Here is a 72089-nt window from a genome sequence, read left to right as displayed (position 1 = left end):
AAGACAAACTACAAATCAAGAGCAACCAAAAACTGAGATGTTTTAATTGCATCAGATATACATTCAAAGTTCTCAAATCTTCAACCATAAGAAAAGCAAAAGATTTTATAGGGTTAGTTGAAAGAAATTAGATGCTTAGATAAACTTTGGAGATTAGGTAGACGGAAGAGATGGGAAAAATCTTCCACAGTACAACTTGAAATATAAAACTTTCCACCCCTAGACACCTATGGACTACACAAATTTAAAGCATTATTTCCTGATCACTCTTTGCAAGTAGGTATCAAGTTGATTTATAAACTCAAAGCTTCAAATATTCGATAATCAAACACCAACACAAGCTAACTCCTTTGACATAGTTATGGTTGGAGATTAAAAAAAAAACATCAATTTTGATTACTTAACCAGAGAAAGCATAGAATAACACAGATCTTGACCCCAAAACATGCATTCTTTTACAAATTTGATCCCCAAATCTCAATCCCCAGAATAAGAAAACCTTCACAAAGTTGCAGTCTTAAGAACCAAAAATTTCAACTTCAATGCATCAAATGGTAATAACCTTGTCATCATCAACTCAGCTCATATATATTTTAAAGAAAATAAACAATCAAGAAATCATTGACTTTGATTGAGTGGATCCAAATGATTAGAAAGACAAAATCTATTTCCACTCTTGTGACCACTCCAGAGAGAGTGAGTTTTTATTGAATCTACTTGATTGAGATTTTAGGAGTGAAAAACAGAAAAAAGAGAATCAATATTCATTGAATCTACTTGCATGAGAATTTAGGTTTCTAAAGAAAGCAAAACTAGTAAGTACATTGAATTTTCTTGAAATATGCAATCAGGATTGATAGATAATTGTCACATAAAACTAGTAGGAGCACAATGAAAAAAGTAATAAACTAGTGCATTAGCTCTACTTGAATGGATTTTTAGACCAAAAATACGAAAATGTCTTTAGCTTAAGTAGGTTTTAAAGATCAAAAAGTCATCAAACAAAAAAAAATTCATCTTCTCAATGCCCTTACCTCTTGTGGAAACTATAGATCATAGAAATTGAAACATAAAAATGTTAATGTGCCTATACCCATTAAATATATAGCAAAACATCACAAAGCTAGATTGCTAGACATAAAAATGATGGATCTCTTCTATTACACATCTCTTTCTAAAACTTTGATGTTAAGAATAGACACAGTCTAATCTAGAAATTACAAATAAAAATGATAACTTGCATATATCCATTGAATATTTATCACCACATCACAAGACCATGAATTTTAGCTACATAACACACAAATCCAGACATGAAAAGTGCTACTTTGCATATTTATTCATTGAATATATATCAACACATCACAAAACCAAAATTCAAAGTATAAAGGACATAAATTGAGGCATAAAACTAATTTGCAAACACTCATTGAATCAAAATGTTAACTGTAGCCTATAATACAACATTTCAGGCATACAAATGTCACTTTGCATAAATATATCAACGCATCACAAAACTAACAAGTAAGCTAGTGTGCCTATACTCATTGAATATACACCAACACATTGCAAAACTAGAATGTATGGATCACACAAATTTAGACATACCCATTAAATATACATCAACACATACCATAGCAAACACTCCAATAGCAGCATGAAGGTTTAAAAAATGAAAAAGTCATCAAACAAACAAAAAATTGTTTGCTCAATGCCCTTACCTCTTGTGGGAATTCTGTAAGGAAATTTGTTTTAAAAATGCACTTGTTTCCAGAAGTTCTAGAGGCAAACCCCATTGCAAGATAACTATCATATAAATTATTCCTCCTAGTATCAGAGAGAGTCTCAAATACTTTCTAGCCAACTGCCGATATGCCTACTTGATATCATCTAACCCCACATCACCAGATATACCAAGCAATTTGTAAAAGCTCTGAGATGGGCATTGCTCCACAGAGCCCATCATTGCTCTAGCAGAAGGACTCTAGGGAGACCTTATTGAATAAGTAGTAGGACCACCTATGGGAATCATTTGTTTATTACCCGCGAAGGCCCAATACCTGCAAATTTCCATGACACCCTTATACATAAGAATGAAATCATGATACAACAATAAGCCTGTGTGAATAAAGATTAAATTTTAACATACTTTTTGACCAATATTATTATATTATACTTTAAACATACTAAGGTTATGACCCAAGTTGGTCAAAATTTCAACCAACTTGAGAATACTTAGAAAATTTTTGACCAATATGGGGATGGAAACCAAAAAATAAAGGAAATCATGCCTTTGGTCAAAAAATAAGTGCAAATGTACTAGTGTATGCCCCTAGGTAGAGATAATAATCCACTAGAAAATGTAATAAATCGTAACGATGTACAAATTACCAGTCTTGAAATGAATTTGTCAAAAGTGAAAAATATTGAAAAATCAATATATCAAAAGATAACAACAAAATGGTCTAATCTACACTTCTGAAAGTGGAGAGAGAAAAAAAAAGGCTTACAAAGAAAATAGAAAAGTTTAAGGTAGAGCTTGATAATGTGAAGGCCAAGGAGAAAGTAGCAAACAATAGGTTGAAAGAATTGCAAAATAGGATAAACAATTCTTCTCCTACAGAGGCAATTGTCCAGCAAGAAAAGATGAATGAACAAGTGAAATATTTGACTAAAGAATTGGATGAGTGCCAAAAAAGAATTCAGCATGAAAAATCCTCTACTGCGTAGTTGTTCAAGTTTGTAGAGAGTAGTGCACAGGTCAATAATAAATTAAAAACTGGCCTGGACTCTGCTATCAAGGAAAATAATAATTTGAAGATTGAATTGGAGAATAAAAGAAAAAAGAGGAGTCTAAGGCAAGGATAATTTATAATTTTCAAAAGGAACTGGGGAATGAGAAGAAAAAAGAGGAGTCTAGTGCAAACACAATCCATAATTTAAACAAGCAATTGGAGAATTCAAAAAGAGGAGTCAACTGCAAAAACAATCATTTTGAAGAAGGAATTGGAAAATGCAAAGAAAATGGAGTCTAGTGCTACTACTACTATAAGTAGTAACACAATCCACCATATGAGGAGGGAATTGGAGAATGCAAAGAAAAAAGAGGAGTTAGCTACAAAAAAAATCCTAGATTTCAAGAAAGAATTGGAGAATGCAAAGAAAGAGGAATCTACTCAAACACTCCATGATTTGAAGAAGGAATTGGACAATCCGAAGAAAAAGGAGGAGTCTGCTACAAAGACAATCCATGATTTGAAAAGGGAACTCGAGGATGAGAAGAAAAAAGAGGTAACTACTACAAATACAATCCAAGATTTGAAGAAGAAATTGGAGGATGAGAGGAAGAGAGCAACTAATTAACAAGGACAACTAGAGGAAATACAAAAAAAGAGTGAAAAAGAGGTATATGAAATGAAGAAAAAGATGGAGAATGTAATTGCACAATATAGAATGACATCTTCCGAAGACCATCATGTGAAGGATACTATAATAAACATGGTTAAGGTTATCAAACAAGAAAATTGGGATAAAATAATGAAGAGCAATGATGGTTTGTTTGAATGCCTTGATTTAAATAACAATCTGAGACTTCTCTTTGAAAATGTAAAAAAAGATGTTCTAGCTAAAAGAAGAATCTATGACAATTCCTTAAAAAATCATGCTAAACAAATTTTGAGTAATGTAAAAAGATCTAGTGACAAGGATTTGGCAAACCATGGAATAAACAACTACTTGGATGCGTCTATAATGTCCTTTGTTGTTTGTCAAAGTTGTGAACAAGTAATGGAAATAGATGAAGCTCTCAAATTTGCTTCCAAAGACTTGATGAAGATGGATCACATCATATTGAACTTGCTAAATGTTGGATTACCAAATCCTGGTAACTCAGAGGGAAGATTCATTAGAAAAGAAGATTACATGAAAAAGTTGTAGAACACCATGAATTTTGATTTAGGAAACTTGCCTAAAGAAACCACTTCAGAAGTAATTGCAAGTTGCATCAAATCACTATAAACATTAAATGTAGTTATAGATAAATTCCTCGATTCATGTAAAAATATCTCTCCAAAGTATTCATTTTTGACGAGGTTACAACTATTTAGCTACAACCTCAAAAAAATGGAGCTTCCAAATGATGCAAAATGGAGGGCCTTAAAGAACTTCATTGGAGCTTGGTCATCTTCTGAAATTGTTGTTGTTGCTGTTAGTGGCAGTCATAGTTGATAGCACTAAGAAAAAGAAACTTAGTAAGTGATAGTACGATAATCATTTTGTTACTTGTTGCTCTTTAATTTGAAATTTTGGATTTAATTTCAACTTTGTTTAATGTTAATTGTTACAAGAATCAAGACCTAGCATATCAGGATAGTTGGACAGCTAGGCACTGGCATACTATTACTAAACAGAGCAGATAGAAAAAATTTCCCCACTACTAGAAAAAAATGTACAATTGGCAATGTGATTGTACACACATAATGTATTATGTAGTAATAATATGATTATATATACAATTACAAATCGACTTACAACTATTGTTGTTCCCTTGTATCTGCAAAAGAGAATTCAGGGTAATTTCAATTTGGTATTGAGTCATTTGCAAAGGGTTGTAATTGTTTTTAATTGTTAAATGTATTATGTTATAGGCTGATTTATAATTATAAATTATAATACAATTTTTCTTTTAAGTAGAGCTTATTTTGTTAAATGCATTATGTTACAATTTCTTAAAGAAACTAGAATCAATAAAAATCTAAAAGTAAAAATGTCTAAAAGCTAGAGTGAATGAAAATCTCAAGTTCAACATGTACTATTGTACTAAAACTAGAATCAATAAAAATCTCAACATGTTTAAAAAATATAATCAATGAAAATCTCAACATGTGTAGACTCTAAAAGTAATAACTAGTTTCAATGAACATCTCAACATGTAAGTTTGTAACATCACCATGTTCAAAAAAAAAATTAAGCATCCATAAAAGGATAGTGAATGAAGGCTATAAATTAACTTTTACAAACATAATTAATTAGTAGATAGAGTCTTAGATTAGAGCTACTAGCCTACTACTTGACTTATGCAAAAGTTAGAGCTTGAAGTTGAGAAGCTTCTATAGTTGCCACTCTGCCTGGACCGACTCAACATCACTATCATCAGAATCCTCCTCATTTATTGTATATAACATTTTATTATTCATTGTGTTTTCTTCATATTCATTGTCAGCATCAGTATGCATGCCAATGTCAACATCATCTTCATTACTTCCAATATTAGGACATGAACCACTTCCACTGCCATTGCCACTGCCACTGCCACTTGGGTTTGAAATGTTGGCAATCCCTCTTCTTTGACATTGGTTTCTCCAAATGTTGAGAGCCCTGTCATAAGTGAAACTATCTACCTCATACCTAGAATTATAGAGCCTCAAATAATCATTTGATTTTTTGTCTAATTTGTTTCTAACCTTTGACTTCAAGAAGTCCAAAGTATTGAAAACTTTCTCATCCTCCACTGAACCCAGTATCATTTTCAAACATAAATCGATAAGCTTGAAATATTCTGGTATTGACTCTCTCAACTAATTGCTCTCACCAAAGTTTTTCCAATGCTTTGTTACCACTCCCTCTTCATTTGGGTTCTCCATAAGATCATATTGTTCCCTCATTATGTTTGCAAAAGAATATGATTGATCTCTCATTCGAGATTCATCTAAAATTCCATTTATACTTACTTCATTGATTACATTAGGTTTGCAAAAATGTTGAATCAAAGTTGTGATCCTTATTCAAAAATTAGTTGGATAGTTTGGAGACCAATATTGTGGAAAAATAATTGACATTGCTTCGAGCAGTTCCTCTGGAGGGAATCTAAATCTAATTTCTGACGAAAGATTGTAGCAAACTTGCTTGACAGAGTCAAGCACAGAGTCTTTGATCTTCTTGAAGTCTTCACTTGTAACATGTGAAAGTACCTTCTCTGGTTTTGATTCAACTTTTCTTCCTACTTCAATGGGGTTGGAGTCAGGATTGACATGATAATAGTACTACATTGGTATGTCAACTCCACGTACCTTGGCATAAAGCTCATTGTTTGCACCAATATGTAAAAATTTCCCAGGATTGTTCAAATCTATGATTTCTATCCACTTTGCAAACATTGATTCATCTAATGGTAGTAGTTGATACAGAGCATCCAAGCTATTACATGTCATTTTATGCAACGTATTATATTCTGCAATTTACATAGCTCTTTGTTGAACCTTTTTTATAATATTTCTAATGTCTTGTGGCATGGGGAGAATAGCTGCAAAAGTTTAGAGTATCTTAAAATTAGTTAGATTTGAATATAGCTGAGGGAATCTATCTTGCAAAGAGTGGATTAGTCCAAGCAATGATGGATATTCAAAGATTACTCAATGTGCTAGTCCAAATAAAGAGATCCATCTGATATCATTGTCTTTATGAAGCTTCCTCCCATCAGTAAGTCCTTGAGCAAAGTGTTGAAATTCCTAGACTTGTTTTGGACTTCGACAAAAGTATTGGTAAATCTCTTTGATTAGAGATTGCACTTTACTTACAAAACTAAAATTACTGAAAATTCCAAAAGCTAGATTCATTCAATGGGCCATGTAATGAATGGAAATAGAATAGGGTGCCAAATCATTTTTTGATCTTTTTGCAAAGACCACCTTTATGACCTTGCATAACCAAAGCTCCATCCACTCCAAAATACACCAACTTTTTGGCAATCTCCATGTTATCCCAACCTCCACATTCAATTAGAGTAGTCTTTAATAATTCATATAAATTTTTAGTTGTCACGCTACAATTCAATTTAGCAACAGCTAGTAGAAAAGGTTGATGACAAAGATCGTTTACAGTATAAGCATGCATGCACACCCAAGAAGTATTATCAACTGTTGTAACTTCATCTAGAACCTGAGTTGCGGAAACAAAGAGCACATCACCAGAAAAGAGATGTTGATAATTCTTTGGATGCAGAAAAGAAAGAAGATCCAGTGGAGTATCAGACATGTGATACAAAAGAAGAGCAAGAGGATGAAGAGGAAATTATTTGCAAACCTAAAGTTGAAGAAGATGAAAGAGAAGAAGAAGAGCATAAAGATGACAAGATTTATGAACCCGGAATAAATGATTGGAAGATTGCAGCAATGGAGGAAAAGCATAGTGCCTTCATTGGAGATCAAGCAAGTGAAGTAGTTACATGCATTGTTGACAACATGAAAGGGGCAAGCAAGGACGACAATGTCAAAGAGGTAAATTTCTATGAATTATATGATGCTGAATTTGAGTGAGTTTGAAAGATATTGATGATGGTTTGCATGAGGATCTTGTTAGTCATGTGTGGTATGCAAAGGAAGATTGGTATGGTATTGTTGGGTTTACTACAGGTGTGATTAATTCAAAAAGATTGAATGAGGATAAGATTTATACTTGGATAGAGTTCATTGCAAAGGAGCATTTTCAACAACAAACACTCGTTCCAGCTAGGTGTTGGAAAAGAAGAAAGAAGGAAATATATTAGCATCGGATACTTGTTCTAGCTATGTGTTGGAGGAAGAGGAAAAAAATCTGTCAACAGTGGCTACTTCATTTTGTGAATCCATATTCACAAAAATTTTCCTATCATGGGAGTCGGATGCAGGAGCATCATGCATCAGCAAAAAAATGTGGAAGATTTGCATGTTGGTTTTCTTGTCCTTGTTGAGGTGGAAGCTTGTGGTGAAGATGAAGATGGCTGTATATCTTTCTTTTGGCATCAAAGTGTGGGACACACTTTTCTATCTACCAAGGGAGTCTGATACAGGAGCATCTTGCATGGAAAAATTATTTATTGAAAAAAAAAAAAAAAAAAAAGAGAAAAAAAAAAATTTGTGGAGGAGAGAGAAAGTGACAAAAATAGAAGAAAAAAATAAAATAAAATAAAATAAGGGAAAAAAGAGAAAAGATGAATTTCTATTTTCAAGGTGCATAGGTGGCGTAAATAGAAAAATAAGAAAAATAGTTGTCATTCCATTAATCAAGGTGTGTAGGTGGAAACTCTAGAAGGTTTTGGATAAATCATGTATTTAATATTTTTTGGGTGCTTAGTTGTATTTGGGTGGGAATTTAATATTTATTTAAATGTAGTTGTATTTACCTTTTATTCCACATTGGTTGCGTTTGTAATGTCTTGGGTTAGAAATGCCTATTTAAGCAAGGCTTATTATCATTTGTAATCAAGTTCGAGAAATAGAAGTTCTTGAATTGTAAGCTCTTCGTATGTAATCTCTTTTAAGGAAGCTCTTCAAGTAGAAGCTCTTCAAGTGTAAGCTCTTGTAGTGAAGCTCTTCGAATGTAATTTCTTGTAGAAGCTCTTCTAATGTAATCTCTTGAAGGATAGGCTCTTCTTGTAGAAGCTCTTAGTGAGCAATCTCTCTTATATTGTAAGAATTTGGAGTCCTTTCATTTGGAGAATATTGTAATAAATTTCAAGTATTAATGGATGCTTTATGAAGCATTTTATCATCTCTTGTCTCCATCTTGTTGCATTTTTGTTTGTGAGTTGGTACGGGTGGTGTGCCCTTCATCATTCAAACTTTGAAAAAGTGCAATAAGGCAATAATTGAAGGGTAGTCCATCATAGGACATCCTCTACTCAAAATATAAAAGACCACACTTAATTGAAATACTTTTCCCATATTTTGCACTTCCATTACTTTTCCAATGAAATCTTCAATAGAACCTTTCACTGTAGAAAGCTTCTCATGTAATTGCTGATGTAACTCATATATTTTGGCATTCCTAATATGCAGATAGTTGTTTTTTATTTTCCAAGTTAGCATAGATTTTTCTACTCCATCTATAGTTTCTTTTTTGTAAAATTTACTAACATGTTTTTTCTATGGTATCAAGTTTAAGCTGCAACCTCTTCTACTTCTTTGTTATCTCTGTGAAAATCTTACATCTACATTCTATAGGAGGCTCACCATCAATTGGATTGACCACTGGTTCAATGAACCAGTACTTTTCCACCCATTCTTATTGAAAATTCCTTTTGGACATATCCCAACAAGATTGATCTTTCTTTTATTCCATTTTTTCCCTTTTTTTGCATGAACATGATTTATGGAATCAATTTTGGTTTTCTCACCCGACTGGTTCGGGACCATGTCCAACTCTATAATATTAGCTTGTGACTCCCTACTCAGGGGAAGTGCCTCTAAATCATGTTCAAGTTTGTCATCGATTGAGATATTAGGTTCACTGACTTGAATTTCTTCAATACAGTCTGAGTCTCCAACTTGTGATGAATCTCCTTTTTCAATAAGCACTGGAGATCTTACTTGTGAATCTTGTAGGTTGCCAACATTTCCACCACCAAAATATGTTGCTATGGTTCTATGTTTTGGTAATGGTGGCCTCTCTTCATGTTCAGGGGTCCTACCGAAACTCCTGTTACCCCTCTTGTTTAACATTGCAAGCCGATAAAGGCTGCAAAAAATAAATCAACTTAGTTGTTGAACAAAAGACTCAAATAGTGATGACTAAAAGATTGTAAACAATGACAGTACACTACTTAGACTATATATAATAACAATAATATGATTCATTCTCCAAAAAAGGGTACTACTACTATAGTACTACAGTCTATGGTACTACCAAATATAATTCACAAACCTATAGGCTATCTTAGCATGTGAGATTTCTAGTCACCAGTGGACACTAGATAGTAAAATTTAAAAAATAACTAGTACCACTCCACTAGTATAGTAGTACAACTATCAACATAAAATAAAAATAAAAAATCACTTGCCTTATATGAAAACCAAGGTCCACGAGTCAATGGGAAATGCACTCAGCACTCTGAAATTTTAGTAGCAATAAGAAATTCCAGTCTCCAGACCAGAAAAGAGTGAATTGTGTAGAACAATAATATCTTATAGTCCAATCTAGGTTGGCGAATTATGTGGGATTAACAAGCAAGAATGTCAAATGTAACAAGAGAGAATGTCAAATGTAGGTAAAACACACCTTCCTATGCAAGCCCACAATAGAAAATAGTTGGCTAAATGGGGTTGGTGGTCAACACATGTCAGGAAAATAGTAGGTAACAACCAACCTAAGGGAAATTTTTTTGGTTGTAGTAATGGTGAAAGAATGTGGGCTAATAAGAAACATCATGCAAAAGATGGCAAAATGTTTAAAATAAATGTATCCAAAATGTATATTACATTAGAGATTGGACTGATATTTTTGATCAATCATGTGATAACTAATGGGCGACTACCACGGGCATTGGACCCAAATCTGATAATTATTCAATGACGTGGTTGACCTATGTTGCATGCGCTATTTGTCAAATGACAATTGGCCCATGAGACAGGATCACCAAAATGCAAAGATTTGCCACTAAAGTAATCTTTGCCTAACACTCAAATCCTTCAAAATTTCCTAATAGGCCTACTTGCCCCCAACTAGGTTTCTAGCGAGTAAGATTTCAAGTTTTCTCCAAAAATTTCCAAATGAATCTTTAAAAAAAAGGTTTTTAGATATCCATTTTGGCCTTCTTCAACATATGTCAAACTTAGTATATGTTTTTTTAGACCAACAATAAGATCCCCAAACTTGGCACCCTTTTTAGGCATAAAATAGGGTGATTTTATAAAGAAAGTATATGCTTTCCGTACTTCCAAAACTTTAGGCTTTCAACAGTCCTCCAAAATGATCCCAATCAAAGGAAAATAAAACCAATTTGTCTCCCCAACCTCTACAAATAAGAAACCCCTAATTTTACCTCTTATAAACCCTCAAATCTAGGGCTTTCACATGATGGAATGGACATGAGCTCTACTAGGGTTTATATAACCTCCCTTTGAATCCTTGCTGGTTTTCATTATTTTTCATACCACATTAACCATGGCAATATTTTCATTTATAATGAGTTTGGCCTTCTTGGGCCCAATAGTTGATGTTGGTGTTGGAGTTGCTACTGCTACTAGAGTTAATGGCTCCGCCGACGAAATGCCCATGCAAGTTTGTTTCCAAAGTGTTCCACAAAGTAATTCCTCTCTCGATATTATTTTGAATGCTAAGGAGTTTGATAGTGCATCCACCTAATTAGAACAACAAACCCTTATTGGGTATTTTATGGGTTGTACTCCTTTTGAAAGAAGGCTATGGGAATGGGTTTCCAAGTTTTGGACACCTCAGGGTGTTCACCTTGAAGGTGTTCAAAGCCTTACCAATGGATTTTTTCTTTTTCGCTTTGGGAATGCAAGCCAAGCCGAACATGTTTTTGTGCAAGGCCCCTAGACTATAAGGTCCTCCCTCCCAATTTTTAAGCATTGGTCATGAGATTTTGCTATTTCTAATGATCAAAAACTTAAGGTACCTATTTGGGTGGAGTTCCCTAGGCTTCCCATTCCTTTCTAGTCTTTTTTACCTACTATTGTGCAAACTGTTGGCAAGGTTATTTTCCTTGAACTAGACAAGTTTTTCAACACTCATCCCCAACGTAGGGTTTGTGTTGAGGTCAACCTATCTAGGGACCTCAAAGATATAGTGGGCATATAGATAGGTGGTACCACCTTTACTTAGAAGGTGCTTTACCTTAACCTTCTGAATACCTACTACTAGTGCCAATTAGTTGAGCATAAGATTAGGGGTTGTCCCTTTCTAGATTGTAACCATCACTCTAATTCAGAAACTAAGCCTACTTTGACTGCCAAGAAAGATGAATGGACTATGATGGTGAAAAATGGGAAAGGTTTGGCTGTAGATAAGGCAAGCTATGTGCTTGTGGATCATGGTAAATCTAGCTCAAGCCAAATTACACATGAATCCTCGATTCCATTGCTCTCTCCACCTCTTGTTTCAAATCCTAGAGGTTAGGGGATAGTGGTTGTTCATACCTCGGATCCGTGTTGTCTTTGGACTCAAGTGCCACAAGTAGAATCGATGATTTCATAGCAAAAGCTATGCTGGTCTCGTAACCTAGATGGTTGCGATGATTTTTTTGATAATGGGGAGAAGCTTTGAAGGGTCATGATTATTGATGACCCCTCTTTTGAGCCTGCTTCTTGTTTGCACAACAGTTTCTCCTCTCTTGGGGATGAGGATGACATGCAAGCTAGGTTACCATGAATTACATGTCATGGAATGTGTGGGGGCTAATAGACCTCCCTATAAAATATTTTGTGCGTGATACCAAACGTCAATTTTATCTTGATGTGCTTTGCCTACAGAAAGTTAAAGTTTTTGGGTTTCTTCTTACCTCAAGGTATCTTGTTATTTGGCTAGATAGTGCCATTTTTGCTTCTTAGTATGAAGTTGGTCAAGGTGGTGTTTTTACTCTTCTCTCTCCTCATTTAATGTCCTTTGTTGTTTCACGTGGTTCTAACCCTTTGCATAGGGTGGTTTGGATTTTTTTGTCTTTTCAGAATCATTTTTTTGGTATTGTTAACATTTATGCTCCCAATGATGCTATTGAGCATTCACACTTGTGGCGTTGGTTGGAAGATCATTTGCCACCTGTGACATGGGTTTTCAATGGGTACTTTAATATGGTTGAGCTGGCCTTTGACAAGGATGACTTTCTACCATTTAGATGGGCAGTTAGTGAATTAGGAGGCCTAGTTTTACATGTGGAATAAATTAGGTCTTTGTGATCCTAATTCTTTTCATTGCTACCCTAATGGGATTTGGTACACTTGGTCCAATTTTCAAGCTAGATCTGACAAAGTTCTTAAAAGACTTGATAGGGCTATGATTTCTACATAGTCTTTTTTCTCTTTTTCTTAAAAAGCATTCCTTGCATGTCATTCCTCTACCTAATGTGATGTTGTCAGACCACTCCCCCATCCTCTTTTCCATCACCTGGTAGACAACTCAACCTCACCCAAATAAAACACAATTTTACCTCAACACTTCTTTACTATCCCATCTGCCAATTATTACTCACATCCTACTTGTCTGGAATCTTAAGCCTCAACCCTACAATCACCTTGGATGGATTCAATGGTGGAATGCTGCTATCCTTCATACTATGAGATTTATTCACATTTATGGTAGATAGCTAGCTATGTACCATAGGCAATCTTATGAAGCCACTGCTCTCAATTTGTATATGACCTTTAAGGCTCTTGCCATGAATCTTTTTGATACACATCTTTAGGTTTGGCTCATCAACCTTTGGCACCAAAATTAGGTTGCAGATAGTTATGCTGCTAGGGGAGCTCAGATCAAAGCCTGTCTCCATTGGTTGGAGGTCAATGATCAAGCTTCCAAGGAATTTTTTAGTGCTTTAAGGGCTTGTCATTCTGCTATGGGTATTAAGCGCATTCGAGAAGATCAGTAGGTTCTCACTAACATGCCTTATATTCTCTAGGCTTTTGTGCATCATTATGAGTAGGTTTTTATAGCTCAGGGGCCATCTATTGTGTGTGATCAAGAGCTGCAAGCCTACCTTGATGTTGCTCCCAATAGGCTTTCTCCAAAGCAATATGCCTTTTGTGAACAAAAGCTTACTCTTGTAGACTTAAAGGAAGCTATCTTATCCATGTTTGATGACAAAGCCCCTAGATGTGATGGCTTCCCTTATGAGTTCTACAAGATTCTTTGGGATGAAATTGGCCCTAACTTTCTTTAGATTTATCTTGAAGCTTAAAATTCTAAATCAATAGGTAACATTATCAACAAAAGGAATATTAAATTCATACCTAAAGCTAGAGATCCTAAAGATATTTTCAATTGGAGGCCCATCACTTTGTTGAATGTCTCATACAAGATCATTGCCAAAGACCTATCTCTTAAAATTCAAAATTTTCTCCCTTAGATTGTTCGACCTAAACAAACTAGCTTCATCAAGTCCTACTATATCTTTGACAACATCATTGATGTCTGGGAAGTAATGGAATGGGTCAAGCAATCCAAACAACAAGCCCTTTTCCTAAATATTTACTTCACCAAAGCATATGACTATATTGAATGGCCCTTTATTCTTGCTATGCATCAAGCTCTGGGTTTTTGCTTGGTATTTTGTCAATTGGTGCAAATGCTATTTGGATATGCTTCTACTTGCATCACCATTAATGGTTTCTAGTTTGAAGCTTTTGGGCTATTCAGAGGGAAGAAATGATGAAGAGGAAGAGGAAAATGAAAAAGAGGAGGAAGGAGAGAAAGAGAAAGAAGAGGTAACAGTGGAGAAAGAGACACATAAAGGTGATGAGGCAACAACTGAGGAGTAGTAGCAAGAACAGAGTGTCCAAGACACCCAATTGCCACAACCAAGTCCTCCACATACAACACCTATAGAAACTATAATTGTCAAAGATGTTCATGACACCTCAAGTTAGAACATCAATCAACTAACTACAGAGGATCTCAAAAAGATCCTTCACCAAACAACATTGCAATCATAATTGTGCACAAATCATGTTTTGGTGAGTGTAGAAGAGTTACAAAAAGTTGTAGCAAAAATTACCAAGGAGAAAGTGAACACACAAGAACCACCTTTAAAACCTCCCACAGCTACAGATGATCAACCCAAAGAGCAAGTGGCACAAGACACAATTGCTAATGATGATCCCATAGTGATAGTAACAATAACTATCGAGGAGTTAGCAAAGGAGCAGAAAGGACAAAAGGTTCCTACAGCAAAAAGCCAAGGTGCACATCCTCAAATCATTGGCATTGATCAAGGCATAAGACAAGAAGATAAGGAAGAGGAGAAAACCCCCAAGGAAAGAGAACAAGAGGTAATAAAGACACTAGTAAATTTTCCTACCTCAGGGACTCCTACCAAGCAGTTGAGCACTAATGTAGTACTGCTACAAATCTCAGTACTAGGCTTGAGCTCCACCAAGGTAGCAAGGGTAGTTCACTATGGAGACCCTACACTTGATGAGGAAATAGTCATACCAAGTTATGACTACAAGACAATAAACTTGGCACAGATAAATGAAGTGCAAGAGGCACCTGAGAGAAAGAAGCAGGAGATACTCAGAAATGAGTATAGAAAAAAGAAAGCATTAGTAGAAATCAAAGACATATTCCTTGATGCATTCAACTTGCCTGTACCTGATGAAACAAAGCCCATCATGGAGAAATTGTCCAACATAGTGGACCAGGTACAAAATGAAGACCTTGATACTAATGTCAAATTATTAGAATGGTCTGAAAATAAATTTCAAATGAAAGTTAATGAGAAGATATCTAGTGAGATAGCACTATCATAGGTTGAACTGGCTAAAAAGGTTGAGAAAGTTAAAACAATACTTGAGAACATATTCTCATTATACTCCAAATTGTGTGATTCATCATATTTCACACAAGAAACTAGCCAGAGAATACTGAGATTAGAAAGGAATATTAAGATATCTAGCACACATCTATCTAAAGACCCAGCTCAAAGCAAGAAGCATTTTGCCACAATGGTTCACACTCAAAAGGAGTTAGCTATATTAATAGCAGAAGAGGCTAATGTTAAGGACAAATTAATATAGATACAATTTTCTATTACCCCACATCTAGAAGTATTGCATAAAGAAGTGACCTATGCAGAAAATGTTTTAAAGAAAGACCCTAATCTTTCTATCTTAGAAGGCCTTGTACATCTTGTAGCAGAGACAACCATCCAGCTCAAAGCACTAGAAATTTCCTTAGACAACTGAGATGCTTCTCTGAAGATGATAATAGAGGTAAATAAAACATTTTTGGCTAAATATTCTATTCATTCTTAGGACCCTTTGACGTAAGTGTCAAAAAAGGGGGAGATATTCATGTAAAGGGGGAGACATAACAATAATGGATGTCTAAATAAAGGGAGAAATGCCCAAAGGGGGAGATAATCAAAATTTTGAGGAAGTAATAAGGCGATACAACCAAAAGGATGCAAAAACTACAAGAAGATGTGTGAAAGGGGGAGCATAAACAAAGAGAAAAAAAAAAGGGGGAGTACAAATAGAACAAATATAGACCAGATATAGAGCAGATAAGGCAAAGAGTATCAGACACATCAGCATGAGACAAATTTAGCTAAAGGTTATAGAAATGGCACATCAACTCAGGGGGAGTTACAAGTTTTTGAGGTATATAATCATCTACAATATTTTGAACAAGCTTTTGAAGTTTTGTACATATGCCAAATAAAATGTGTATTATTATACTCATAGAGACTAGACTCATTATGCTTAGTTAAGTGTTTTTGCCACTCATGTCAAAGGGGGAGATTTTTGGTCTCAGATTAGTTTTGATAATTGAGTGTCAACACACTTAACCAATTCTCAAGTTGATGTCGAGTAAACTTCAACTGTCGAGCAAGTATCAAGTCCTGAGTGATAAGTGATGCCGAGTCACTATAGCTTTCGAGCAAAGTATAGATGCCAAGTGAAACAAAATTACTATAGATGTCGAGTGAGATAAAATTCCTATATGTGCCAAGCATCAACAACTAGTAAGTGTTGAGTAACACAAAATCAACATATGAGTTTGTATCTTCACAAAATAAAATGTAAACTATTTTTGAGTCAACTTAGGATGAATCTCAAAGGATCTTGAATATAAGATCAAATCTTTTGCATTACCTATGTAATCAACATGCAGATAATAATAAAAATGGAGAAAGCATGCAACCAATAGGAAAAGTGAAAGAATTGAGTGGGAAAAGAAGAATGAATATTGATCATAGATTCATACCTAACCCTAAGTCTTTGAAGCCTTTAAAAGGAGGGTGAAACCCATTGTGTGTGTGCATGAGTGAGAGTTTATGGGAGAATGCTAGCGAAGTGCAAATAGGTGAAAAGACTTAGAAAGAGCAGAACAACATTACAGAATTCAGTTGATCAAGAACAGAGTATTAGAATTTCAAGGAGAGACATATCAGATCAAGAAATGATTAGAACAGACAAAGCAAAACAAGGATTTGGAATCAACAATTGAATATTGGAAGTCATCAGGTCAAGACTTTCTAATACTCTCCAACCATTGTATTAGGAATGAAAATCCTATGATGATAGGTTAGTTTAATAGCCATGTTGTAAACCTTTAAATAAGGTGCTAAATCCTTTTTATAGGATAACATTCCAAGTGAGTGTTTGTAAATCCTTTAACCAAGTCACTTTTAACAGGGTGTAAAGTGTTTAACAGGACAGGCCTTTCACAAGGTAGACCATTGGAAGTGGTCAAACTTTGTAACCTTAAACAGTTACATATTACTACAGTGATACTTTGTGGGTTTCATCCCCACCCTAGTTTTACCTTCTCATTTTGGAGGGTTTCTAGGTTACCAAAATCTTGTGTTATTTATTTTCATGCATGTCTTTACTTTCATGTTTATTAGATGAGTTAGATGCATGTGAATGATTTCACCTAAAAGGTTTTTAGAAGTTAAAATTGTTACTTTTGATTCACACCCCCCTCTCAGAAGTAAATCTTCCCACTTGTAAATTTCAACAAGTTCAAGCAATTTTTGGTTTACTAAATGTTGTGAGAAGAATTGTTCAAAGGTATATTTGAAGGAGAAACATGTTAGATTAAAATATTGAAAATAATTAGGGAAATATTTGTAGACTTCCTGAAAAAGAAAAAATTTATGAAGGTGTAAGAAGGGGGGTTATTGAATATTGGACTAGTCACTCTCATGTTTCATTTAATAGAAGGGATGTTATAAAAATAAGATATGAAGAGACGAGAAAAAATATTTCACATCTAAAACATATTGTTAATACAACTAAAGTGATTTGTTTAATGCATTCAAACAAGGATTTCTAGATGTGAAAATAGGTCAAAGTAAGTTTGAGATGTTACACCCTTCCTTCGTACACATAAATAAGGTTTGTGAAACTTGGTGTTGCCAAAATCATGTTGATTTTCCTCTATATTTGCAATTGTATAAATATTTCATGGTAGAAGGTAATAAAGATGTAGTTGTCCTTGGAAGTACGACACAATTTGTGAAGTTCATTCTATGCGATAAATTAGATGATGCAACCGATTTCAACATCTAGTTTATAAAATGTGAATGCATTCATTATGGACATTTACAAAAAATTCCATTTCAAATTGACAATATTGATGTTACAAATTTAGTTGTCTGGAAGATATATGAACATGAGACATACAAAACAAAGATTGGATAGGAATTGATTTTATTTGAATGGAGAGTGGATTTCCCTACCTTGAGTTTGTGGCTAGATTTTGTACTATGATTCATCCACATATTCAACATTGTCATGGTGCACGATGGCAAGCCAAACAGGTTTGTGAATCTAAAAATTCTTCCCCATGTAGTTCTATTCTTTCAATTGTAGATTTTTCTTAGATATACACATTTTCCCCTCAATTATAGCTTGAAGCACAAAACTTTCATTCTAACTAAGTTGTAATATTTGTTCAAGTGGCTTATATACATTAACTATTTGATTTGGATGGGGCAGAAAGTACTCCACATGAGTGCATTATCATCAAGGATGTGCATTTCTATATTAGTGATGATAAGATACATGATAGGAACTATGTGGCTCATTGTTTTGGAATTTTTTTTGATGATCTTGCAAAATGTGAGATGAATTATTCACAACATTGGATTTGGTTTGATGGTTGTGCAGGTAAGTTACATATGTATTAGATCTCTAGCTTTTCAAAGTTAATTTTAAAAATTGTATTTCATTTAAATATGAATTTATCTATATTAGAGTATACATGTAGGTGTCTACATATTATATTAACAAATTTGTAAATTGCACAACAATTTAAATCCGTAAAGGCATTTAACTAGTCAGGAATGCAACATAGTACTGTTGTGGCCTCATAATGCATGCCCCATTTTGAGTCACAAAATGGTGAACCCCTAGTTTCAAAATTTCCTATGAGACATCTAGTTTGAATCCTTAGTCATTTTGGACCTTGCCCTGGGTCTAGGTCAAACCCTAGTCTTTGATCAGGAAGGGTCAGGTAGTCAAACATAGATAAAAAGATCAAGTTTAAGATTTCATGTGGTTTAAGTGCGCACATGCACACATGTGCACCTATGCATGTGTTCCAAGTGTGCACATACATACTTCATCATTGCTCCAAGGATGTGCAAATGCACATGTGTGCACCCTCGTAGGTGTGCACTTATAGAGGTGTTCACTTCAGTCCCCCCAAGCACCTATATAAGACCCCCCTTGCTTGCACAATGCATAATGTGCATGCACCCAATTGCACACCATGTGCACCTTGTCAAGGTGTGAATGTGCACTAATGTGCAGCTATGCACTTTGCTATTTCCAAGGCAAATTAGCGCACTAGCACACCTTCCACGGTGTGCTAGTGCATAAAACTGGCTTTTGGGGAAAAAATCCACTGTCTTGTTTGTTTCAACTAGTGTTGACCCATTTTTTTGTCAGTCTTAGTCTTTTGGAGTCCTCTTTTGGGTTGTTAAACATAAGATAACTAATGTTTTCTTCTTTGTGTAGATAAAAAGGCATCCTGTAAGGTCCCTCCTCATATGTACTTATCAAATATGAATTCTCTGTTAAAACCATTGTAGAAGATTTTTATAGATGTGAAGTAATGTTTTATGTTGTGAATGTCCTAATGAAAATTGAGATTAGTTAATACATCCATATTTAATACTCAGTGATTCAAGAACTACTACATTATCTTGACTGTTTAAATATTAAAATTTCACTAACGATGATACGAGGCATTTTCACTATGAGGCCTTGCCCCAACCCATCATAGCATAGTTGATAATTTACTATTTTGATACTCATGACTCGATATGTCGGAACATTATTTGATGCACTAAAAATTATTATGCTATTTTATGATGTGTGATGCTTCACTTTCAAATATTTGATTTCGTCATGTAATGCTTTATGAACATGTATAATGATGAAGTAAATGAATGCAAAACTAAAACTTTGATTATGCAATTTTAATGGTCAAAAATATGAGTAGAATGAGATAAGCAATTGACTATTAGAAAGATGGATGCTTTAAATTTACATAATTTTTCTAATACGTAATTTACATATATGAATGTGATTTCTTGAACTACTGATGTGTGCAATTAGTGTGCAGGATATTTAATCGAGAAACCTAATGGAAAGACGAAACTCAACCCCTTGCTATTTGTGCTAATTTGCATTGTCTCTCTTTGAAGGTTGTTATATAGTCTTAAAATTCTTCTAGCTTTTGTTGGTTTCTATTAAGTCTTTAAGGCCTCAAAACATTAAATTTAAGTATCCTAGGGGTAAGGGTATGGGTTGGGAGTACTTTCCACCCCCTTAGCCTCTTAGGTTGACTTTTAGGGTCACTCAAAACCCCTACTTTTGGTTGATTGCGAAAATTGATTTGTCTCTCTCATGAGTTGGTGACTCAAAATCCACCTTGGGGTTACCTAAATCCTAGTTGAGTTAGGATCATATTTAGATTCATTTTAGAAATTTTTTTGGGTTGTTACCCAATCTCTAGTTTTTAGAGAGAAGTTTTGAAGATTGAAGGAGAGGAAGGATAAGCTCTTCTCAACTTGTCATTTTACCATACCTTTCTTTTGAGAAGGTAGGGTTCTTCACTCTTTTGATCATGTTCTTCATATTGTTCATAATTTGATTCATGCATAAGGCATTGTGTTGTTATTGTATTGCTTGCATGTGTGTTGAGGTTGTTTGGGGAGGGATATTAACTTGTTCTTGGGTGTCATTTTAATGCTTTTCTTTGAAATTTTGAGAGGATTTCATGGGGATTGTTTTGGCAATACTCACCCTTGGATAGGGAAGAAGTGGCCAAGTATGGGGGAATGGCCTTAGTTGGACCTCAGTAGTGTAGAGTCTCCTCTCATGGTGAGAAGAGGGAAAGAGGGTAGGGTGTATGGGCCCCTACTTGTCATCACATACCTTGTATAAAAATTTGAATTCTTGAAGAAGGGAAGGAATGAAAATCCCTGTGGTATTGGCCTCGAAAGGGCATTTGTAGAAGAACGAAAGTTCTTGAATTTTAGCCCCGAAAGGGCTATGTTATGGTATGGTGATTGACATCTCTTATTGAGAAAATCCACCTCCCCTCTATTTTATTTCAATGTTGAACCATTTGTGCAAATCGGGTTGGGAATTCTTGCTTGAATTGTTCATCATATATGTTGTTTTACCTCTAGGTCAGTTCTTGTCTTTCCCATGGTTCCCTTGGTGCATTGAAGATATTGGAAAAGACCTCTTCTAAAAGACCTAGAAGAGAATTAAATTGAATTGTAACATTATCTAAAAATGCATTTAAATTTTGATGTATTTGGCAAAGATGTTGAGTTTTCTTATTGGTTCTTTCTTGATGGAGCCTTGAACCAGGTTGATTAATAAAAGAGAAAAGATTGCATGATATTCTTGCATTGAGCCTTTTAGTATTTTAGTTCTTTACATATGTTTATTTGAAAATGGATACAATGATGATGATTCACTCTTCCTTCGACATTCGTATGTTTTGTAATCATATTCATCTGAATGAAGTTAATTAGAGAACATAGTGATATATATCAATTTATGCAACCTAAGATTAAAATATGTTAAGAAAATTTGCATTTGATTTGTACTTACATTTCATAATTATACATGAGTGTGAGGAAGTTAAGTAATTCTATTCGAATACTTATGTATTATATTTAATCCGATTATCACTTTTAAAAAAATTTCAAAAAAAAATTGTGTGTTTTTGCCCCGTATTTTGGGCATGACATATCCTTAACTTGTTGAGGTAATAAAAATTGACCTAGAGCTTGGAATTTAAAATTGTTTAAACCATTGGAAAGAAAAACTAAAAAATATATAATTTTAGTCCCTAAAATAGCGAGCCTTTGATTTCCCAATTTTAGGGAACAATGAAAGTTTCAACTTGAAATTTGAGTAGAAGACTTCCGAAAAACCAGTTAAAAATGCCTAGAAAAGCTTGCTTAAAAAGTTATTCAAAAAGTTTCAAAAATTTGATCATTTTGGATGATTTGGATCAACTGGTCTTTGATTGGGAAGAATCAAGCTATCAGAGAGAAGAAAAAATCAAGGAAGACTTCATAGTGGATGAAGATGTGCATAACATAAAGGTGCGCAAGTGCACATATTATCATAGCATCTTCATTATCAGTAGCAATAGAGATCTCACCTAAGCTGGTAACCTTCACCTTCAAATGAGTCACATGTAAGTTTTGGTTCATGAATTCATACTAAGGATCAAAGATGCAGAGGTTGGACACGTAAACCAAAACAAGTTCCTCACCTTATGAAACTATTAATGATAAGATTCAATACATGTACTTTGGGAGTTTAGATAGAAGAAGTAGAAGGAGTTTAGGTCTATGATAATTTTGGTATATAAAGAGGGTATAAATAATTAAAAAGGGAAAAATAAGTACACAAGACTGCTCCTAGACCTCATCTGAGAAAAATCTAGAAACTATTTTCAAAACAAAGAAATTTGATTTTTTGGTGAATTGAGCACCTTGTAAAAATTCCCTGAAGGTGCATAGGTGCGTAAGGTGCACAAGATGTGCAAGTGTGAAGGTACACAAGTGCACAAGGTGTGTAAGGTGTGCAAGTGTGCTATTCATGGAGGTGTACCAACAATTTTGATGAAGAAACAATGCACCAATAATTAACTGTTAGTTTCTAATTTAGAGCATTACATGCACCAGAAATACATTTTGACAATAGTTCAAATCCAAGAAACACCCAGAGAAGCTCAAGCTTCCATTTTTAGAGCTTCTAGTGACTCTTAGATCCTCTTGCAGATTCCTTCTTCTTATCTCTTTCTTCTTTCTTTTCTTTAAGTCATGTAAAGGCTCATACACCCATTAATTGATATAAACAAGGGTGGAGACCTACTTAGCAACATTTAGAGAGTCAGTTTGTATATAATTAGATTTATTTTATTATTTTTTAGCATGTGTTTGTATTTTAAGAGCTCTCACTCTCAACACAAAAAGAGGAGATGTTTTCTTATAAATACATGGATGTAATATGTACCCCAGGCTGTTATTTGGATGCAATAATATATGCTATTGGTGCTTTCATTTTGAGTGTAGTTATTCTTATCAGAGTGTGTTATTTTTGTGAATTCATGTTCATGAATAATAATGGAGGCAATGGTTTTGTTGTTTCGATTTGATTGTGCAATCTTTTAGTTTTGGCATTTGCCTTCTGTTAACGAATTCCACTAATGTACCAAGTTGGAGAAAAGATCAACTATTGTTTTTGCATAGCTTCTTGTCTCACATGAGCACACTTTCTATGGCTTTGCATGTCATGCCCTATATTTTATGAGGCAAGCACAACATTTTATTTTATTTTTTTAATTTTTTTTTTCTAAGTTAATATTAAGACAAATCTAGTGTTGACCATTCATTGATTTAATTCTCTACGTATTAACCATTTATTCTAAAATGCCTATATCTCCAGAGAGAGTATAAGTCAATGTATTTAATTAAGTTTGCGTTGATATACCATGACACCAAGTCTAACATTGTTTTCATTAAGTATTAAATTAAGACTACTATAATTGAAAGCTTTGTGGATGCAACAATCAAATCAAATTATCATCTAACTTTACACTAACTCATATCTTCATCAATTATGGCTAATATTAATAATAACCAAGCAATTATCTATTGTAACAAATCAAAGGTTAAATTTCCACCCTTAACAATGATCTCTAAGTGATATAGTATATATATGCCTATTACTCCCTCCAATATCTATATTCAATTTATACTATAATCAAATTATCTTTTAGAATAATACACATATTTGAATTATCCCCAAAATTATTTTTTAACTATACTCAGATTTCCTCATAATCCCAACTTGCAAATTCTAAATTCAATCTAACCATCATAAAGTAAAACCCAAGAATACAAACCCTTTTGTATATAAAAATAAACAAGAGCTCTAAGGAGCTAGAGTCCCTGCCTTTTGTTTGAAAAAAAAGATTGAGTTGTGCTTAGAACATAACGTGCAAATGTTCTGTGCCATGTTTGGTCACAATACAATTATAGGTAACTACATGGTAAAAAATCAATATTAGTTTCTTAAACAACAACTATTCAAATACTTTGAGGATTGTTAGATGCCCTTATTTGGATAGCAATGGTTATTATCCTCACTTTAATGATATAATATTCATTACTATGAATGTCAAAATATTTTTAAAAAAACTTAAATAGATTCAACTTTTAAATATTATAATTTAATTGCTAGATTTATGTAACTTAGTTATTATTTATTCATATTTTATATTTAGTATTATAGATTTTATTTTATAGTTTTAAAATTGACGTATTAATTAATATCATAACAATATTTGAAGTTGCATAAATGTATAATGAAAAAAATTATATTTATGCTCTTCATATTAACATTTTATTTTAATATAGTTAAATATAAAATTAATTTGAAAATTATAGATAAAGTTTTCTAATATATGAATTAATGAAAAAAAATTTAAATGTGAACTAAAATATATAATATATTTTAAAAATAGATAGATTTTGATAAGGGAATTTTAATGTCCTAGAAGGCACTAGAATTTGCAATGAGTAGCGCTTCGCTTGATTCACACATGAGAACTAGAAAACCAAGCCAGAGAAAGAGGCATAAACAGAGCCATCGACTAGGGTAGTAGTTCGAACACCAATATTAGAGTAATAGGTAGCACTATTGGAAGACAGAAAAATACCATTAGCCGCACAAGCCCAATTGCTTAGCTTCTCTCATTTTGTGTTGTAAAAGCAAGCAGGAGGAGAAACCTCTCTCACCCTTAGCTAGAGCCATTCCTTGGGTTTCAAATCGTTAGAGTTAGGGTTTAAAGTGGCATTGCTATGTATTTAAAGTTTTGTATGTTGTCTTGAGCTCTTATAACAATGACAATGTGAATTGGCAAAGAGTTTGACAAAATTAAAATATCGATTGGTGGCAGCCCCAACGGAGCAGTAAGTCTCTTGGAAACTTCCAGTGTTGTCATCTTCAGGGTAGATAGGGTTTTCATCTCTGCATTTCCATATTTGACTTTGGTGATCTTGTCCAATTTGGCCATTCTAATGTCCATTACATCTTTTAAAAGTTCAAATACTGTGGTTAGTTGCTCATCCTCAGTGGCTCTCATGGCGGCGAATGGGGCCTCTGCTTCCGCCTCCATTTTCTTCATCACTTCTTTAATGGTCATGGGGTTGAAACCCTCCTCGAATGCCCTCCTCACTACCAAAAAGAATTTGGTGATGAGGCCATCCAATGAATCCAGATTGCTAGGGATTGCATTTGTGCTGCATCTTAGTATTGTCAAGAAGTCTTTAGTAGAGGAGGGGGTGTGGCAATAGAGTTGGGCTAGATGTCTAGCTGAGGACAAAGAATCTGGGAGGGAGCAGACTGGCCATTGTTCAGGGCAGAGAATCTCCACACTCTTTTTTGGTTGGTGCCACAAATTGTGCCGCTCAAATGCAACGAGGATTATAGTATTTTTAAGGAACAATTGATGGTGTTTTTACCTAGTTTTTCTATGGTTTAAAGGGGTATGCATACTATTTCTACACAAATTTTCTTTCAAACTTGGGCATGGGCTGATTACGTAATAGAAGGGAAGATTCATGAAGATAAAAAACAACAAACTAGGATGAGAATCCTCTTCTGAGAAAGTGCACTATTGATTTTAATATTAACATATTTTGATTGTTGATGGCTATGAGCAGTACTGATGTAAATTGCCATGGCAAGTAGGCAAGTTGGCAGGGCACTTCTGTGTAGATTTTGTTTCAAATTTGGATGAGCACGGGATGGCTAATCTCAGATTGTGTTATCTTTGCAAGAATGGAAATTCTAGAGTTCTCTGGAGAAGAAACATTTTTTTCCCAATTTCTAATGTCAAAAAATCATTTTAACCTCTAAGCATAATTGCCCTCAGCCAATCAAAAAATAGAAATTTTTGGCACAAAATTAATAAAAAAATAAACTGTCTTTTTAACTTTAGAATTCATTGAATTGAATCTAGTTGTGAAAATTAATTATAGCCACCACTGAAAACATTAACACCCTACCTTTTGCAAGGCAGGGACTAATAAACAAAAGAACACCCAAAGAAAGAAAGTAGTTGATTGGGTGTTGGAAGGGGATTTTAATATGGTTGAGCATCATGCTTATCATAGTTGGTATAATTATTACAAACTTGGCAAAGAAGAATTTGATAAATGGATATATTGTTGTAATTTATTGGGAGTGGTGGATCCTATCCACAATCAATTTTCCACCAATGTTGAGAACTGGTTTACTTGGTCAAATTGTAGATTCTGTATTGATAGAAAAATGAGTAGATTGGACAGATTTTATGTTTCACACAATATCCAATTAGAGAACCTCTCTGCAGGGTCTGTGGTGCTTGTGGATTACTCTACTACCCTATCTAATCATTTTCCTATCATTTTCTCTCTTTCTACTAATCAAAAGCCAAGATCTTCATCTCAACTGCCTTACAAACTAAATACTTCTCATCTTAAGAACTCTGATTGTGTTGCTGCATTAATAGGAATATGGAATTCTCTACCAAAACCCAAAGAGGGGGACTCCTGGATTAATTGGTGGTGTTTTGCTTTGAATCAATGTGTGAGATTTCTTCAATCCTTTGGCCGAAGAATGGCTTGGAGATGAAAACATAGAGAGAAATCTCTCCATGGGAAGCTCGAAAATGCAAAATTCCAACCCTTATAATGAAAATATCCAAAACTCTATTGCTATCATTAGGCTCAGCTACAAAATTTGGATATCTATAAGGGCCAAGGGGCTAAGATTAGGACACGTCTTCACTAGATTAAGGAAGGAAAATAAAGGCTCTAAATTCTTCTTTCAATATCTTAATTATAAGCCTAAAAATGAGAAAATTGGTGTAATATCTAATGAGTTTGGAACACATACTGGCCTTGTTGATATTGCTGCAACATTCCAAGGGTTTTATGAGAATCTATTCAAGGAAGATACAAATTGGATGGATGTATAGCAAGCCTTAGAAGAGATGGTTAAGGATTACATCCTTCAAAAAATCAATCCCAACTATAGCCTTTATTTGGACCGCATCCTTTCCTTAGACCATATTGAATGTGTTGTTTTTTGTATGAAACCTTACAAGAGCCCAGGCGTGGATGGTCTTCTTGCTGAATTTTATCAAATTATTTGGAATTATATTAAGGATGATTTTTACATGCTTTATTTGGAAGCCTTTCACAAGGGATCCCTTGGGAATGATATTAATCGGGGTCTTATCAAACTAATTCCTAAAGGGAGGAATGAAAACACTGTTGTTGGTTGGAGACCAATCACTCTACTAAACACTTCATATAAAATTATTGCAAAAGCCTTGGCTATGAGAATTAAACTAGTGGTTCAAAGTATCGCTAGACCTAAACAAACAGGATTTCTTAATGGTAGATTCATTTTGGATAACCTTATGCTTGCTTGGGAGACTATTGAATGAGCACAACAATCAGGCAAAATGCATTGCTGGTCAAGCTAGACTTTGATAAAGCTTATGACATAATTCGTTGGGATTTCATTCTTAAAATGCTTCATTGGTTGGGCTTTGGACCTAAATTACAAAAACATGTTAAAATGTTGTTCCAGGATGCCAATGCTGAAATTGTGATTAATAACTCTTTGACAACACCATTTGAATTATAGTGATCTATTAGGCAAGGTTTCCCTTTATCACCCTTCTTATATGTTCTTACAGCTAATGCCTTGGGTTACCTCCTTCATGGTGTGAAGCATTTGAATCTCATCAAAGGGATTTCCATTCCTCAAAATCAGGTGGTTATCAACTCTCATTTTGCTGATGATAGCATGCTTTTCTTGCAAAATTCTGAAAAAGAGTTAAATAATGCACTGGATATATTGTAATTATATTGTGCTATTTCTGGCTCCCAGTTGGCCCATAGTAAAACTAAATTTATGATGACCCATTCTGCAGATTCCAAAGTGGATTCCTAAGGAATGGAAGCATATTAGGCATGGTGAGATCACTAGATATTTGGGCATTCCATTTGGTATTGGAGTTTCTCTTTCTGACATGTGGAAGTGGTTTCTTAATCGACTTAAAGAGAAATTATTCAATTGGAATAATAGATTCTTATCTTTAGCAAGGAAAATACAAGTTGCAAATAAAATATTCATTGCTTCCCATGTTTACTATTCATCATGTTGGATGCCATCAAAGAGGAAATATGAAAAATTGAACAAAGTTATTTGGAAATTTCTTTGATCTAAATGGATGGAAATGATGGATTTATTGGTTCTTCTTGGTCTCATTACATTCAACCAAGGCATAGGGGTGGGTTGGGAATTGTAGACCCTAAGACTCAAGGGGTGTGTCTTGCTACAAAATGGATACCGAGAGCTGCTAAAGGAGATGAACCATGGAAAAATTTTGTTCGTAATCGTGTGTTGCGGGCTGCTGCAAATAAAAAATGGTAGTCAGTCAATTGGCTTGACAAGATCATCATGGCTCCTTGTTTTAAAATCAAGGCTTCTATTCCCCTACAATCCATTTGGAAGGCTTTGCAACATGTTTATCATTTTCTTCAATGGAATGATTCCTCTTTGCAGCATGGTTTCAGCTTTTCTTCTTCATCCATTTGGTGGAACAAGCTAGTTTAATACCACAACCTACCCCTTGCTATTTGCTTTCCAAAGCATGTCTCTTATTTGTTTAAGAAAGGTGTGATAAACTTTAAGGACATTTGGGACTTTAGTACTTTTGAATGGGCTTCATGGTTGAATATTAAAAACCAATTTTCTCTAGATAACAAATATAAACCGTTTATCATATTTGTGCAGTCATTAGTTCCACCTGAGTTGTCCATTAAAATATGTACTCCAAGAGAATGGAACTTTTTTAAAGACTGGAAATGGTTATCTACATCTCATTTTAACCATCTTCCACTTAAGAAAGCATATTTGAGCTCCTTACCACATTGGTCTATCCTCCCCCATCTTAATCAGAAATGGAAATGCAAATTTAGTATGAAGAGATGGATCAATATGAGTGCACAAGTTTGGAAATCCAAAGCTGATGCGGATTCACAATTGCTAGACTTGAAGGTTTTACACCACAAATTACCTATTGGTACCAAATTAAAATACATTGTTGTGCAACCTATTATACGCCTCTTTCATTTGTATACTAAAAACATGAAACATATATTTTGGGACTGCCCCTCTGTGAAAAAGCAATGGAATGTTATCTTTAAAAACTTTTCAGCTATTTTTTTACCATAAATGGAATTGGAAGGAAGCTCTCCTTGGCTTTGGCCTTCATAATGATGTTATTGCTAATTCTATTAGGCAAGTTATCTTAAGACATATTTAGAAAACTAGATGCAGTGTTGTTTTTTCAAGCAATTATTTGCAGGAAAGAGGCATCTTAATGTTGTACTTTGATGTAGTTTTTTAGGTTGCTTTTTTGTTGTCACACATATTAGATTTATCTATAAGGAATTTGTCAACCATGGCCTAGCTACAACAACTTAAAGACCAAGTGAATCAGCTTCAAATCAACTGCCATATGGACCTTTGCAAAGTGTTTCGTCATGTCCTTTCAATGTAATGCCAACTATTAATTATTTTGTAGTGATTTGTTTTATATGTTGATTCTCTCTTCCAACTACCTCATGTCATTGTTATTCTTTGTAAATTTGCTTTGTTTCAATAAATAAATTAAAAAAAAAAAAAAAGAACACCCGAAACTTTCTATGTCCTAATAACACATCCACTACACATCTTATATCACAATTATTACTACTATAATATCCTATCCTTTTAATCCTATACTAACCTTAAGTCTAAACCCCACTAAAATACTATCACAATTCCTATACATAATACTAGTCGTGGGTGGAAGAAATCTTCATAATACGCTTTTTACATTCTAAGCTCAAACGAGGCACCTAGGAGGAAAGTGAGTGCTGTCAGGTCATAATTTATTTAAGTCTCTTTTCCACACTCCTCTCATTGTAACATGGTTGCCTACCTTACAAATCATACTCCTCCTTGCTTGGTTTACATGTGCAGTAGGGGGATAGGAAGAAGTTGACAAGACAACACTTCCCCCCACTTTGGATGTGCTTCCCTAGTTCTGAGGTGCTTAGAAAAAGGTGGCACTGGCTACGGTGCAACATATTTGCATCGGTCGGATGCCTTGTACATCATTTCTGACATGTACATCGTTTGACATGTAGAAATATGTGTCAGACCTTTCACATCCCTCTTTTTATTATTACAATGTTTATAATGTTTTGTTTTTTGTAAACGTTTAAGTATGTAATATTAGAATATATATTATATTAGAATAATTATTATTCTTAAACTCTGGACCTATTGTCTATTGCATTTATTGGACGCCAAAGATTAATGAACATAAGCATAAAGGTTTTAATTTTTTCACATTTATTTAATTATATAATGTTATAGTTATTTCATGAATGTTCCACTTTAGATTTGGGATTCCTTTGCTCATATCTTATTTTCATATAAATTAGTGTGCTACTAAAATTTTATTTATTATTTACAATAAGGTTTTATTTAAAAAATAATTATGCATATTCTAAATGGTGTCCAAAACTTGTTAAGAGATTGAAATATCAATAATATTTAAAATTTTATTCTAATATTTTGTTCACTAATTGATATGTTTTACTTGGTTTTTAAAATTTTAAAATAAAAAGTTACCTTAAGTTTAGTCTATCCCCATTCTAATTAATATAATTTTTTTTTATTATAACTATTTTACTTATCTAAAACAAGTAATATTTATTCAATTACTATATTTTAACAATTTAAAACTTACAATAATATAAAAATAATTATAATCTATTTTAATATCTAAAATAAAATAATTATTTTCATATTATATACTTCTTAAAAATATATTTTATTAAATTTATAATTTATTTATTTAATAATATGTAAAATTATTTCATTATGTTTTATAATATATTAACAATAATTTAAATTGAATTTCTCTAGCTTCCATTCTAATGAAAATACTTAAATTTCACTAAAAGAAAATTACTTCTCCAAACAAATATTTCTTCTATCACTATATTTTAAAAATTTAAAATTTACAACAATACAAACATCATAATAATAATAAAAAATTATAAACATAATTTAATAAACTTACAAGTGGTGAAGTTTATGTTTGACAATCATTTAGGCCTTGCATATCTTTATCTCTATATGTCTGCTAAGCCTTTTTGGTAAATAAAGGGGTGGTTGAACTTAATACAGTTTTAATATTTATAACACTATAACTTAACACTAACTTTGAAACAATCTTAATGTATAATGTGTCTCACAAGTATGATTTCTAATTCATTTAAGATAATGACTCTAACTACTCTAATTCATTTCACTTCTTTAATTCCTTTAACATGATCATTCCTCTAATTCTAATTCAAATAATTCATTTAACATGATCATTCATCTAATTCTAATTCTTTTACAATGATCACTCCTCTAATTCCATTTCATTATAAGTCATGTTAAATAACATGAGTAATAAAAAAGGTGAAAGTCGTATTAAATAACATGACTAATAAAAAAGGTGAAAGTTATATTAATTTTGACCAATTGAAATGTTTTATATATGCATTCCAACCTAGTTTCATAATGTTTTTGAATTCATGCCACTATTTTCATTTATAAGAACATGTTAAATTCAAATTTCCCATTGGCTGTTGTGGTGAACAGTAGGGTATTGAGCTTTATCCATTGTATTAAAAAATGAATTTGTGGCAATGCTGACGGATGGATGGAACATAGCAATAGTGATTTCATTAATATTATTCACCTATCTTTGAACAATATCTGGCCAATTTTGACAACATTTGATCTAACATTAAATAAACGTATTGTCAATGACATTTTTTTCTTTGTAGTCTTTATTGCTTGGCTTTATGTTTTGTCAATTGTCTTATCTGAACCACTATGCTTAGCCAATTCCCAGATCTAAATCTTTAGGAAATTCACCGTATTTTGATTTGGATTTATACTGTGCACTGTATAGGTGTCATATTGTCAGCGAAGATGTCAGTTTTGGGAGAAAATGTGGTCACAATTCTTTGGTCTGTCTTTTACTCATTGTCTTGGGGAATGTTTTCCGGCTGTCTGTCGACTGCATTTAATTGGATTCTTCAATTCTGGTCATCTAATGTTCCTATTTATTAGTAATTGTTGATTTCGGAGGCATCGGGAAAATTGGACAGTCCCTTTTGTATGCTTCTGAGAAGTAGTTTTGTTGCAGAAAACAGGTATGTTTTTCTCCTTCTGTGATGTATTTTGCTTAAGATTTTGTTGCAGAGAATAGCTATGTTTTTCATTTGTTGATACTGCTTCCTTCACGACTTTTTCTAGAAAATTGTTTCAGGTTTGATATGCGTTCTGTGTGTATAGATGGCTTATCTTTCTATTTACTCTTCAATATTGGTTTGGCCTTTTGGTAGCTCGTCTTCTCATATTTGTGAGGATTTCAGCATGCCTGATAGAGGCCTATATTTTAGCAAGCTCTGTTGAGTCGCTGTATTTAGGCAAAAGTTCTTTCCTACAAGCAAATGTTGTTCTGCAAAATCTGTACTGAACAACAACAACAACAAATCGATCAATAAACAAGCGAATCTAGGTATATACATAATTCATTTATGTTTAGTCTTTGTGTTCTTCTAAAATCCAAAAATTATTGATCCAAACCTGCAAAAGTGACATTTTTGTCGGCACCTGGGGTTCTTCCTCCCTTTCCTCTCCACCCACGGTTGAGTGAGCTCTATGGGGCCAGAACAACAGCTAAAAACCCAAAAAACGCATCCAATAGGTTGGTATTGGAGCAAATGTTGTTCTGCAAAATCTGTACCGAACAACAACAACAAAAAATTGATCAATAAACAAGCGAATCTAGGTATATACATAATTCATTTCTATTTAGTCTTTGTGTTCTTCTAAAATCAAAAAATTATTGATCCAAACCTACAAAAGTGACGTTTTTGTCAGCAGCCATGATTCTCGTCTTGCCTCCAATGTAACAGAGCTCTCCATCGGCCTGGCGAGGAATGATTTTCCCTCCATAGCTCTACAAATACTTCACGCAATTCGACCCTGAGCAATGTTTGAATTTGACGAAAGATTGATCATCGTCCTGAATGCACCATCCCCCCACCATTGCAGCCCTCTTCAACTGATTCGCATCCGCAGTCTCATTCAATCTCTTGTCCAATAGATTAAAGGTGTTCTCTTGATTGATCTATGTAGCAACCCATGTGGGAAAGAACCATCCGCTGTGCTCTTGATTTTCCTCCATGTTTCTCCGTCCTGCAACTCAAAATTCATATCAATTATGTGTTGCCCAACTTCCACAAAACATAAAATGGTTTCAGATTTCAGATGGTTTGTAGTGAATTGTAAAGAAACCTACTACTTGATTGCGAAGATTCATATTGCCTAGTTCTTCCCAGTTCCTGTCGATTCTATACTACCCACCTTCCAGAACAGGATTGATTTGAGGTTTTAGATAGTTGTACTCTGAACTTCCAAAAACACGATTGACTTGAGATTTGAGATGGATTGTAAATGAATTGTTGCTAATTTATTGCCTGGTTCTACCCAGTTCCTATCCGTGGAAAATGATTCATTCGCGATTTCGTGTAGTTTGCAATGAATTGTAATGAATATACTATTTGATTGCTATATTTATTGCCTGGTTCTCTACCCAGTTCCTATCCATTATGCTACCCAATTTGCAGAAACATGATAGATTTAAGGTTTGAGATACCTTGTAGGGATTTGTAATGAATCTACTCCTTGATCGCTCAATTTATTGCCTAGTTCTGGCCAATTCCTATCAATTATGTCACCCAACTTCCAGAAACATGATTCATTTCAGATATTTTATAATGAATCTGATCCTTTATTGCAAAATTTATAACCTATTTCTGCCCTATTCCTACCAATTGACTGCCCAACTTCCAGAAACATGATCGATTCCAGATAATTTGTAACGAATTGGAAAATTAATTTGGGGGAAAGATTAGATTCAACTGACCTGCAATTATTTCGAGCAGAGTCATGCCGAAGCTATAGACATCGGCCTTTGGAGTAATGGGCAGCCCCGAAATCCATTCAGGCGCCAAGTACCCTCTGGTTCCTCTCATGGTCGTCAAAACATGGCTGAACTCTCTTCCCATCAATTTCGACAGCCCAAAATCGGCAACCTTGGGGGAAAAATCCCCGTCAATCAGTATATTCTCAGGCTTGATATCACAATGTATGATACAATCCCTGCACTTTTCATGCAAATACAGGATCCCACGGGCCGTTCCGACTGCAATGCCGAATCGGGTCTTCCAGTCCAAGACCGGAGCGCCCTCATTCTTAGAAAACAACCATTTATCCAGCAATCCATTGGGGAGATAATCATAAACCAACATTCTACTCGATCCCTCGGAGCAAAATCCTCTGAGGCAGATCAGATTCACATGCTGAATAGTCCCAATTGTGCTGACCTCCATTCGAAACTGCTTCTCCCCCTGACTGATACCCTCGAGCTTCTTCACCGCCACTAGGGTTTTCCCCTTATCCCCCAAAGTCCCCTTGAAAACGGATCCAAATCCTCCTCCACCCAGCCGCTCGTTAAAATTCTTGGTCGCAGATTGAAGCTCCCTATAGCTGTAAACGGTGAGAGGACCGGAATAATCCGCCGATTGAAGCGGCGATCTCCGGCGCCGGATGTAGCAGAAAACCACAAATCCCACCACCAGAAGAGCTGTGGCTTCGCCAATTGCACCGCCCAAAATGCCCGCTCTCGACGATTTCCCCTTCGATCCCGCTGGCGGGACGTCCACCGCGGCTAATCAAACAAAAATGGAGCCACTCGCTGAGGAAGAATCCACCAAATCGAGCAAATCGCCGGCCCACTGCTTGCAATCCCCTCCATCATAGGCATACGCCGTGCAGGAGCAATTCCTCAGACAAGAACTCCGACAATTTTCATCAGATCCTGATTGACCCAGATTCACAAACCCCTTCGGAGTCAATTTCTCGGTGAGTTCAGTGAATCCATCGGTGCTCATATTGCTATTGCAATCCAATCTGGTCCGTCTTGTGCAGCCGCCGGACCAGACCTGACCCTGCCATGCCCTTTCATCGGTTGGAGTGAAACCATTCAAGCAGCTGCAAAATTGCACATTGTTCGTCGTACAGGTCCCATAAGCCCCACAAAGTGCATAAACCTGGCATTGATCTCGAGGTTGGGCCCAAAACATGGTCCATACATTTGTATTGTCCAACTGACTCCACACCTTAATGTCACCCGTCTCTGACATGACGAAACGAGTCGGCGCAGTTACTTCCGGCTTGACGCTGTAGGTAAAATACCTGCATTTCCATGATTTGTTTCAGGCCATTATTTTAATTTATAAGAACATGTAAAATTCACATTTCCCATTGGCTGTTGTGGTGAACACTAGGGTATTGAGCTTTTTACATTGTATTTAAAAAATGAATTTGTGGCAATGCTGGCGAATGGATGAAATTTATAGAAAGTTTGTTATTCTTTATATATTGTACAATTTTTGGTTTAGTAATCTTTATGAAAATAAATATAATACATTTGTAAGAAATGATTTTGTGAACTATGTAATTAATTGTTCTTCTCTTTCTCTTTGTCAACTGCAAAGGTCGTGAAAGAGACATTGAAGGTTGTCAAACTGGAAGAACATCTCAGAAACAATTGATAATTAACTAGTATGTTTCCATCCTTTTCTGCTCACAAAATTGTACTATCACATGTCAATGAATTAAAATGCATTTATAATTTGTGGTTTCTCAAATATTTGCAATGCATTTATATTCCTTGAATTAAACCAAAACTTGATCAATTTAATGTACATTTCCTCGTTTTCTTTTATCATCTTTGTTCTTGCCCTCATCATTATTTTCCCCATCTTTTCTCTTTTCCATCTTTTCTTGGTCAGTATTTCTCTTTTTCTTCTCATAGTTCTTTTCTTTACCACTATGTTTACCCTTCTTATCGTCTTCCTTTTTTTTGGTCTTTCTCCTTAATCTTGTCTTGCTTTTCCTTGTTGATTGTGTTTTCCCTTTTTAGCATCCTTGTCCTTTTCCTTCTGTCACTTATCTTTATCCACAGCCTCATCCTTTTTAGCATCCTTCTCCTTTTCCTTGTCTTGATTTTCCTTATCCACAACCTAATTTTGTTTTGGATGCATTGTATTTATTTTTATTTAGATTATGACAATGAATATTGAACAAGTGATATAAGCCATATTTGTACTATTTTTAGTACACATTCCTCTTCATTTTGAAATATTCTATAATGCATTCTATGATTCAAATATTTATATTTTATACAATTTTTTCGTTCAGTAATCTTTATCAAAATAAATATAGTAGATTTGTAAGGAATGATAATGTGAATTATGTAATTAATTGTTCTCCTCTATTTGTTTTTCAGGTGCAAAGGTTGTAAAAAAGATAGTGAAGGTTGTGAAAGTAGAACAACGTCTCAAAAACAACTGATAACTAACTGGTATGTTTCCATCCTTTTTTTCTTACAAAATAACGCAAGTATTACGAAAAACATATAATTTAGATTTAGTCTTAAAAATGAGAACTTAATTAGTCAATAAATAACAAGACATGGGTAGAATTTATTTTACAAGTTGAAAATTGTACTATCATATGTCATTGAATTAAAGTGCATTTATAATTTGTGGTTTTTCAAATATTTACAATGCATTCATATGCCTCAAAATGCATACTTGTCTATAAATAGTAACAATGTATAGGGTCCTACTACATCATCCTACTCTTTATTGTACATATCTGAAATTTTTGTGCTATCTATCTATAGAAACCTACATATTAATTAGATGCATATGAATTTCCCGCCAACAATATCTCTAAAAAAATGGAAAACATTGAACTTAAGCTATATCTTAGAATTCAATTATTCGTAGAAAAAACTAAGAAATGTTGGTCGTTTTCAACAGGTTTTCCTCTGTCCACATTGCATCAGTATGAATACTATAAATGCATCTACTATAACATATCCTCGAACAGATGAATTCTCTGAATTTCCACAACTTTGTATCCTTGAAAGAATCCAACAACTTCCAAGTGAATGCCAAAGAAAAATATTGGAAAGCTATTTTTATGACAACCATGCTCCAATGTTTCGATATCATGGATGGGGAAACATTGAGCCGATAGAAGAGACCAATGAAATTCATGTTTTGTCTCCATTCATGACAAATGGAGAATTAATTTACCTAAAATATCTGGTGTGGATATATAGGGAAGCTCATATAATAATTCGTTGTCAAAATATTTTAATTCATTTCCCTCACGGAAATCATAGTGTTCAAGAATTAACTGCCATTTTCAATCCAGCAACTAAAATGCTATTTTGTCAGCTATCACCATTTAGGGAAAGTACTGAAAATGACACACTTATGTACATAATAAACCTTATCATCTCATATCGAACTCTTTCACTTGAATGGATTATAAGATATGATAATATAGAGCTTGTAGGACAATGGTATGATGATGATAGAGGACATCTAGCAACTAAAACCATAAAACATCATTACTCATACCATTATTTGTTTGAATTTTCAAATAGTGACATGTCACCTGGCATTCATCTTGTAGCAGATATTGGAAGATGGCATATCCCAAATGGATGAATTAAGTATTACATCATGATGATCGACAGAAGCAAATACTTATGATGTATAAGATTAGCCTCCATTTCTGAAAAGTTGAAAAAATCTAGAGCAATATGTATCTGCTCATTGGCATGTCAATAATGTCTGCATATCTAAGTTTACCTAACTATGTCTTTTACTATTACAAACTTATAGCAATTTCATGAATTGCACTTAACATGGAAGGATAATAATCTCTTTAGCTTGGAAGGTTGTCATCTTTTTAAAATATATTCATGTGGCAGGATTGACACATTTCAGGGACACATCTATTTTCTATAAATTTCAATTTCACATCAAGAGCCATTGAAGTTGTTCAAAAGTCGCTGTTGGAAACTCTCAGCAAACAATGGAACTTCTTGAAATAGTATTGGGAGTTGAATTTTTCTCTCTCTTGGTTCTATTTTTCACTGTGAATGAAACACCTACTTTCGTTTATTTGTTGACTTTGAATGTAGTACTCTTCTATGTAATTCTCTATTTATTTGAGAAATATATGTAATGTCCATTGCGAAGAAGAATTTCACAGACAATAAAGTAAATATTATTGCATTCAAATGTAGTTAATGTTGATGATATCATGACACGACTGCATCACCCAATCTAATGAATAAGTATATCTTGTAATTAAAGTAATTTAAAATTGTCAAATATAATGACTTCTCCCTGTTTCATCCGTTCAAATAATCATGTTTATGTAAAAAAAAATTTCTCTTCACAGAAGCAATCAAAACCATGACTACTTTGATGCAAATACCAATTGTTGATTTAGATAATGAAGAAACATCAACTTTTGAAAAAATCAAGCAGACCTGTTGCAAAAGAAGGAAATGTTCCAGGCATAAAAAGTACAAGGGTGTGAGGAGACGACCTTGGGGTAGCTATGGTGCAGAAATAAGAAATCCAAAGACTAAAGATCGAAAATGGCTTGGAACATTTCAAACTCCTGAGGAAGCTGCAAATGCATATAGAGAAGCAGCTCTCTCCATGAAAGGTGTAACAGATTGTATAGATTGTCATATAAATTTGTTGGGAGCAAATAGTGAAGCAATTCATAGTGCTGATATAATGACAATGACAAAATCTCTTTCTCAAAGCAACCATTTCTCAAAAAACATGGAAAGTCATGTCTGTGGAGAGTTGACTGATATTTGTCAAGGAAAAAAATTCCACTCACCATGCCTTGATGATATTGCATTTGAGAATATACTGGCTTCTGATGCAGAATATTTACTGACATCTACAGATATGAATCACTGTCAATCAAGAAATTCTCAACATTTACAATGTCCAACAAAATTATCTACCTCATATGAACCCAACTATTGCACACAATATAGTTATCCTCAACAACAACCATTATACACCATAGATACCCAGAATCCACAACAAATAGAAGAACAAGAAAGCATATGCCAGCCATATAGTACTTCAACCATGCACAAAGTTGTTACCACAAAGCCAACATTAACATACAGTTCCAATGTTGGAGATACAAATTTTGACCAAGCAGCTATCGGAATTCTCAAATCTACAGACTTAGAATGGATGAAAGTACATGGTAGCATTGGCATGTCCTCAAACCTGTTGCTACATTTTATATTAATAGATTAATTGATTAGCATTTCTAAATGGAAAAAAATAGTTACTACAATCAAAATATTGCCTCTGTACATATCCTCATTTCTGCTAACTACTTTATCTAACTATATCATTCCACAATCTAATGTAGGAAATGATACTATGGCAAGGCCTGCAAGAGAAGAAAGACTACCATGGAACCCAACTAGCCCAGTCATCCAGAAAAATACATACAATTGTGACTTGAGTTCAATGAACATTGAACATAGTATGCACTATAGAAGCGGGTCTACCTATGCAGCAAACAAACAAAGAATTAGCTCAACATCTGATGATTTGCATGCCTCAAACAATCTTGACAATAAACACCTTGCATTGTATGACAAAATTAATTTGGAAATGAATGTCATAAAGTGCAAGGTATCGAAAATTGAGAGCATTGTAACTAATATTGAACACTGTCTATTTAATGCTCTCAATGGTAGTAGCCAACCACTATGAAATGTCTTGACACATTTATATGAAGGGTCTTGTTATTTAACAATTTAAAGCTTGAACAACGATTATTCAGAGAGTTCAGAAATCAATATTCATAAAAAGTATAAATGTTTGTGTAAAAGTGTGCAAAAAAATACTGTTACAATGTCTTTCACATAAAATTTATTTAGAAATGTAATTACTTTGTTACTTAGATTATCAAGTTTATTCAATTATTAGCCAATCTTATAACTAGTCACTATTTTCCAACATTTAAAGAAATCTTTCTTGAAAAATAATTCAAAAAAAGTGCCTTGTATTCTTAGATTATCAAAATTTTCAGAATATTACAATTACTAATAGTGTAATAGATCATGTGTAAATGAGTGAATTTGTAAAATACTATTGTCCATAATTCAAAACATTTTATATATCTAGTACTATTGGTTGAAATAGTATAATAGCAATGTTCAGATGATAGCTGTTTTTGAGTAAACTAACAAAATTTTCTACAAAAAATATTCTATATATAAAGTGACCCAATATAAATGAAACATTAATGTAAACATTGATTCGTAATAAATGCAGGATGCCAACCTATAGCATATGGTGCACAATCAGAATGTAGCACATAACTATCAACATACTACATTTGAAACAAACAAAAAACTACAACTTGCAATTTAACAATAAAAAAAAAAAAGAATCAAACTCATTAGTAGAAGACTTCATTATATGAACAAATTGAAAAATCAAACATCTACAAATCATGCAGCAAGACCAAAACAAATGTAATTGTAATGTACATTCAACTCACATTGACAAAACTCTTCTAAAGCATGGCTTATATAGGCCTCATGACTTCAAATACAATATCGGTGATTGTTTATTTGATACATTTGAATATCTACTAAAATTTCAACATACATCAAATGAAATTCGTAATGGAACAATAGATTTCTTCATTGCTTGCCTCCAAAATGGAGATGAGGAAGCTATCAATTCCTATAACCATGAACTCCACCCTCAAAGCCTGAGAGAGCTTCACAATGTAGAAGATATTACAACTTATTTGCAAAGAATGCGTTTATCCGCAAAACCATCAACTAAGACAAAGCAAAATGGTTTGTGGGGGGATATATTTTGCATACATTGGATATCAAAGTGGCTCAATATTCGTATATGTGTTTGGTCTGCATCTTATGGAAAACGATATTTAGATTTTAACAACCACCTCAATTCTACTCCATTCAATATCCTCTTTCATGATGCAAATCCTTTGTCAGGGCACTTTGAACCATTGCTAACCAATGCAATCTTACAACAAAAACAACATAATATCAAATTGCACAGATTAAAAAAAATGATAAGAAACAATGGCAACACACCACTCAAAGAAAGAAAGCAAAAGAAAGAAACATTAAAGAACTACAATATGTCTACCAATGATAAGCATAATATTGCAAAAAATCAACACAATATAACATTGCGTGCAGTGAAAAGATTAATTAGAAATAAAGCTTGCAACATTAATCAACAAAATAATATAAAACCACAAACTCAATCCAGAACAACAATAAATAGGAAAAGGAAATCAACTAAGACAACTTTGACACCAATTGATAAATTTTTTTCCACAGTAAAAGACACACCAAAATATCCTTGCACAATTTGTCAAATGCTCCATTTCAAGAAAGATATAAAACAATACAAAGAGGAACATACAGTTCTATACCGCAATTTGACAAAATCTTACATACCACTGCTTACCGAGTACATATGTAAAATATGCAATGATTCTCTCAAAAAAAAAAAAAAACCTAAATATGCAGTTCCTCACAACATACGCAAAAATAAGCCATTACCAAGTGTACAAAAAATGACACAACTAGAGGAACGTCTAGTTTCACTAAGAATTGCATTTGCACAAATTTGGGAATTAGGATATAAAAAGTCTCAACTTGGACTAACTGGTTCCATCATAAATGTCCCTGTAAACATATACAATATTCAAAATGCTCTACCACTATCACTATCAAACACAACAACAATTGCAGTGGCTCTTAAAAGACAATTGCAATATAAAAATGCATTTCAAAAAGGCATGGTACGACCATATATAATAATGCAAGCTCTATTCGATTTAAGCAAAACAACCCTTTACCAAATGCAAAATGTACAAATAAATGAAAAGTGGATAGAAACATTAGATATCAACAATGAAGACAATGGTTGTGAAAACAAAAGTTGTTCTGAAAGTGAAAGTGAAAGTGATCTTGAATATGACAATCCAACTGATTCTTTAATACATGGATACACAGACTCTACATGCATCCACAATATGGATGACAAAATCATTCAAATTGCACCTGCTGAGAACTGTTATCCTATTGGTATTTTCAAAGACAAGTATGCAGAAGAAATGAATTTTCCAACCCTCTTCTTTGGTGAGCCACGCAATAATGACATAATGGACAAATTTAGTTATCAAAAATTATCACAGTGGGAATTACTTCATTATGAGCAAGATTTTTCACTTCATACAACAAACCTTTTCTTCAAAGCCATAAAAAATAATTATACATCAGGTCTTATCGACACTATGGATACGAATTAGAAAAGGACAATTAAAAGGACGCAAGTTACTCGCAAAAGATGTAAAGCAAAAACCAAATTTGGAAAAAAATTTACGATCAGACATTGGATATGTAGATTTCAAAAGAATTCGAATATCCCCAGACTACATGCATCAATTGAAAAAAAACATATTTGCTATGATTCGACAATTTGGGCCACCTACATTTTTCCTCACTTTTACAAGTGCGGAAGAGAATTGGGAGCCCCTAATGTCGACTCTCCAATATTTACAAAAATTACGTCAACAAAAAATAAAAACAAATGACACATTTCAATGCAACGACACCAACAAAATAATACTTGTGAAAAAAGACCCAATAACATGTGCAAGGTACTATCGACATAGGATTAATGCTTTAAGAAAACTACTATTTCAAGAAAACTCACTATTTGGAAAAGTTGTAGACTATTTTTCGGTCACTGAATTTCAAAATAGGGGAAATGAACATGAGCACATGTTAATTTGGGTCGAAAATGCACCTATCTATGGCAAGCAAACAAATGATGAAATAGTAGACTTTGTGAACATGCACATCACATGCAATACTGATAACTTGGAAGCACAATATGCTAATTTGCATAAACATCACCATACTAGACAATGCAAAAGAACTTCGTACAAAAAATGTAGATATAATTTCCCAATTCCACCTATGCCAAATACAATGATTTTGGACCCTTTGTGCGATAAAGATGCTACTATTAACAGAACTGCCAACGAAATATTTGAATCTTTGGAAAAAAGAGACTTCAATAGCTCCTTCACATTTCAAATGTTCATTGATGAATTGCAAATAACAAAGAATGACTACATCATTCTACTACGATCAACAATAGACAAGCCAACTATATTCCTTCAAAGAAATCCTTCCCAAATATGGAACAATAGTTTCTGCAAACAAATGCCAAAACTATGGAGAGCTAACACAGATGCCCAATTTGTGTTAAACGCATATGCTGCTGCCATGTATTGTAGTTCATATATGGTAAAGGTTGACAAGTCTATGACACGTGCATTCAAAAGAATAAGAGATGATCACCAAAGTGAAAATATAGATGCGGTTAAAATGATAACAAAATTAGGAAATGCTTTACTAAATTTGCAACAAATGTCAGCACAACAAGCAGCACATTTAGTTCTATCACTTCCCCTTAATAAGAGTTCACGAAAATGTGTTTTCATTGATACAAGATCAGACAATGAGCGAGTATTTGTACTCAAATCTGCCTCAGAATTAAACCAAGAAGCGGATAACTCAGAAAATGTAATAGCAAAATCATTAATAAACCATTATAAAAATTGCCATGATAGTGTACAAAACATATGCCTAGCTGAGTACATCTCTAACTATAATGTTAGAGGAAAAAATAAAAAACTAAAACAAAAAGAAAATATTATACGCTTTATTAGTTACAATAAACACAATGACTTAGAAAACTATTGCAGAGAACAACTACTTCTTTTTGTACCATTTACAAATAACGAATCTCAACTAAAAGAAAATTTCAAAACTTGAGAAAGTGCATATACTTTTCATGAAAATATAATAAGACAAAATAGTTCAAAATTCTACTACAAATTAAATCAAGCATGGGGTGACATTGATAAAGAAGCTACAAAAATCAATAATCGATTATTAGAAAACAATCACAATAATAAAACAAACAAAACAACTGTCATAGATGACACATATGACATTCATGATGATATTCAAATTGGAAAATATAACAAAATTACAAATACAAAATATGTAGGTTTCGAAATAGGAAAACACCCAGAAATAATTGATAATGATGAATACTTTAAAATTCGACAAATGCTAAATACAGAACAACAGGCAATAGTAAAAGACATTGTCTGCAAAAAGGTCACAAATAAAACACCACTTCACTTATTCCTTACTGGCGGAGCAGGCACTGGTAAGACCTTTACGGCAAAGATGATCTATCAAGCACTCTTGCGTATATATAACAACACAATTAACAACAACCCAGATAAACCAAAGGGAATAGTTGTAGCTTATACAGGAAAAGCAGCATACAACATCGGTGGCATGACTATACACTCTGCATTTCATATTCCTTTCAATAAATCAGAATTTCTTCCACTAAATAGTGACACGCTAGACAAAATGTCCAAACATTATGAACAACTCAAAGTTATATTGATTGACGAAATATCTTTAGTAGGTTCAACATTCCTACGCTATATAGACAAACGACTAAGAGAAATAATGCGCACACCAACCTCTTATTTTGGCAATTTGGACACAATTTTTTGTGGTGACCTATATCAAGCCCAACCAGTTCTTGACTCTTCAGTATTTGAAAATAGAACTACAGACAAAGACTTAATGCCTTACAACTTTTGGAATGATAACATCAAATGTTACACATTGCATACCACAATGCGTCAAAAGGATGAAAATTTTATACATATACTTAATAGAATTCGATTGGCAAAACAAACAATAAATGATATAACATATCTGAACAAACAATGCTTGCGGCCAATACCAAATGACCCAACACTTCCTTTCCTTTTCTATAGAAAAAATGACGTATATGTACACAACCAAAAAATGTTAGCAAATATGTCTGGAGAAGTTATTGTTCTAAGGGCCATAGATGAATACGAGGACAACATAAATGGCATAAGACTTTACAACCATACGGCAACCCTCCCAATTGAAATACAACTAAAACGAAACATGTTGATAGAGTTATACTCAGGAAACTACAATACAACTGATGGACTAGTCAATGGTTCAGATGGAATATTCAAAGATTACACAAACCACAACAATTTAGAAATTGTTTGGATCAAATTTAATGATTCTAATATTGGAAATCTTCAAAAAATAAAATATGCACAATACTACAACCAAAGTATTCAGAAAGCATGGGTCCCTATTGTACAAATTTCAAGACCAATCCAAAAAATCTCAACAAGCAAAAAAATTACTATTAGAAAACAATTTCCAATACAACTAGCATCTGCACGCACAATTCATAGATCTCAAGGATTGACAATGGAAAGATTAGCTTTTGATCCAACAAGTATAAGACACCATGGAATAACATATACTGCATTATCACGTACAAAAACAATACAAAACCTATATCTTGTGAAACCACTCACTCAAAAACATTTTCATGTAAAACACAAAATAAACATGCAAATGGAACGCCTACAAACAAGTGCCTGTTGGAAACTTGAAAAAGAGGCTTCATGCACAAATAATACTGAACATTTGCTATTGTGCACATTAAACACACGAAGTCTACATGCTCATGACAATGATTTATTCAATGATATTGAAATTATGTCTTCAGACATTATATGTTTACAAGAAATTCACACAAATTCAATAAAGCAAAATTCAGTTCTAAAATACTTCACTATTCATGTCAGCCATGGAATACATGGCATTATGACATTAGTAAGAAACAATATCAATGTAACAACATCATCAACTAATACATCAAAACATGTAGAAGCGATCACATTAACCATAACAAAATCTACCAATATATTGAATATTTGCAATATCTATTCAAGGCCAAATACTCCCTTCATAGATATTAAAAATGTGTTAGACACTCTAACTTCCAAAATGCATCCAACTGCACTCACTTATATTCTAGGAGATTTTAACATTGACATGTTAGCCAATACAAAAAATACAAAAGAGATAAATAATCATATGCAACAAATGAAATACACATTTCTGCTTCAACATAGACATAGCATGAATAAGCCACTCATAGATCACATTTGGTCAAATAAAACATCAAATGTATGCTTTATCCATAAAACAGAGGCATATTGGTCAGATCATTTCTCTACATTTCTTAAAATACATTTACCTGACATAATGACTATAAAAAAATGACATTTCCGTCATTCTATCATAAAACTTTAAATACAAATTTACTCACAAGATTCATTTTCTACATTCAAAACAATTCCACATAACAAATTTTATTAACCACTATATGAACAATAAACTTCAAATTTCAATAATTGCATTCTAAAAATTATGGAAAATGTCTACAGTAAGAAGAAATTTGATGCACTAAAGCAACTTCTCGTTTCCACAATTTATGCACAGAAATCAATGGATGCAAACAAAAGAGTAGGAAAGGCTACACAAATGAGGCAAGAACAATCTACAAAAAGGTAACATCTACTTGCTTTCATGAATTTAATAATTCTATATGCACATGGAAAATGCACTAACATACATGTCAATGCAGGACAAAAGTGAAAACTATTGGCTCCATTACAATAGAAGATTTGAATGCAAGAAAAGGAGGCAGCATATTTGAAGGAGATGTGTCGGTTGTCTACAAAGTCAACTTGGACAAAGTCAACAAAACACGAGAAGTGCTACGAGCAGATCTGACAGATCATAAAGCAGAAATGACAATAACAGTCACTGTTAATCCAAACTTAGTACAGCAATTTGAAGACAAAATAATCCCAGGCATGGGTGTTTGCATTACCGGATTTGACATCCAACCAAAATCAGACTTTGATAGAGGTGATTGCGACTGCATTATTCTACTAAAGGAAACAAGCACAGTGGAAACAATCAATCGCATATGCAATGACTACAATTTCATCCCCAACACTACAATAAGCAACCTACTGAATAGCACAAGCAACTACCCAATTGGAACAATAGGTGCATTGGTGTTTGCAACAAAAAAGCAAGGCAATCTCAACATTCTAGAAATAAAGGATGGTCAATCTGAGGAAGACAAAGCACAGGTAAGAATTAATGGCAATTATTTCTCAAACTGCACTTAGTCTAATCAGTAAAGCATTCAATATGCAAATAATCCACGTAATCATTTCAACTCCGTATATGTATATTTTATGCAGCTAGAAATCCATCCAAATTTCCTTCAGCACTACACCGCAGCAGAAGAACATCTTGCTCAAAATGAAACACCAACATTGCTTTTTAGAAATATTGTAACAAAGACAGACAAAAAGCATACACTTCGTACAGGGCTCTCCACATTTATTTGCAAGCTAAATGACAAAATGACATTGCAAATGTTACAAGACATAATGCAAAAAAATAGAGAGGTAACGTATAAGCAATATGAAAATCTAACAATTGTCTCTATTAAATGTGACCAACACTTACACCTTGCACTTTGCAACAGGAACATGAAAAATTGAAAATTGCAAATCCATTCTCTAACCCATTTGCTGCATTTTGTCCACACTGCCACCACAAATTTGAAGGATATGGAATCCTTGATGAAGAAACTGCACACTGCATTGGATGCAAGAAAGATGTCAACTATCTGCACAAGTTACACTTGAAGACATTGCTTCTTACTGAAAATAAACAGCCAATCCAATGCTTCATTGACGACACATTAATTGAACAGTTAATCCCATGACTCCACAGCATCAAGTATGAGGAATATATGCAACAGAAATCCAATGTCATCTTCATGCTTAAAGAGCTTTGCATTGAAGGTACTTTCACCTTGACCCAGGCCAATGCAATTATGCATGTCAACCGGAACCAGAACACACAGGCAAGTCATAAAGTAAGTTAACAAATACATTTTAAGAAAATCACAAATAGGAATTAGTAGAGATATGTTTCATATGTCAAAAACAACTATGTAACATTATTTTGTGGGTGAAATTGCAGGCTAAAGAAGAATGAATAAAGTACAGCCAACAATATGAAAAGAATCTCTACTACAAAATGCTTGCAAGCCTCATGAACTACAACGTCAATGGTTACTCAAGTTTAACTCCTATGTAATTCTGTAAAACATAAAACCTGTAAAATAAATAATTTTAGTCTCGGGCTAAACTGGAGGTTTTCTTCTCCGTTCTTTCCTACCAGTGCCCATTTGAACGGAGATAAGCTATTGTAACTTTCTAGTTAAGTTAAATAAAATTAATGAAGGCCTTAGCCATTTACTGATAAATTTAATTTTTTTAAATAAGTAATTTGATACAGTATAAAGTAGATGAAAAAATTACACAACTAGCTTCGCAATCTAATGCTTTAATACAAATAGTTACAAATCAAATAGCCCATTCAAGAACTTGCAAAAGAATCTGTATTGAATGCTTTTCACAGTAACTACACTACCTAACACATCTTTAGCAAAACGTCAAAGAGGAAAATAACAAACAATAAATAAAAACATACAATTTACTTCACAAATACAACCAAAAACTCAAACAAAACATAGAGCTAAAATAGATAGCACTTCACAACTTCTTACAATGCAATAATGTAAACAATTATGAAGCATTCTAACCCAAAATCTCCAATTTAAAGTTAATTTGATTTGTTAGATTATGTTGGGAGGAATCTCCAAAATCTCCAAAATCTCCATGACAAGCTACATCACAAGCTGAATCCCATAATTTACTATTATCAACACAGTTCGATCAATGCAATTTGCTGATAGCTTCCAACTCACTTTGTCATCTATAATGTGGTTAACATCCATTTCACTTTGCATCAGCCATCACTCTATGAGGAAGAGCTTTCTATTACTCATCCTGAGGCTAAGATTCCATACTACAATAACTATTGACAGAAAATAGTTTTCTTAATGTTAAAACCAGAACCAATTGCAAGAGGCAAACCCACTAAATACCATGTTGACTAAGAAGGCACTCTATGGCTGGTGGTCAGGCAATTCTTTAAATCTACTTTTACAAGGAACTTCACAGATATTTATAGTGGACAACTTTTTTTCTTAGCATGTGGGAATAAAAAGAGCATCATTAGCGTGTTTGGTTGCATATATTTAGTTCCAAACTAATTATATAGGCTCAATCCATTTGCAAGTGGATTGGCAAATATATTAAGTCAAAACAGAAATGAATTAACAAGGAAGTGGAAAATAGAAAGTGTTAGAAGTTGGAAGTTAAAAATTAAAAGGTGCTTTCTTGTACTCTTTTAACCTATAGATACATAGGAATTGAACACATAATTATATTCACAGATACAATCAAACTAAACTCTATTAAACAATTGATTTGAATTTGAATTATTTTTGTTTCTAGTATCTATTTCAAGGGAAAACCATATGACCATAGTTAAGAATGAAAATACAAAGGACATGTTTGTGGTTCATGCATAAAATAACACAAAATACAATAGCACATCTTACCTATCTCCTGTGGCAAGCTACCCATCAGGTATGTTAGTAATCATTCATAGCTAATGGTGGACATTTTTAATGAATTTAAGTGATAGCTTGAATTCTCATTTTTATTATATTGTTTGCCCTACAGCTTATAATAGTCGTGGAGCTATAAAAAATGGCTATAACTTGGAGAAATTTTCACCACAATCACAACCACCATACTATAACAATTCAAATGTTGTTGAAGCGAAGAGGTTAGATTCTTTCCTATCATCAATCCATCATATGGGTCATAGATCTGCTGTCCATGGTTCATCTTCTGGATATGCATATGCACATCCTTCCTATTAGTAGCTTTAGCAGGTTGGCCCATGTGTCTATACCCTATGTATCATATGACAGGAGGGGAATTTTTAAATTTTCCACGAGGAAGGTTCAGTCCCTTTACAACCTGTATTATGGTAGTGATCTATTTCTTTTTTCGTTTTGTGGTGTGAGGGACTAATTTATTAACTGATAACGCTTTCACAAGATTAGAGCCCTTGTTTTGTGTTTTTTCGAAGACTAGAGCTCAGTTTTGTTGATTCGGTATTCAACCTGTGCATCTCACTCACAAATAGATTTAATTAACAGAAATATGAAGCATCTATCTGATATCCCAATGGAAGTCAATAAAGTCCATCTAGTTTAGATCCATTTTGAGGCGGATGAAACATCGACCTTTCAAGTAGATCATCAAAATATGAAACCAAAAAAAGCTACTCACTTCATGCAACATGTGGAACACCTTTTTTGAAGGTTGCACACAACAAAGCCAAATTCTGTGCGCTAGATTCATAGGCATGGAACCAGCATGGATTAAAGACTTTCTAGATAGATTAATTCTCTAAGAAATTCAAAGAATCTGCGCAAGTAAATTAAGAGAACAAAAAAGGGTAAAAAATACTTCAAAATTGCCTGCACTGAGAAAGAAAGCTTATCTGTATTCTGCAAGAAAAGATTGTCTGTGCCTAAAGATAAATGAAAAATACATTCCATAATCAATTAGTTACAAAAATCATCTACTGAATCTACAATGTATAATGGTTTGCTAGATTTTTTGAGAGTGTTTAGATTTTTCTAGAAAAAGTTCTGATTTTTCCATGAAAAAGTCTAAAATTGAGGGGAGAAATATTTTAATTTAATTTCTAGATAAGATATGTCAGAATATGAAGAAGATATTCTTACATATTGTTAGACAAATTTATTTCACTTTATTGAGTTGTCTTTTCATATTTAATATGGTAGCTATAAAGTTTGGAAAAGAAATAAATTTTAAATAGAAACCTTGTTACACTGTGCCCTTATGTCTTTAACATTGTTGGCTAATAGGTATTTCAGTAGACAGGTTTGTTTTAGAGCATCTATGCAGCCAGTGGAAGTTCAATCAAATCCTTCATATATTAAAATTTAATATTGATATATAGATATTATCATTGACATTAACCAAAAATTCTTCAATGAAATTAAATAGGCATCCACATTTGTCAATTTCAGTAGCCTAATTCCCCATGCCCATGCAAAAATACTAGCTACATTTTTTTTGGCAAATAAAAAAATTTAAAACCTCAATCCAGTTAATAATTACTGGATGAAATTTACTTTGTAGGGCATTTAATAATTAAGGCAAAGCAATCAAAATTTAACCAGATTATCAATTGAGAAACCAAAACAACATAATCTTGTAATCATCTTTTAGTTACATCTCCCTCATATTCTTGTCATACTCATACAACAGATTACACATTTTATAAGGTGAAATTGCAGCATCTACAAAATAAAATAGCGGCACCTTTTAATATTAAACCTGGGTGATAGAAAGTAATAGGAGGCCAGCCAAATTCAAGGAAAGCAGATAATAAATTAATAGAAGGCAGCCAACCTTGATGAAATTAACGAATTGATAATGGACTGACACAGCAGACAGATTGAAGTTTGTTGCAAACTGAGCGATCAAATAAGGAGGCCAACCAAGATAAATAATCACCAGCACTTAATTAACAAACTACCTTATGTTAAGAGTTGCACCCTTTGTGAAGGATTGTGACTCCCACACCTTGAGGAATATAAAAGAGAATGGAATTATTGATGAAGGAATCCATAAAGAATTCAATTGATTGAACAAGAAACAAGAAAAACATTAAATAGGTAATCTGATCTTGATTATGAGAAAAATCTGAATTACTATTATCAGCTTAGGATAAGTGAATCTATGTGTGGAAGCATGGTACAATTTATGAACGCAATATTTATTTTTTGCTGAAATTATAGGGATAATTAAAGGTAATTGCATTACTTCAACCTTGTGTATTTTTTCCCAATTTAAGTAAAATTAATTGTAATTCTATTTGATATATAGGTGATGACACATTCATGTAGTTTATCTATTTCAAATTGGGTAGAAATGGATGCAAGATATAAAGGCTGATAAAGCTTTTTGAGTTTGCAGTGAAGACTCGACATACCTGCCATCAAGTATGCCCCACGTAGGAGATTAAGCCATGAGGATTGGGAAGCATATGCATGGTCCTGGGGTTGGTTGATGGGAGGTAATCTTCAAAATCTTATCAGTAATGCCACTCGTCGCAGGTTAAGTCTCATGGACTGGGAGGCTAATTAGTGCTTCTAAGCTTGATCAAGAACAATAGAGCGCCTCCAAGGTGAACTGAGGGATGGAGTGAGCCATTTCCCACCCATGCTCTCGCAATACAAGGATAACTAATCTTGAGATTGTGAGTTTGCAAAGTTTCTTTCTAATTTCTAATATGGTTACTATAGGAATATGCTTTGGACGATTATTAATAACATCAATAATATATTATTGGATTCTTAATCCTTATGAAAATAGTTGGCCTTATTGATTACATTTCAAATGTTCACTAACATGATTGCAACTCCTAAACCAGGATTTATCTTGTCAAAGACTTTTCAAAATGGTGAATTTATACTCTTTAACTGTGTTATATTTCTTATTTTAATTATAGCTATGGTTTACGGAAAAATATAAGAATATCCCCAAAGGAGGCATTACAGTTCAATAGTTCTTCCAGTTATCAGTATATGAACAGCATGAGCAGTATGAAAATCTATGGTCACTGTAAATGATAGTCAAATCAACAAACTGAGAAACCAATAAAACAATCTTTAAAATCCAACTCATGAGACAACCCTTAAAATCCTTGAGAAAAAACAAAAAACCAAAACATAATTTTCACAATCAAACAACAACCAGAAATGACATGTGGTTCAGACCAATTTAGAGCAGCACCTTTTCCCTCAAAATATAGAAGACCTAAATCCATAAGCTTCATCCACTCTTCAAATTCTAATTACCTCTTGATCCATTCTTGCAAATTTTATCCTGCCGCAATAAAAACAGATCCCCAAAAACCAAAAAAGACAAAAACCTTTCCCAAAATTGCCCCTTTCAATCTAGGTTAAAAAAAGTCAACATGAAAAACTCCCTACATATTCTCAACAATGGATCATTCTTGGAAATTAAAAAAGGCCCAGAAAACTCTAAATCTGTACCAAATACATACATTGTTACATGTTTTTTGAGGAAGAAAGCAACAACAAATTCGAGGAGACAAAGGCAAGTCCAAATCAAATCGAAAGATTCAATTACATTCTGAAAACCCCAGATTTGTAGATCTGACTCTTCCGGATAACTATGTCCCCTTGATCGATCTCCCACCACAACTACAGACCACGAACAATTTTTAGCAGCCTGGAAACAACGAATAAATTGAGAAATAATGGCAACAGACGAGATCTTGATGCCGAAAAGAATGAAGATAAAATCTATGGTAGAGACTAAGAAAAGAAGGCAACGGACAAAATAAAATAATAATAAATAAAAGCAGTCGAAAACTTTGTTTCTCTAATAGAGAGATCAACACAATCAAACAAAACATGCAGACAATTCAAAATAAAATTGAACCGCCAAACAACAAACCTCTAAAAAAGTATATTAGCCTTTTGCAATTAGCTAAAATGATCATAGGCCATTGGTGCTAACCAAAGCCCCTCTGATCTTGGCGGGAGAGGACTCTGAAATATACAAAGGAACACTGACGAAGGCTCTTCCAACTCCTAGGCCTACAAGTACTCGCCCAACTATCAAAACCCATGGATTGGGTGCTACGGCCATTACAACTGCTCCTGCCATGAACACAATATCTGCCGCAATTATTGCAATCTTTGGCCCATAGAGATCACTCACAAACCCTCCTACTGCCGATCCAACAATAGCCGCTGCAATTGTCACATTCACTATAGTCTCCTGCAACAAGTCAGAGGACACTGTACATAACTCTTTTGAAATACATAGTGGGTGGTAATGGTAATATAAAAGGGTGGAAGGAATCTAGTTAAAACCATGTATTTGTATGCATTTTACTACCTGCATGACTGTGCTCTTTGCTACAGCTTCAAAATCATTCCGAATGTAAAGGCCGGCACCGGATATCACTCCTGCAACCAAAAATCAAAATGGGCAATCAGCATAATATCAGGACTGAAATGACGTTGGGCTTGGGCTGAAATGCTGAATGAAAATGTTTCTGGAAGGTTAGAGGATCAAAACCCGTAGGAAGCAGGAAGAGGGTTTGAGAGCTCGACAGTCAGACCTCTGCGTTGACTGGGAAGCAAAACAGAGGCTGAACTCTGAGCACACTCTATAAATTCGCAAGGTTTAGATTTCTCTACACAGGTTAGATTTTTTTGGAAGGAGGTGTGATTTAGATTTCTCTACACACGTTAGATTTTTATGGAAGGAGGTGTGACTTTTCCAGGAAAAAAAAAGTATACTGAAAAAGCCTAAAATTGAGGGAAGAGATGAGCTATGTCACAATACGAAGAAGACATGTTGTCACATAAGTTTATTTCATTTTATTGAGTTGTCTTGTCATAGTAATAAAGTTTGGTTGAAAAAAAATTTAAAAATAGAAAATTAAAACCAACTCATGACTGTAGCAAGGCTACAACCAATAAGAATAGAAATAAATATGATTTCTTAAAATTAATAAAATATCAAAATATATGAGAACTATATAAAATTGAAATTTTTTTAAAAATACAAGATTTTGATTGGACAAATTAATTGAGAGGTAGCATTTCACTAAATGCTATAGTATCCTGCCTACGGCAGGAACTAATAACATGAGTATTAAAAAAGGTGAAAGTCATGAATATTTAAAAAGGTCATTCTTTAGTGTGAAAAAGTCAACTTAAATTCAATTTAAAAGAGACTTCAACTTAATCATTTAATCTAATTCATCTAAGTCATTTAACATGAATACTAAAAATGAATACCAACTTATTCATTTAATGAAATTCATCTAAGTCTTTCGAAGACTCTCACTCCTCTAATTCTAACTACTAAAATGTGACTTCCACTCCTCTAATTCATCTAGGTCATTTAACATGAAAATAAGATATAAGCAAAAGAATCCCAAATCTAAAGTGGAACATTTATGAAATAACTATAACATAATATAATTAAATAAATGTGAAAAAACTAAAAACTTTATGCTTATGCTCATTAATCTTTGGTGTCCAATAAATGCAATAGACAATAGGTCCAAAGTTTAAGAATAATAATTATAGTGATTGATATGCCCAACATATGATTAAAAAAATCATTTAATATAATTCTAAATAAATTCATTTATAATTTTTTTAAATATAAAATTGAATAATAACATAACAAATTAACATAGCTAATAGTCATGATCTAATATCTTAACATTATGCTTATCATTCAAAATTAAAGATGATCAAAAAAATAAAAACTCAAAGAATTAGAAGTACACAAAACATAGAATATATAATAAAACTAAATTAATAAATTAAATTTTATAAAATAAATGAAAGATTTTTAAAATATACGTATTGGTAAAGTATTTTTTATTTAATAATATATTAAAAAAATTATTAAATTTTATAATATATTGATAATAGTGTGATTATAAATATAAGAAATTGTTTTTAAAAAATATTATATCTCCCATTATAATTAACATATTCAACTTTTGTTATAAATAATTTCCTTATTTAAAATCAATCTTATTTATCTTATTTCTATATTTTAAAAATTTAAAATTTACATTAAAAAAATATATCTAAAATCTTTTGCTTATCTAAAATAAAAAATAATATATATTCTAATATTACATACTTAAACGTTTACAAACAACAAAACAATATAAACATTGTAATAATAAAAAGAGGGATGTGAAAGGTCTGACACCTATCTGTACATGTCAAATGATGTACATGTCAGAAATGATGTACAAGGCATCCTGGTGCAAATATGTTGCGGCAATGGCTACCCAGTCAATTATTTCGACTAGCTGGGTATGACGCCGTCTATCTCTGTCCGTCTACCTCCGGACTGTTCCGTACCATCAGCGTCAGCCATCTATTTTTGTCAAAAGTTGTATAGTTAAAATGTTAAGTGGCTTGTTTGGGCCCTTGAATTGCCCAGCTCTCACAAATGTTTTTATCCGCTCCACCATTTTTTGTTTTCTTTTGACAGTACTTTAAATAGGAAATAAGTTTTGACTACATGTAGAATAATATTCCTTTAGCACGTTCAAACCCATTACATTAAAACTCATATCTCGCTAATAAAGGGAATACTTTGATTTTTCTTTTTTAATCAAACATTTTATATATATTTTAAGGTTTAGCTCAATGGCATAATATATTCTTATTTGAATATTTAGATTGATGTAAAGAAAGTATTTTGTTTGATTATAGATAATCTTAAAATGAAAAAGATAAAAAAATAATTTAAATATATTTATTATCTATTTAAAAATAATATATTTTTACTTAAAATTTATTTATAACTAAATATTTATATTTTTGTGATTGTTTAGTTAATTGAAATAGATAATTCATAATTAATATATAAATGATGCATTATAATATTTTTATAATTGTTTAGTAAATTGAAATAGATAATTAATATTAAAATGATGTATTAAAATGTTATTAATTAAATCATTCTTAATAAAAATTAAATATATTAATTACAAAATATTGAAAACATTCATTAATTTAGAAAAAATAAAATTTAATTTTATGGTTATATCTATATTGATTATAATTTAGTTATATTTATAATTATTAATATTTTGTCAAAATTTTCTATGTTGATATTTCCATTTTTAATGATTTGAGTTTCTATTATTGAAATTACAATGTATTACATATTTTATTTATAGTGAAAATGAAAATTTTAAACAATAATATATGAGAAAAAGAAAAAATTAGAATATTTTTAATTAAAAGTCAAAAGTAACATGATATGCATAATTATATTTAAAATTTTACTTAATTAATATGTAACCTTAAATTATTTTTATAAAATGTGTTTATAAAATAAATAAAAAATAAAAAAAATAGTTATTTTAATATAACCACGTTATGAAAAGTGTTTAGATAACATAACAAAAAACTCCTAAATCTAAGTGAAAAAATTGAATATGGAAAACTTAGCACTAAAATAATTTAGCCAATAATGTATAGAGTATAAAATTTATCAAGAAATAATTTTTTTAAAGAAATATTCGAATTATTAAAAAAATTGTTTGTGATTGGTGGGAATTAATTAGTTTTACAGTAGTATATTGGTAATATTAGAATTTCACCTAAATATTTTGTCATTTTTATTAAAAGATTATATCAATCAAACATTTTTAATCCATTAAATTTTAGAAAAGTAGTTCGAAAAAACTATTTTGTTAAAAAATTTACAATTTCATTATATAAATTATTAATTTTGTTTTTATAAAGTTGATTGAAACTATAAAAATTAATAAGAATATTTATAATTGTCAAAGTATATTATAAAGTTAAATAGACAAAAAAAAAATTTATTATTTTTAAATTTTGTATATTAGATACAATCTAAGTTAAAATTGTTCTTATTTAATCATATATTTAATTATATAATTTAAATTAAATATTAAATTATTTAATCATTAAATGAAAACAATATTAACATAACATTGTATCTTATAGACGAATTTAACATAATTTTTTTACATCAGAATAAATTTTGACAATTATAAGTATTCATATTTACAATTCATAATTTATTTTTAAACTTCATATTGATATTTGAAATTGCATTTCTAATATACTATTATTCAATATATTTTAAATCTATTTCTTACCATTATTAAATATACAAAGAAGTGTTATATTATTTATTTACAATTATTTACTATAGTGAATAGAACATATAATAATTTATTTATTTTGCCCCCCATTTAATTGGTCTAATCAAGGGGCACAGAATAAAATAAAAATAAAAATAAGGCGTGGGTAAACACGGGCGGCATCGGCTAAATAGCTAAAAATTTGCACCAGTTAAATAGGTAGTGTCGTTACTTACCATTACCTTTGCACCGGTTAAATAGGTAGTGCCGTTACTTACCATTACCTCCATTAGTTTCAATAAACTGTGTTGTCCAGCCAATGACTTGACTCCTATGTGCCCGTGTTTACCCATGCCTTTTAACATTTTAACTATACAACTTCTGACAAAAATAGATGGCTGAGGCTAACAGTACGGAATAGTCCAGAGGTAGACGGACAGAGATAGACGGCGTCATACCCAGCTAGTCGAAATAACTGGCTAGGTAGCCATTGCCATATGTTGCACCGTAGAAAGGTTAAGTCCTATTTAGGACATAAAAAACTATGATGTTGACCTTTATTGAAATCTTGTCTTACTGTTCCCTAGGCGTGGTGGAGTGTAATTCAACCAAACATAGTCTCCATTCAATTTTCCTTGTTGGCCACCTAGAAAGGGGTAAAATGGTGATCTAAAACACTCATGATTACTTTTGTGTTATGGTCCCAAGGTCAAGTAGAGCAACTCGCCTAAGTGGGGAGCACTTTTTGGTTGCAAAAATATTTTTTCTAGCAAATCATTTAAGGTAACAACCAGGTTGGTTTTTATCCATTGTTTGAAATGGAACATTTATATTTTTGGTTTGTTAGCCTATAGTTGGAATGCTATAAAATTTGTGATTTATCATAATTAGTGTGGCATGACTATGAGTCACATTTTTTTGTTTTAATCACATGTCTCTACTTGGTGATAGGTTGTTTAGTACTTCCCAGGGTGAATGGACATAAGTCTAGGTATCTAGCTATGTCTTTGGGATCCCATTTGATCCTCAATATATATATACTTTTTCTTTAATTATTTTTATATATTTTTTTGTTTGACAAGATCTCAGTATATTCTCCTGATTTTTTTAATGGTCTGTAATAAGGAAATATCATTTTACCAAACTCCATACATTTTCCAAGGGAAAATGGGGACCTATAGCAAGGTTGCAATATGCATTTTTCTCTACTCATGTAATAGTTCATTTCACTACATCAAAACTTTCTCTCTCTTTTTTGTGAACATATTTGTTAGTAGTATGGTTTTGTCTTCTTACCAAATTAATAGAACTTAAGAGTCCAATGTATAGATGTTTATACATAGATAATGAAGTATCAACTTAATAATTTCATTCCAAGTTATGAATTACACAACATATATCATTACAATGTAACTAATATATTTGTATCTTATCAACTCTATCATCACATTCTTCTACATGTAATTTATGAAATTCATATCTACAAATACCTCCAAGAGAGAAGAATCACATACAATCTTATCTCATAACACATGGAATTTAACATAGAGTATTCCATTACAGGTAAAAAAAATTATAAACATACAGCCTTACATCCTTCCTTCTATAATATTTAAATTGGTAACAATGATATCAATGTATTCTACAACTCATACTAATGCTTCATGACACATAAAACCTCAAATGATCATTTCTTTACAAGGAGGCATATATGTACAACATTCTCAAATTCTTCTCTCTACCTACTCACATGGTAACAATAGCACAATCGCTTTAAATCACATTGAAACAACATAAGAGACTTTCAAAATCATGAAAATTGAGAAAACATGAACATTGAGCTTTCTTTTCACATTTGGATCTTCTCCACTTTGACAAGGGTGAAACCCTAATACTTCATGGCATACATCTTCACAAACCCTGCACATAACACACACAAATAGGAACCATGGAGGCTCACCTCCCAACCTACGCTTCTATGAAGCCACCCACCGAGCAGGGGAAACAAGAACCAAATGGGTTACACAATTACATCACTAAACATTGCATGAAACACTACACAAAACATAAACAACTCCCTCCCATGGCTTGCACAATGATTCTCCATTGGAATCATAAAACGTTGGGTGAAGGTGGGTTCTTCAAGGAGGAGATGCCATAACAAACATAAATAACATATTGTCATTGCATTTTGCCTCTCAAGGCCATCATAAACATAAATAATATATTGCCATTGCATTTTGCCTCTCAAGGCCTTCAAAATAGATCATCTCCTCCTCATTCACATAAACCTCCTTGTAACTCCCAAAATAACAAGATTCATGGCCTTAATGGAGCCCATACTCCATGATATAAAAAAATCCTCATCATGAGGTAACCCTCTCAACTGCAATGATGAGCCCAACTTATGCCCTTCACCAAAGGCTTCTCTTCCCTCCCAAGGGTGAGTGAAGCCTTCACACCCATAAATACATTTAACACTTACATTCAAACAAGAAAACAAAAAAAAGAAAGTAGAGAGCAAAACCAAAGGAAAATCTCCAAGATCACATGACACATTCACCACTCCATATCACAATGCCAAGTCCATAATACAAGATTTACAATGCAATGCATACTCAATTGATAATTCTTCACACTTGCAAATTTGCTTATCCATGCTAAAAGAAAGAAATGAAAAAGAAGCATGTTTTGAAACACCAACCTTCATCCAAGCTAGGGTAAAGATGGTTTTAGTAGAGCTCCCTTAATCTCTTTCTAAACCTAATTGTCTCTAAAATTAGAGAGTGGGTGAACAACCCACTAACTTGTCACCCCTCCACTAAAAAGACCCTCTACTACCCTTTTTAGTAAGAAAATCAAGCCTCCCTATCTTACATTGTTTCTCCTCCAAAATAAGAAGGTTGACCAAGTGGGATGGTGAGGGTACTCTCATGGGGAAACTCAAAATTTCGAATTGGTTCAAGATGGCTTTGTTTAAGGAATTCCCTAAGCTAGGAAATCACTAAAATAGTTGAATTTAGGGGGCTAACATGTTATACTACCAGTTGGGTGGCTTTTTATCAATAAAACAACACTTTAGGATCCCATTTAGGCCCCCTAAACTCCTTATCAAGTTTGAATTCGAAATTCAACATGATGGTGACCCATCCTAACACTCTCTCCCAAGTGGGTGTACTTAAACATTTATTGGAAGGAAAGAAAAGGACCAAGATAAGTGACCTTGTGACCAACACTCTAGGTGACATGTCATCAACACATAGACAATACAAGTGTCAAGTGACACACAAAAATACATCACACTTCACCTTGACATGTCGTTAATGCATCTAAAATATGATTAAACATATTCACAAGCAAGCAACCATACAATTACGAAGAAAAATACTTTCACAACGAGGCTTTTGAATTTTCCAAAGATTCGCCTTGGCTAAACTATGTTCACAAGGTTTGGAACTTGTTTCCTCCAAGAATTTTCATGGTTCCACTTCCTGCACATTAAACTTGAGCATCAATAGTCCAAGGGGTCATATAACATTTATAGTGTAAATGCATATAGTGATATCCATTTAATTCAAGTAAATTTTCCTTTCCTATTTATTTCTATTTAAATCATCCAAGATGTTAGAATATCGAATCTGCATGTCATAAACCATCAGATTAACATCTATCTGTATTTTGAATAACATCAAAATAAAATTATCATTTATCTGTGTATCATAAAATCATCATAATCACTTTTCTGCATATCATAATCATTCACCTCATAAAGCATCATAATCAAATTAACATTTATCTAAAAATCATAGATTACCATAAATCAAATTAACGTTTAGCATCACATCAAAATCGAATAGTATCATGTCATAAAATTGCATCCATATGTTTTTGAACATTTCTTACACAATAACAGGTTCTAAGTGCATATAATAATGTAAAACACTAATGAAGTATAAAAAAGCATAGCTAAAACAATCCACTGTCCATCTAAGTCTCAAATAACTGTCAAGATATCAAGGTCTCGAATATCAAAATGTAAATAAAAGATCCATGCTATGATGGGTCAGGGTGAGGCCTCATATTGCAATTTGATGAAAAGTGAAACATCTTTCATTTATTATTGAGTTCCCATTGACAATTGCATCAATGGAATTGAGGAAGCATTGCTCCTACTTTCATTGGTTTCCTACCTGACCTTTTTGATGATTTAACTCCCAGACATTTTGTTACTATGGTTTATGTCCATTAGGAATTTTTCCTTTTAAGTTATTTTCTTTAATTTCTCATTATGTTATCTTTTTCATTTTCTTTGCTAACACTTGGTTAAAATAGGAATTCATTTAGTCACATTGATAAACTTGCATTTCATCATAAAATGAAAAAATACCAAAAATATATCTCTTTTGTGGTTACTTTTCAAAACAACAAAATCAAACATCTCATCTGAATTGGTTCAAACTAGCAAAGGCTTCCTTGTGAACCAATGCATTTATCTTCTATTGTGCAGATTCTAGTAGGTCAAAAGTTTGCTGGAACCTTGGAGTTGATCCCATATTAGCTTTTCAAAAGAGGAGCTCAAAAGGATTCCTACCATTAAGTATCGTGCAAAATGATAGCCTAACAAGTACTAGTCACACTACTAAGTTCATCTTGAACTTATTTGAAAACGGACATAAAAAAGGAGAGCGCGATGGAGTAGGAGCATGTGTAAAGAGCACACTTTGACAACATAAACTTCAAGGTAGAAAGACATTGGTTTTCATTTTTTTAATGTTTCATGCAACTCATTTGTTTTTTTTGTAGTTAACATGATAGAGAATTCAAATAAAATTGTTGAATGGTGTCGATCTCATTTTGCTAATCGAGACAAAAAATAAAAGAAATGTTATTTTTGGGAAGAGAAAGGTAAAACATGTTGAATTCATTTGGATAATTTAAAGTAAAAGTCCTATTTTTATGAATTTTAACTTTGTATATATGTACATTTATTCTTCTCTATTGTTGATAGATAATTTAATATCATATTTTTCTGTACATGCTTGACAAATATTGATCAATCTAATCCATATAATTGTCTGACCCATTGTTGGAATAAGAAGTATGCATCAAGTAATGACTACAACACAACATAAGCCTCCATAGATTCAAGTAACAGATAAATCATATCTTTGCGATGATTGTACTAAAAATAATTCAATGAGTCAATACGAGAATATTGCAAATGGATATGTTTCAGGATGGAATTTGAAAGAGATATTTAGATATTCTCATTTTTTAGAAGATGATAAAAAACCTACATTTTCATGATCCTAATTATGATGTTGATTACGAATGTGTCTCTAATTTAGTGTTTACAAGTGTGTGTTATTGTGCACACACATGTGCATATATATATTTATATATGTGCATTTGTATATGTATTGGAATTTTCTATTAAAATATAAAGTGATTTATTGTACACATTCATGAAGTTAAATTAATTTATATATATCTAATCTAAATTCGTGTGTGCGTGTACATGCAATATTTTTTTTGTGGTTGTTGATCCTAATAATATAGAAGCTGTAGACTACTATCTTCTTAGATGCACTAAAGAAAAACTCAAGTTGCCAAAACTAGCCATAGATGATGACAATCAATCTTATCCAATTAATTCAATTGTTATTGAAGGCACATCTTATTAGTAAGAAAAGATTGACAAAAATGGAGTTTACTTTATTGAATACATGTGTGGCAAAAAAACTCTACATTATAGTCACTTGGTGATAGACACAAAATTGGAATTTAATATAGTGCCAAGAAGAGGACGTGGAAATCAAAAGTGGAAGTTACCTATTGAAGAGTATGAAATTATTTTAGAGATCATAAATCTAGATTTATTTATGTAGATCTTTAGATTACATTCAAATTTGAAGTTGAATTCATGTGGCTTTGATGGTTTAATGACTATATTATTTCTTGATGAGTTATTTGTTTTGAAATAACTTTACATTTTTTTACTATATTAATATCCAGAGATATATTATATACATGTGTGTGACATGAGTGAGTCGATGTAGCTTTGATGGCTCAATGAGTACATATTATTTGTTGTCAAGAGTATTTTGTTTTGAAATGAGTTTACATTATTTTGAAAGTTTTTTTTGAAATGATTTTACATTTTTTTAAAAGTTATATTAAGACCTGGATATATTATACATACAAGTAAATCAGTGAATATGTTAATTACGACTCCCTAGGTCCCTTTAAGTCAAACATGTACCCTAATTACCCTATGTGTACCTAGAAGTATACGAAAAGGGGTCCCCATGTGGAGAAAACTAATATAATACTCCTCATTGCCTTATCTAACCCATTATACCCTATTAAGGCCCATTAGGGCCCATTGTGTAATCTATAACATACTTAAAGACCTAGTAGGCTCACTAGGTCCCCTTAAGCCAAACATGTATCCTAATTACCTATAAGTGTACCAAATGGGGTCCCTATGTGGAGAAACCTAATATAAGATGAATTATTACCTAATAAAACCTGTTACACCCTATTTAGACCCATTATGACCTATTATGTAAGCTATAACACACATTATGACTTAGTTGACTCACTAGGTCCCTTTAAGCCAAACATGTATCTGAATTACCAATAAGTATACCAAAAGAGGTTGTCCTGTGGAGAAACCTAATATAATATGCATTATTACCTAATTTAACCTATTAAGAACTATTAAGATCCATTAGGACCCATTGTGTAAGCTAAAACACACATAATGACCTAGTAGTCTCACTAGGTCCCCTTGAGCCAACCATGAACCTAATTACCTGTAAGTGTACAAAAATGGGTACCCATGTGGCATAACCTAATATAATATGCACTATTACCTAATAGAACCCATTACGCACTATTAAGACCCATTATATAATCTATAATACACATAATGACCTAATAGTCTTACTAAGTCCCCTTAAGCTAAACATGATCCTAATTACCTATAAGTGTTCCAAAAGTGGTCCCTATGTGAAAAAACCTATTGTAAGAAACATTAGTTCCTAATAAAACCTATTAAGCCATTTTAATCCCTATTAAGCCCCATTAGGACCTATTATGTAAGCTATAGCACACATAATGACCTAGTAGTCTCACTAGGTCCCCTTAAGCCAAACATGATCCTAATTACCTATAAGTGTACCAAGAAGGATTCCTATATTGTGAAACCTAATATAAGATGAATTATTACCTAATCAAACCTATTACATGCTATTAAGACCCATTAGGACACATTATATAATCTGTAACACACATAATGAGCTAGTTGGCTTACTAGTTCCCCTTAAGCCAAACATGTATCATAATTACCTATAAGCATACCAAAAGGGGTCCCCATTTGGAGAAACTTAATATAAGATGAATTATTACCTAATTGAAGCCATTATGATCTATAAACCAAATTAGGACCCATTTTGTAAGCTATAATACACAAAATGACCTAGTAGTCTCACTAGGTCTCCTTAAGCCAAACATGTTCCTAATTACGTATAAGTATACCAAAAGGGGTCCCCATGTGGAAAAACATGATATAATACTCCTTATTACCTAATTTAACCTATTATACTCTACTAATACCCATTAGGACCCATTATGTATGTTATAACACACATAATGTCGATTATTATGTGTGACATTATGTGAGACTACTAGGTCATTATGTGTGTTATAGCTTACATAATGGGTCCTAATGGGTCTTAATAGAACATAATAGGTTATATTAGTTAATACTGTGTCTTAGATTAGGATTCATCACATGGGGACCCCTTTTGTTACACTTATAGGTAATTAGGATACATGTTTGGTTTAAGGGGACCTAGTGAGTCTACTAGGTCATTATGTGTCTTATAGCTTACACAATGGGTCCTAATGGTTATTAATAGGGAATAATAGGTTTCAAAAGGTAATAATTCACCTTATTTTAGGTTTTTCCACATAGGGACCCCTTTTGGTAAACTTATAGGTAATTAGGATCATGTTTGGCTTAAGGGGACCTAGTGAGACTACTTGGTCATTATGTGTGTTATAATTTACTTAATGGGTCCTAATGTATCTCAATAGAATGTAATAGGATTTATTAGGTAATAATGCATCTTATATTAGGTTTTTCCACATAGGGACCCTCTTTGGCACACTTATAGGTAATTAGGATCATGTTTGGCTTAAGGGGACCTAACGAGGCTACTAGGTCATTAAGTGTGTTATAGCTTACACAATGGGTCCTAGTGGGTCTTAATATGGTGTAATAGGTTTTATTAGGTAATAAAGAGTCTTATATTATGTTTCACCACACGAGGACCCCTTTTGGTACACTTATAGATAATTAGGATACATGTTTGGCTTAAGGGGACCTAGTGAGTCTACTACGTCATTGTATGTGCTATAGCTTACACAATGGGTCCTAACAGGTCTTAATAGGGTGCAATAGGTTTCATAAGGTAATAATACATATTATATTAGTTTTCACCACATAGGGACCCCTTTTGGTATACAATGGGTCCTAATGGTTCTTAATAGTGTGTAATAGGTGTATGTTCATTTATGTTTAGGTATTATATATGTATACATGTTCATTTTTAGTTTTCCTTTTATATGTGTAAGTTTATTTAATTCTTAGAATTGAACAAATCATATTAATTATTAACTATGCACTATAATGAACACATTTCAATTCATCTAGAATAAAAAAATTTTGAATGTCTAAAATCATTAATCAATGTATACCATGCATACTTATATTTAATATTTAATCATATAAAGTTTCAAATCAATCACCTGTAATCATGTAAAACTATAAATTAAATCACCTAAATTGAACAAATCACGTGTCTAATCATAAACTAGAAACATATATATCTAGATTACATGTCTAATTTTAAACTTGAAAGACATATCACATTAAATTTTAACCATAAACATTGAAAAATAAATAAACATTAGACCATTAAATGTACTATAGGAGGTGTGGACTGTACCTGAGGTGGTGTAGAGATGTAGAATGTATCAAAATGTCCTCCTGCTTGCAACCACTAGTTGTTGCATCTCCATGTACTTGGCTAATGCTACTAGAGCATCTCCTAACTGCTCCTCCAACAAAGTCTAGAAAATTAGATGAATTGATCCCATGGAACATACTGATAGTCCAATATGCCTCAAAGAGATCTCTGACTAGGATAGTGTTCATCATGTGTAGATGACCCTCTAATAGTTGTGTTATCTCATCTAGTGTAGGAAGATCATAATGAATGAATGGAACATAAAGTGGATTTGATGAATCAACAACTAGAGTGGTCTAAGATTGTAGCATATACCTACCAACATGATTAGATGATAATTCATTAACCTAAGTTGTGATAGAGACATTGCTAGAGTAAAAGTCCACAAAAACATCCTTAGTTGCATAATCTCAAGCTCATATATACTCCTCCAAACCTTCTAGAAGAGCCAAAAGGTTTTAACTCACCAAAGACCTCTTATTAGGTGGTTGTGGCAGGTCAGGTGACCTGAACTTATCCCAAAATTGACCCTTCCCCTGACTTACATGGATCAAATAGTTTGTATAGTCCACATCATAACAAAAATAAAATTCTACATACAACTATTTGCATAAATAAATGGGTACCCATCCTTTTGCAACCACATATGATGTGCCCCAATCATCTAGGATATATGAATAGGGAAATAAGGGGATCCTAACACTTTATCACTCTATAGACTCTCACCATACGCATAGGTAAGTAATTAGGGAATAATGTTCTCTTAACCATCTATGTCAAAACATCTACATTTAAAATGCTAAATTTGATAGATCCTAAAACTACCTGAGATATGTCTCAATTGATGGATCATCATAAGAGTTGTATGTTTCAATCTTTGAAATCATTCTCAAAATCATAATCCTAATAGAATATAGTTTCTCCCTATTAGGGAGGACAATGATATTTTTCAACGTATGCTCTGTTGAAAGAAGATATACACAAGTATGAATATGTGTTTTAATCATTATTTTGTCACTAATATCAAACCCGCTACTTGATGGTAAGATAATTGCTTGTATGATTTAAGTACTAGCATTTGTTTGATTGATGAAGAGGATTTGATCATATGAGGGAACAACAGCACCAAGAGGAAAGGTTGAGTTATGATATGAAAAAGACTACAAAGATTAGTTAAGACTGTGATATTATAGTGCATTGATAATCTACTTAAGGTTGCAAAGGATGGTTACACTGATTAAGTTTAGAAGAAAAAGTTAAACAAAGTTTGTTCGATAGTAGGTGCCAAGCAAAGATAGTGTAAGTTGAGAAAAAAATCATTTGGAGCCAAGCAAAGTAAATTTCAGTGTAAGTCGAGTGAAACATTGTAAGCCAAGTAAAGTTCAGTTGATGTCGGGCACCAATAAACTTTAGTTCGTGCTAAGTGTTTTGATTGTGGATGCCAAGCAACGCAGTTTGTGCCAAGCATCAGAAGCCAATTAATGACAAGTGTCAACATTATGAGAAACATCATGAATGTGATGAATCTGAGCTGACAAGTTTGATTTCTTGGATTGTGTGAACCATGTGGAAGACAAGCTTGATGAGATTGTGGCACATAATTCAAGATGAACTATTTTGAGGTGAATTCAAAGAGGATTGAAAGGAGAAGTTTCTAGAAGGTAATGAAATGAGGGGTAGATTCATTGAATTATACCTAATACAACCTAACCCTAAAATGGACGATGGGGGGTGAATAGAAAAATATCTTAATTCTTTATTTATAGAGATGGCTATTCAAAAGCAATGGTTGTCATGTGTGAGAACCTAAGGAAGACAAGGAGTCCAGGGTATTTGTTTCATTCAGTGACCTAATAGAAGAGACTAAATTGACAAGAAAAGCAAGAAGGCTTAAGGGTATGAATGCTTAAAGGGTGAACAAGCTATTAGAGTTGAAGAGTGTGAAAGCCAAGAAGAATGGAGAACTGAAATAGAGATTTGTAATCTACAAATGGAGTTGTAAGTTGTTATCATATCAAGCCTTAATGTTACGTTCTAATCATTGTATTAGTCTAGGGTAAATCCTTTGGATTAAGGTTGACTTAATAGGCATTTGTAAATCCTTTAACCAGGTGACATTCCAAGTGAATGATCTAAAGTCCTCTAACAAGGCTCACTCCTAACAAGGTGATTGAAATCCTTTTATAGGTCACATTTAATAGTGTGTATTGCAACCTTTAATAGGGTTGACCTTTCATAGGGCATTACTTTAGAAGAGTGAGAATGAGTAGCATGTTACTAGTGGTTTTCTCCAAATTGGGTTTCCACATTAAATCATTGTGTCAAATTGTTATTGAATATATTATATTTCATGTTTACATTTTTGCAAATTGATTTGACAGTAACCTACAAGTTTAAGTGATTGCATAATCTAATGGATGCATGCATGATGAAAATGTTTTATGGATATGGGTTCACTAAGTTGTAAAATGTTTTAATTGTACATCTGGACCTTGGATAACTCATTCACCCCCACCCCTCTAAGTTATTCTAAAGAATTGCAACACACTCTAGCTTATCTAGGGCACATCGCAATGCCATGATAATAACTACTCTACGATTCATTATACTCTGAGGAGTACAGTCTTGAGATGAAGTCTATGATGCTCAATTACTTTGTGATGATTGATGACTACTACCCCTACACTAGGCTCTGAACCATTGGATGCCATAATATGTATGTATATAATGAAATGCATATCACAATAGAATAGATAAACACTACAAGTGTGTAGCTATGAATAATTATAAAATTAGCATAAATATTAAAATTGAACTCAATCTAATGCATGTGTGTGTTTGTGTGCACGTGTAAATTCATTTGTAAAATACATTCTTCAAACTATATGTACATTCAAAAGATCTTTAAAATCAAACATAATTTCTAATTTAAAAATATTAGAAGTTCTTGAGTTTAACATCATTAAATTAAACGTACAGATGTCCCCTTAAGACATATGAATATTTAAAATGATAATTTTTTACATAAAGGAAACAATTATAGTTAAGAAGCGGCAATACCTAGGATGATTATTATAAAATTACTAGTGAAATAGAATATATTTAACATTACACTTAGAATTAAGGTTATTAATAGGTTAAGAATTAATGTTAAGATCAATATTCTAGGATTAGCATAAGTATTAATGATATATGATAGAACTAGGTTTCTAGTGTTACAATAAAAGGTTTTGTTAGTTTAGGGTTAAGATTTAAGAAGGATTAATGTTAAATTTAAAGGTAGTATTATGGTTATAGTTAAATTAAGGCTATAATTAAAATTAAGTCCAATCATGGTTATGGTTGGGGTTTAATTAAGGTTATAATTAAAATTAATATTAGGGTTCTATTAGAGTAATGATTAGGCTAAGGTTGTGATTAAGAGTAGGTTAAATTAGTCATGTATCATTAGAGAATAAAGTTTAGGGATAGGGATAGTAGTGGGTCTTAATTTGCACTAGACTTAGTATTACGAATTCACTAAAGTTAGGGCTAGTATTAGGTTAGATCTAAGGTTAAGGTTAGGCTATGTACATAAGTTATTATTTTAGGATAAATCTTCGGGTTATGCTCAAGGTCAAAATAGGGTTAGAGTTAGTATTAGGGTATAATTAGGGCCAGAGTAAGGGTTAATATTAGAATCAAGGTTACTGTTTGTATTATAAACTAATGTTAATGTGTGGGGTTAGAAATAGGTTAACATTATTGTTCAACAAATTTGGTAATAATTAATATAGGTTTCAATTAGGTTTAGAGTTGAGCTTCAATTAAGGTTATGGCTAACATTATGTTTAAGTTAGGTTAAGGATTATAGTCTAGTTGAGTTTATAGTTAGTATTAAGGATGAGTTAGTATTTAGGTTGGAATCCATTTAGATTTTAATTAGGGTTATAGTTAGTGTGTATTTAGGGTTAAGTAAGAAGTCTAGTTTTTAGTATAATAACTTGGTCATTATTAGAAACATGATTGCAACTATAACTAAAAATTAACAAAATTAATTTTAAATTTTTGAAAAACTAAATTTTAAGATTTTTATTAATAAACTTTTAATTTTCTTTAAAATATATATATATATATATATATATATATATATATATATATATTTTGAAAAAAATTAACCTACTTTTTCTTAGCCAAATGACTCATGTAGACTGTTATTGCTCCTCTAACCCTCTTATTGCAAAGTGAGGGGCTAGAAGGGCCCTTTGCATATTTTATACACCAAGGGAGTACTTAGCTGAGGGGTACTCAATCAAGTGCTACTCGACTGAGTACCCCCTGACACATAGGCACCAATTAGCACCCATGTGGGCTCAACCAAGCCATACTCGGTTCAACATTGCACAACACTTGTCCCAAACTATGACAACCATTTGTGAAGTTACCTAGGAACATTCTAGCTTGTGATGTAGAAATCCTATTACATTTATTCATAATTTATATGGACAAATAATAGAACAAGGGCATGAGTCTTCTAGGTTTTGACTATTGTTATTTTTTTTGACCTTATAGTAAAGTGGTGCAGGAGCACCTAGGAAAACATCTAGGCACACCTTGGATGGAAGAAAAGGAAAAAGGATCTATGGTATCTTTGAAAGTGGATTGGAATGTATTGAAGCCTATAATGGCTAAATGTAATGATCAATTTAATGTTAACTTGAAAAGTCCTAAAGATCCTGATAAAAGATTTAGGCATAAGAATAATGTAAGGGTGGTCAATAGTGCCAACAAGGGATCTAGATTGGATAGAGGGGTCAAATAGATCCTAGGGGGGTATTAGAATAAGTACTAAGTGGTAGAAACCAATGAAGTATGGATTAAAACATTTTAATAAGGTTTAAAATTCAAATTTTGAATCCTAACGGCTATATACTAGATTAGGAGGGAAAACCAATATTTGAGCGTTTTAACCTTTGTTATGGATTCCAACCAATGGAATATGGTTGGGGAAGTTGTTGTACATCCTATATAGACTGGTAAAGGCATAGTATCAACAAGGAAGAGAATTGGCACGAATTTACTAGCAAATGTACAGATTTGACCATTTGAATGCAATAAAACTCCATTTTTGAGCATTTTGCATTATTTATTTTGATTAGATTGGTTTCTTATTTCTGTATTGATGTTTTGAACCCATTGGGATGATATCTAAACCATTTTTGGTGCATTAAGACAAATAGG

General features: G+C 32.9%; 1 pseudogene across 1 annotated transcript; it reads right to left on the bottom strand.

The window, feature by feature from the left end:
• Window positions 1-32546: 32546 nt before the first annotated feature.
• LOC149555591 (G-type lectin S-receptor-like serine/threonine-protein kinase At2g19130) lies at window positions 32547-46377 on the bottom strand (annotated as a pseudogene). Its single transcript, XR_016364479.1, has 5 exons — window positions 46340-46377; window positions 34090-35420; window positions 33131-33359; window positions 32745-32817; window positions 32547-32630 (listed from the first exon to the last, which is right to left on the bottom strand). The product of XR_016364479.1 is annotated as a G-type lectin S-receptor-like serine/threonine-protein kinase At2g19130 (transcript).
• Window positions 46378-72089: the final 25712 nt, after the last annotated feature.

The sequence above is a fragment of the Cupressus sempervirens genome, chromosome 5 (assembly GCF_028749045.1).
Source record: "Cupressus sempervirens isolate cs-2001-9-10 chromosome 5, ASM2874904v1, whole genome shotgun sequence".
Classification (NCBI taxonomy): Eukaryota; Viridiplantae; Streptophyta; class Pinopsida; order Cupressales; family Cupressaceae; genus Cupressus; species Cupressus sempervirens.
The sequence above is the reverse complement of the archived record's forward strand: the minus strand, read 5'-3'. Positions and strand labels throughout refer to the sequence as shown.